This window comes from Oncorhynchus masou, chromosome 7 (genome assembly GCF_036934945.1).
Source record: "Oncorhynchus masou masou isolate Uvic2021 chromosome 7, UVic_Omas_1.1, whole genome shotgun sequence".
NCBI classification, from domain to species: domain Eukaryota; kingdom Metazoa; phylum Chordata; class Actinopteri; order Salmoniformes; family Salmonidae; genus Oncorhynchus; species Oncorhynchus masou.
In genome coordinates, this window is record NC_088218.1 from 16,965,497 (window position 1) to 17,037,585 (window position 72,089).

At 47.6% G+C, this 72,089-nt stretch overlaps 3 protein-coding genes and 1 pseudogene across 3 annotated transcripts; all 4 read left to right on the plus strand.

Moving 5' to 3' along the window:
- The first annotated feature begins 4,381 nt into the window (after window positions 1–4,381).
- LOC135543390 (plastin-1-like) lies at window positions 4,382–14,501 on the plus strand. The gene is given in 18 exon segments (XM_064970603.1): window positions 4,382–4,503; window positions 4,974–5,113; window positions 6,961–7,053; window positions 9,344–9,504; window positions 9,820–9,949; window positions 10,203–10,335; window positions 10,416–10,497; window positions 10,650–10,815; window positions 11,029–11,171; window positions 11,267–11,311; window positions 11,313–11,363; window positions 11,452–11,611; window positions 12,312–12,423; window positions 12,655–12,769; window positions 13,209–13,342; window positions 13,432–13,555; window positions 13,689–13,813; window positions 13,938–14,501. Coding segments are annotated over 16 exon segments (1,890 nt in total). The 5' UTR covers window positions 4,382–4,503; window positions 4,974–5,113; window positions 6,961–6,983; the 3' UTR covers window positions 14,077–14,501.
- A 5,838-nt stretch (window positions 14,502–20,339) lies between these two features.
- On the plus strand, window positions 20,340–44,554 carry atr (ATR serine/threonine kinase). The gene is given in 47 exon segments (XM_064970604.1): window positions 20,340–20,534; window positions 20,836–20,927; window positions 21,005–21,157; window positions 21,247–22,133; window positions 22,675–22,817; window positions 22,931–23,128; window positions 23,242–23,402; window positions 23,500–23,655; window positions 23,744–23,942; window positions 24,251–24,504; window positions 24,583–24,880; window positions 25,043–25,214; window positions 25,292–25,447; window positions 27,130–27,420; window positions 27,506–27,595; window positions 27,744–27,970; window positions 28,062–28,205; window positions 28,291–28,384; window positions 28,589–28,714; window positions 28,816–29,022; window positions 29,123–29,236; window positions 29,335–29,450; window positions 29,526–29,646; window positions 29,892–30,029; window positions 30,638–30,677; window positions 30,680–30,847; window positions 30,965–31,131; window positions 31,218–31,382; window positions 31,470–31,561; window positions 31,648–31,739; window positions 31,819–31,996; window positions 32,084–32,269; window positions 32,807–32,963; window positions 33,058–33,157; window positions 33,239–33,318; window positions 34,473–34,615; window positions 34,710–34,807; window positions 37,656–37,885; window positions 38,032–38,166; window positions 39,146–39,349; window positions 39,525–39,668; window positions 39,777–39,927; window positions 43,118–43,274; window positions 43,370–43,523; window positions 43,637–43,788; window positions 43,998–44,100; window positions 44,211–44,554. Coding segments are annotated over 47 exon segments (7,860 nt in total). The 5' UTR covers window positions 20,340–20,481; the 3' UTR covers window positions 44,385–44,554.
- A 632-nt stretch (window positions 44,555–45,186) lies between these two features.
- On the plus strand, window positions 45,187–52,929 carry LOC135543071 (endophilin-B1-like). The gene is made up of 9 exons (XM_064970166.1): window positions 45,187–45,213; window positions 46,516–46,599; window positions 46,778–46,845; window positions 47,515–47,519; window positions 49,203–49,243; window positions 49,329–49,429; window positions 49,593–49,746; window positions 49,900–50,043; window positions 52,885–52,929. The coding sequence occupies exons 1-9, from the start codon at window positions 45,187–45,189 to the stop codon at window positions 52,927–52,929; spliced, it is 669 nt and encodes a 222-aa protein (XP_064826238.1).
- A 5,750-nt stretch (window positions 52,930–58,679) lies between these two features.
- Window positions 58,680–61,483, plus strand: LOC135543072 (complement C1q subcomponent subunit B-like; annotated as a pseudogene).
- The last annotated feature ends 10,606 nt before the right edge of the window (window positions 61,484–72,089 follow it).

The window sequence follows — 72,089 nt, forward strand, 5'->3', positions numbered from 1 at the left end:
GACTGTGTCCTGTGTAGAACATTATAGGTGAAGTACTGTGTCTGTAGAACATTATAGGTGAAGTACTGTGTCTGTAGAACATTATAGGTGAAGTACTGTGTCTGTAGAACATTATAGGTGAAGTACTGTGTCTGTAGAACATTATAGGTGAAGTACTGTGTCTGTAGAACATTATAGGTGAAGTACTGTGTCTGTAGAACATTATAGGTGAAGTACTGTGTCTGTAGAACATTATAGGTGAAGTACTGTGTCTGTAGAACATTATAGGTGAAGGACTGTGTCTGTAGAACATTATAGGTGAAGGACTGTGTCTGTAGAACTGTAGAACATTATAGGTGAAGTACTGTGTCTGTAGAACATTATAGAGTAGTACTGTGTCTGTGTAGTGAAGTACTGTGTCTGTAGAACATTATAGGTGAAGTACTGTGTCTGTAGAACATTATAGGTGAAGTACTGTGTCTGTAGAACATTATAGGTGAACATTATAGGTGAAGTACTGTGTCTGTAGAACATTAGTACTGTGTCTGTAGAACATTATAGGTGAAGTACTGTGTCTGTAGAACATTATAGGGTGAAGTACTGTGTCTGTGTAGAACATTATAGAGTGAAGTACTGTGTCTGTAGAACATTATAGGTGAAGTACTGTGTCTGTAGAACATTATAGGTGAAGTACTGTGTCTGTAGAACATTATAGGTGAAGTACTGTGTCTGTAGAACATTATAGGTGAAGTACTGTGTCTGTAGAACATTATAGGTGAAGTACTGTGTCTGTAGAACATTATAGGTGAAGTACTGTGTCTGTAGAACATTATAGGTGAAATACTGTGTCTGTAGAACATTATAGGTGAAGTACTGTGTCTGTAGAACATTATAGGTGAAGTACTGTGTCTGTAGAACATTATAGGTGAAGGACTGTGTCCTGTGTAGAACATTATAGGTGAAGTACTGTGTCTGTAGAACATTATAGGTTATAGAACATTATAGGTGAAGTACTGTGTCTGTAGAACATTATAGGTGAAGTACTGTGTGTAGAACATTATAGGTGAAGTACTGTGTCTGTAGAACATTATAGGTGAAGTACTGTGTCTGTAGAACATTATAGGTGAAGGTACTGTGTCTGTAGAACATTATAGGTGAAGTACTGTGTCTGTAGAACATTATAGGTGAAGTACTGTGTCTGTAGAACATTAAGTGAAGGTGAGGTACTGTGTCTGTAGAACATTATAGGTGAAGTACTGTAGAACATTATAGGTGAAGTACTGTGTCTGTAGAACATTATAGGTGAAGTACTGTGTCTGTAGAACATTATAGGTGAAGCATTCTGTGTCTTAGAACATTATAGGTGAAGGACTGCTGTTTTCACTACAGCATTTCACAGGTGAAGGACTGTGTCCTGGCTGTAGAACATTATAGGTGAAGGACTGTGTCCTGTGTAGAATCATTATAGAGTGAAGTACTGTGTCTGTGTAGAACCTACTGTAGAACATTATAGGTGAAGTACTGTGTCTGTAGAACATTATAGGTGAGGTACTCTCTTTCCCCCACCCCTTTACCCCCACCCTCTCTCTCTCTTTCCCCCACCCCTTTACCCCACCCTCTCTCTCTCTTTCCCCACCCCTTTACCCCACCCTCTCTCTCTCTTTCTCACTCCCTCCCTTTTCTCTCTCTCCGCTCCTCCTTTATCTCTCCCTTCTCTCCCACGCTCTCCTTCTCACTGATAGTGTTTAATCTCTCAGGTCATTCACAGCTGGATTACAGTGTAATAACGGGACCAATATAAAGCACTGATTGTTAGATGGTTTCACATTGAGATATGTAAGCTATACAATACCCAATAGCATCTGTAGTTGGGGGACATTTATGTCTTGATAGCTCTCTGTGTGTGTGTGTGCGTGTGCGTGTGCGTGTGTGTGTGTGTGTGTGTGTGTGTAACCAGAGAGGCCTGGTGTGGGACTGGGCTGATCAGGTGTCAGATGGAGAGCAGAGCTGAGGAAGAGAGGGAATCTGAAGGTCTGTTTGTGTCGAGACAACGTATAGAGGGGTGTGTTATTTGGTTCAGGGAGAGTGTGGGACTTGAGTGTTTCTGAAGAGAGGAGAGGAGAGGGGGAGGCCCGATCCCTGACAGTAAGCTCCTTACTGTAGTTCTGAGTTACTGGGTGACCAGAGCTCCTTACTGGAGGACTGAGTTACTGGGTGACCAGAGCTCCTTACTGGAGGACTGAGTTACTGGGTGACCAGTGCTCCTTACTGCAGTACTGAGTTACTGGGTGACCAGAGCTCCTTACTGGAGGACTGAGTTACTGGGTGACCAGAGCTCCTTACTGCAGTACTGAGTTACTGGGTGACCAGAGCTCCTTACTGGAGGACTGAGTTACTGGGTGACCAGAGCTCCTTACTGGAGGACTGAGTTACTGGGTGACCAGAGCTCCTTATTGCAGTACTGGAGGACTGAGTTACTGGGTGACCAGAGCTCCTTACTGCAGTACTGAGTTACTGGGTGACCAGAGCTCCTTACTGGAGGACTGAGTTACTGGGTGACCAGAGCTCCTTACTGCAGTACTGGAGGACTGAGTTACTGGGTGACCAGAGCTCAGTACTGAGTTACTGGGTGACCAGCTCCTTACTGGAGGACTGAGTTACTGGGTGACCAGAGCTCCTTACTGGAGGACTGAGTTACTGGGTGACCAGAGCTCTTACTTACTGGAGGACTGAGTTACTGGGTGACCAGAGCTCTGGAGGACTGAGTTACTGACCAGAGCTCCTTACTGGAGGACTGAGTTACTGGGTGACCAGAGCTCCTTACTGCAGTACTGGAGGACTGAGTTACTGGGTGACCAGAGCTCCTTACTGCAGTACTGAAGGACTGAGTTACTGGGTGACCAGAGCTCCTTACTGGAGGACTGAGTTACTGGGTGACCAGAGCTCCTTACTGCAGTACTGGAGGACTGAGTTACTGGGTGACCAGAGCTCCTTACTGCAGTACTGGAGGACTGAGTTACTGGGTGACCAGAGCTCCTTACTGCAGTACTGGAGGACTGAGTTACTGGGTGACCAGAGCTCCTTACTGCAGTACTGAAGGACTGAGTTACTGGGTGACCAGAGCTCCTTACTGGAGGACTGAGTTACTGGGTGACCAGAGCTCCTTACTGCAGTACTGGAGGACTGAGTTACTGGGTGACCAGAGCTCCTTACTGCAGTACTGGAGGACTGAGTTACTGGGTGACCAGAGCTCCTTACTGCAGTACTGGAGGACTGAGTTACTCCTTACTGCAGTACTGAAGGACTGAGTTACTGGGTGACCAGAGCTCCTTACTGCAGTACTGAAGGACTGAGTTACTAGGTGACCAGAGCCATATAAAGGTTTGACCAACTTTGACAGGGTATTTGGATTCTCAGTAACCATAGCAGTTAAGTTAGCTGTTGTTTGAAAAGTCAGTAAATTCAGCATTTCTCTATGTGGCTCTATCTGTGTGTCACTATCAAGGTGAAGCATTTCTGTGGCAGTAAAGCAGTGGGTTGTTACAGTAATACAGTGGGTTGTTACAGTAATACAGTGGGTTGTTACAGTAATACAGTGGGTTGTTACAGTAATAGCAGTGGGTTGTTACAGTAATACAGTGGGTTGTTACAGTAATACAGTGGGTTGTTACAGTAAAGCAGTGGGTTGTTACAGTAATACAGTGGGTTGTTACAGTAAAGCAGTGGGTTGTTACAGTAAAGCAGTGGGTTGTTACAGTAATACAGTGGGTTGTTACAGTAAAGCAGTGGGTTGTTACAGTAAAGCAGTGGGTTGTTACAGTAAAGCAGTGGGTTGTTACAGTAAAGCAGTGGGTTGTTACAGTAAAGCAGTGGGTTGTTACAGTAAAGCAGTTGGGTTGTTACAGTAAAGCAGTGAGTTTGTGTAATAACGTGCTGTTTTCTCCTTGCATAAAGTTTCATTGTATTGTCTGGCAACATAGCAAGGAAGGTGTGTGTGTTGTGTGTTGTTGTGCAGTGAGTTTGTGTAATAACGTGCTGTGTTTGTCCTTGCATGTGTTTCATTGTATTGTCTGGCAACATAGCAAGGAAGGTGTGTGTGTGTGTGTGTGTGTGTGTGTGTGTGTGTGTGTGTGTGTGAGAGAGAGAGAGAGAGCGTGGAGGGGTATGTACAGCTAGAGTTCTCATTTATTAAACATGGCAGTTAGAAGCCAAACACACCTGTAGCCAACACACACCTCTCCCTCTTACATCTCTCTACAATGTGGTTGTGTGTGTGTGTGTGTGCGCATGCGTGTGTGCGTTCGTGCATGCCGGTGTGTGGTGAAAGAAACTGATGACACAGCTAAAGGGTTAATTGCTAACTCCCAGGCTGGAGTCTCTGGAGGACCACGCCCATCCCAGAGTTCAATGGGCCGAAGGTCTCTAGTCCTCCGCTGCTTCGGTCAAGACAGCGAGCGAGAAGACACCTGACCACCTCTAAACCTCTACCAAGCTTCTCCAGCCCTGTCTGATCCTCTCTTCACGGTAAGTCTTCATTTCCTGTTTCAGCTGCTATTTACTACACAAATACAGTAGCCTATGTGGTGCTTTCTGACACTTACAGTATATCAAAGGAGGAAGACTGATTGATCACTGCTTGGCATCGAATGATACGGAGTCTAGGGTCGCAATCAGTCACCAAAGTCTTCTAAGTAGCTGGCGAACAGCGGGATGAAAAATCTAGCAGAACTCATACAGTCTTGTCTCAGCCAGTAGTGTTTATGTTCTGTAATATACTTGTTGCACTTAGTTTGTAAGTCCATTTCTTGCGAAGTAAATGTCTAACTAGCTTCTACTATCATTCATCTGTATATATTTGTAGATTTTTTTTGATCATGTAATTTAGGACACCACATAATAATGAACATAGCAGCTCACAACAACGCAGTTACCTCCGCAGCTGATGTTCATGTGGAGATGGCTGTAAAATAATAAAACTCCTGTTCTCTACCCAGCGCAGCTGAACAACTCCTAGCCTCTGTCAGGCCAGTCGGCAGACCTGCTCTACTCAGCCAGGAGTGACTGAACGGGGAGCAGAGAGACCTTGGTCCCTCTCGTCCAGAACAGAACCAAACAGACACAGGCTTTTCTGAAGGTGTGTTCTGGGGTGTGATCCCCCTGGGGTCAGGTGTGTGGAGGGTCAGCGAGGGGAGCTGTCTGGGTGTGTCAATTCAGTCAATTCAAATTCAGAAATGTGCATCCGAAATCGAATTTCATTTCCCGAATTGACTAAACTTGAATGGAACAGTAGAGAGCTGTGGGATGAAAGTCACTGACGTATGTAGAGTCTACGCTGAGTGTGCCCTCAGAACAGTCTCAGTTTGTCGGGGCATGGACTCTACAAGGTGTCAAAAGCCTTCCACAGGGATGCTGGCCCATGTTGACTCCTATGCTTCCCACAGTTGTTTCAAGTTGGCAGGATGTCCTCTGGGTGGTGGACCATTCTTGAAAAACACTGTTGAGCGTGAAAATCTCAGCAACGTTGCATTTCTTGACACACTCAAACCGATATGCCTGACACCTACTACTGTACCCTGTTCAAAGGCACTTCAGTGTTTTGTCTCCCCCATCCACCCTCTGAATGGCACACATAAACAATCCATGTCCCAATGCTTAAAAATCCTTCTTTAACCTGTCTCCTCCCCTTCATCTACACTGATTGAAGTAGATTTAACAAGTGATCAATAAGGGATCATAGTTTTCACCTGGATTTACCTGGTCAGTCTATGTCATGGAAAGAGCAGGTGTTTCTAATGTTTTGTACACTATTGAGGCCATTCCAGGACACAACACACAACACATATCCTTATTGTCCTCGTATCTCTCCCTCGAGTTAATCAATAACCACACAACTATTTTAATAATAATATATCATCATACAGAACTGCATCATGTTGTCTTTGTGAGCTTAAAGATATGGGCCCGACCTTTTGGGGCTGAGATTGTATGGTTCAATAATATACACTATAAATTGTATGGTCTAATATATAGATTAGATTCTAGATTGTAGACAATCTTTACTCTCTCCTTATTGTAGTTAGCTCTGTATTCTCTGCAGCCTGTGATAGCACACTTATCACTGCTAGAAACCGGTAGATTAGTTTATTGCTCAATACACTGGCAGGTCAATGGAAGCATGAGGTCACAATGGAAGAATGAGGTCACAATGGAAGCATTAGGTCACAATGGAAGCATGAGATCACAATGCAAGCATGAGATCACAATGCAAGCATGAGATCACAATGGAAGAATGAGATCACAATGGAAGAATGAGATCACAATGGAAGCATGAGGTCACAATGGAAGCATGAGGTCACAATTGAAGCATGAGGTCACAATGGAAGCATGTTACCTGCTTGTCATTTTAGCAGTCAAGTTTGTTCTGCAATCGTGTGATTGTTGTGATTTTGCTATTGTAAGTGTTTGTAGGCTTATGTAGCCAAATTGTATCTATGATCGTACGCTATCCATTTGTTTTTTGTTTGATATTTTAATATATAAGAATTAACCAATAATATCATGCCACACCCGGCCATGATTATAGTCACCTGTGTGTCTTTTGACACTATATAAATGAGTCATCCCGCAGTGTTTGTCTTTATACCATGATGTAGACAGCTTGTTTGTCAAAATGTTGGACATTAACATTTCTGCATCTGAGCTCCTAGAGTGTGCGGCTCTCCTTTATTTTATTAAGTGTTCCACTCCGCTAGCCAGCAACTCGCCTAAATGGGTGTGCGCTTCTTTTGCCTCTAGATTGTTCTGCATCTGTACCTTGCGTTTCAATTATAAATATTTCCTTTAATTGTGATGATAAATTGACTGTGTGTGTGTGTGTGTGTGTGTCCGTGTGTGTGTGTGTGTGTGTGTGTGTGTGTGTATGTATGTATGTATATAAATATATATATATATATATATATATATATATAACATAAATATCAGGTAATCTAGATAGACTGTCCAGTATGGCAAAAAAGGTGACCCAGATTTCACGAGAGGACCTGGAGGAGCTCCGGGAGGCTTTCAACAGGATCGGTTAGTTACAGACACACACACACACACAGACACACACACACACTCACACACACATACCTACAGACACCCACAGAGGTTAGAGAGTTAACCTCGAGGTTAGGGAGGTAACCTAGAGGTTAGAGAGGGAGATAGTTAACCTGGAGGTTAGAGAGGTAACCTCGAGGTTAGAGAGGGAGATAGTTAACCTGGAGGTTAGAGAGGTAACCTAGAGATTAGAGAGGTAACCTCGAGGTTAGAGAGGGAGATAGTTAACCTAGAGGTTAGAGAGGGAGATAGTTAACCTGGAGGTTAGAGAGGTAACCTAGAGGTTAGAGAGGGAGATAGTTAACCTGGAGGTTAGAGAGATAACCTAGAGATTAGAGAGGGAGATAGCTAACCTGGAGGTTAGAGAGGTAACCTAGAGGTTAGAGATGGAGATAGTTAACCTGGAGGTTAGAGAGTTAACCTAGAGATTAGAGGGGTAACCTAGAGGTTAGAGGGGTAACCTAGAGGTTAGAGAGGGAGATAGGTAACCTAGAGGTTAGAGAGGGAGATAGGTAAACAGGAGGTTAGAGAGGGAGAAAGGTAACCTAGAGGTTAGAGAGGGAGATAGGTAACCTGGAGGTTAGATAGTTAACCTGGAGATTAGAGAGGTAACCTAGAGGTTAGAGAGGGAGATAGGTAACCTGGAGGTTAGAGAGGTAACCTAGAGGTTAAAGAGGTAACCTAGAGGTTAGAGGGGTAACCTGGAGGTTAGAGGGGTAACCTAGAGGTTAAAGAGGTAACCTAGAGGTTAGAGGGGTAACCTGGAGGTTAGAGGGGTAACATAGAGGTTAGAGGGGTAACCTAGAGGTTAGAGAGATAACCTAGAGGTTAGAGAGGGAGATAGTTAATCTGGAGGTTAGAGAGGGAGATAGGTAACCTAGAGATTAGAGTGGTAACCTAGAGGTTAGATAGTTAACCTGGAGGTTAGAGAGGTAACCTAGAGGTTAGAGAGGGAGATAGGTAACCTGGAGGTTAGATAGGTAAACCAGAGGTTAGATAGGTCATCTAGAGGTTCGAGAGGGATATAGGTAACCTAGAGGTTTGATAGGTATATAGGTAACCTTGAGGTCAGATAGGTAACCTTGAGGTGAGAGAGGTAACCAAGAGGTTAGAGAGGGATATAGGTAACCTTGAAGTTAGATAGGTAATCTAGAGGTTAGAGAGGTAACCTAGAGGTTAGAGAGGTAACCTAGAGGTTAGAAAGGGATATAAGTAACCTTGAGGTTAGAGAGGTAATCTGGAGATTAGAGAGGGATATAGGTAACCTAGAGGTTAGAGAAGGATATAGGTAACTTTGAGTTTAGATAGGTAATCTGGAGATTAGAGAGGGATATCGGTAACCTTGAGGTTAGAGAGGTAATCTGGAGATTAGAGAGGGATATCGGTAACCTTGAGGTTAGAGAGGTAACCTAGAGGTTAGAGAGGTTACCTAGAGGTTAGAGACAGTGACGAGTAGCTAAAAGGTTGCTGGTTTAAATCCAGAACCCGGAGATGACAAGAGGGGAGGGAACTAGTAATGGGCCTCCATTTTGGCCTTGAGCATGGCACTTCATCCATTTACATTACATTTAAGTCATTTAGCAGACGCTCTTATCCAGAGCGACTTACAAAATTCACCTTCTGACATCCAGTGGAACAGCCACTTTACAATAGTGCATCTAAATCATTAAGGGGGGGGGTGAGAAGGATTACTTATCCTATCCTAGGTATTCCTTGAAGAGGTGGGGTTTCAGGTGTCTCCGGAAGGTGGTGATTGACTCCGCTGTCCTGGTGTCGTGAGGGAGTTTGTTCCACCATTGGGGGGCCAGAGCAGCGAACAGTTTTGACTGGGCTGAGCGGGAACTGTACTTCCTCAGTGGTAGGGAGGCGAGCAGGCCAGAGGTGGATGAACGCAGTGCCCTTGTTTGGGTGTAGGGCCTGATCAGAGCCTGGAGGTACTGCGGTGCCGTTCCCCTCACAGCTCCGTAGGCAAGCACCATGGTCTTGTCATCCGGTCATAATACTGTCTTCCTGCCTGCCCATCTCTCTCTCGCTCTGTCTGTCTCTCTTTCTGTCTGTCTGTCTGTCTGCCTGCCTGCCTACCCATCTCTCTCTCGCTCGCTCTGTCTGTCTGTCTGTCTGTCTGTCTGTCTGTCTGTCTGTCTGTCTGTCTGTCTGTCTGTCTGTCTGTCTGCCTGCCTGCCTGCCTGCCTGCCTGCCTGCCTGCCTGCCTGCCTGCCTACCTGTCTGCCTGCCTACCTGCCTGACTGTGTTTCCTCCCATACAGACACTGACAACAGTGGTTTTGTCAGTGACTTTGAGCTGCAGGAGCTGTTCAGAGAGGCTAGTTTCTCCATGCCAGGCTACAGAGTCAGAGACATAGTGGAGATCTTTGTAGCAGGAGACACCAACAAGGACGGGAAGATCAGCTTTGAAGAGTTTGTCTCGGTAAGATTTAAAATACACCGAAGTAAAGACGGTGACAAATGTAGGCACGCATCCACATACACACTCACACAGACACACTCACACAGACACACTCACACAGACACACTCACACAGACACAAAGACACACAGCCACACAGACACATTCACACAGACACACTCACACAGACACACTCACACAGACACTCTCACACAGTCACACTCACACAGACACACTCACACAGACACACTCACACAGACACACTCGCACAGACACACAGCCACACAGACACACTCACACAGCCACATTCAGAGACACGGCCCATCCTGTCTTGTAGATCTACCAGGAGCTGAAGAGTAAGGAGCTCAGTGAGACATTCAAGAAAACCATCGCCAGGAGAGAAGGGATACAATCCTTTGGAGGATTGTCAGGAATCTCCAGCGAGGGAACACAGCACTCCTACTCAGGTAGAGAGAGAGAGAGAGAGAGAGAGAGAGAGAGAGAGAGAGAGAGAGAGAGAGAGAGAGAGAGAGAGAGAGAGAGAGAGAGAGAGAGAGAGAAAAAAAATTGTTTGTGTCCTAATCAGAGAGAGAGAGAGATGAGAGAGAGAGAGAGAGAGAAAAAAAAAAATTGTTTGTGTCCTAATCATGCAAGAACGTGTGTGTGTGTGTGTGTGTGTGTTTGTGTGCGTACGCGTATGTGTGTGTGTGTGTGTGTTAGATGAGGAGAAGGTGGCGTTTGTGAACTGGATCAACAAGTCTCTGGCCAAAGATGAAGACTGTAAACACCTTCTACCCATGAACCCTGATGGAGACAGTCTCTTCAAATCAGTAAAAGATGGGATCCTGCTCTGGTAACACACACACAGGCACAAATATATATACACACACTCACACACACGCTGCTAACATATACTCTGTTTTGTCTTTGCAGTAAAATGATCAACCTCTCCCAGTCTGACACCATCGATGAGAGAGTCATCAACACCAAGAAACAAACCACCTTTACCATGACCGTGAGTTAACACACACACACACACACACACACACACACACACACACACACACACACACACACACACACACACACACACACACACACACACACACACACACACACACAGAGGAAAAATTCAAAACTCTAACTCTCTCTCTCTCCCTTCTCTAGGAGAACCTGATGCTGGCGATAAACTCTGCGTTGTCTATCGGCTGTACCGTGGTCAACATCGACGCCCCTGACCTGATGGCTGGGAAACCCCACCTGGTGCTGGGGCTGCTTTGGCAGATTATCAAGATAGGACTGTTTGCTGACATAGAGATCAGCAGCAACGAAGGTACACATACACACACACACACACACACACATTGTCAAACACATAAACAGCTACAAACATAGTGTCTAATTTAGTTTCAATGTCATATGAGCTTCATGCCCATGTCAAATTATATGACCCCACTTGTAACATCCTGCAACCCTATTGGCTGTTTGTGTGTGTGTGTATCTGTACCACACTGCAAGCCGATTGGCTTATTGTGTTTATTTGCAGCTCTTATTAACCTGCTGTTTGAGGGGGAGGAGTTAGAGCACCTGATGTCATTGTCTCCTGAAGAACTGTTGCTACGCTGGGTCAACCATCACCTTGGCAACGCTGGGGCCCAACCAATCAGCAACTTCAGCCAAGACATCAAGGTAACACACAGACTGTCACTCACGTACAGTCACGCACACACACACACACACTGCAAATATGGTGTTTATGTATTAATGCTGTTATTATACTGTAGGATTCCAGGGCGTATTTCACCCTGTTGGACCAGATCTCACCTAAATGGAGAGGACATAGACGAGATGGCCATTCACATCGATATGACCGGCATCAATGTAAGTGGGTGTGTATTCATATGTGCGTGTTCATGTTTGCATGCGCGCGTGTGTGTGTTGCCCCTTACGTTTGTGTGTGTGTGTATAGGAGCGTGACGACGAACGCAGGGCAGAGATGATGCTTCGCCAGGCAGCCCGTCTGGACTGCAGACAGTTTGTGTCTCCTATGGATGTGGTGTCTGGCAACAGCAAGCTGAACCTGGCCTTTGTAGCCAACCTCTTCAACACACACCTCACACACACACCTGGCCCTGAAGAGGACTAACAGCAACAACATAGACACAGCACTCATAGAGGGTGAGCTGCACACACACACACACTCACACACACACCTGGCCCTGAAGAGGACTAACAGCAACAACATAGACACAGCACTCATAGAGGGTGAGCTGCACACACACACACACACACACACTCACACACACACCTGGCCCTGAAGAGGACTAACAGCAACAACATAGACACAGCACTAACAGCAACAACATAGAGGGTGAGCTGCACACACACACACACACACACACACACACACACACACAACATAGACACACACATAGAGGGTGAGCTCACACACACACCTGGCCCTGAAGAGGACTAACAGCAACAACATAGACACAGCACTCATAGAGGGTGAGCTGCACACACACACACACACACACACACACACACACACTCACACACACACCTGGCCCTGAAGAGGACTAACAGCAACAACATAGACACAGCACTCATAGAGGGTGAGCTGCACACACACACACACACACACACACCCGGCCCTGAAGAGGACTAACAGCAACAACATAGATACAGAACTCATAGATCGTGAGCTGCACACACACACACACACACACACTCTTTCTCTCTCTCACACACACACACACACACACACTCTTTCTCTCTCTCTCACACACACACACACACACACTCTTTCTCTCTCACACAAAGACACAGCAAACTGTAATATGTGTAATGTTGTCCTAACAGGAGAATCCAGAGAGGAGAAAACATTCAGGAACTGGATGAACTCTCTGGGAGTTGCTCCCTATGTCAACCACCTCTACTGGTACAGTAACCACACACACACACACACACACACACACACACACACACACACACACACACACACACACACACACACACACACACACACACACACACACACACACACACACACACACACACACACACACACACACACACACACACACACACACACAGAGAGAGAGAGAGAGAGAGGGTATACATGTGTGTGTGTTAATGTTTGCATGTGTTGATTGGTGTGTGTGTGTTACAGTGACCTGTGTGATGCGGTGGTGATTCTCCAGTTGTATGAGAAAGTCAACGTCCCTGTAGAGTGGAAAAAAGTCAACAGACCTCCATACTCTGCACTGGGCAGTAACATGAAGAAGGTACACACACACATACTTTATTTGAATCCACCAATCAAATTGACAAAAAAGGATCCCAAACATGTCAAAGGTCCATGTATGCGTGGCACTCCAGGGTACAGAAAGCACCTACTTCTCCAAACAGCCTGGCTGCCCACGACAGCTGAAACAGACCAGTACCTAGCCACTGGCTTTGCCCTAGTTTTTGTCAGGCTTCTCAGCAAAGGCCTGCTCCATGTAGCTGTCCAATGAGCAGCCCACTTCCAAAACAAGCACCTCCCCTTGGCCTCACACACAACAATAATATCTTGCGTTCCTGGCGCACACACACACACACACACACACACACACACACACACACACACACACACACACACACACACACTCTCTTTTATCAAAATATTGTTGATGAAAATACAGAGGATTTCCAGGCATTGTGTTGGTGTGTCTGTGTGTGTAGTTGGAGAACTGTACCTATGCGGTGGAACTGGGTCAGAATAAAGCTCGATTCTCATTGGTGGGAATTGGAGGAGTGAATCTGAACGAGGGAAGTCCCATGCATACACTGGCTCTGGTCTGGCAGCTGATGAGGAGGTATGTACAGTACAAACACACACCTTTCCTTTTCACTTTGACATCTCTCTCACCTCTTACTATCCCTTTATCATCCCACCCCCCCTCAGGTACACTCTCCAGGTGTTGTCTGATCTAGGAGATGGGGAAAAGATTGGAGACCAGATCATAATCAACTGGGTCAACACTCAGCTCAAAGAGGGAGGCAAGGACTCACAGATCAGCAGCTTCAAGGTGGGTGTGTACGTGTGTGAGTGTGCAGTGCACATTGTGTGCACGTGAACAGCTTTAATGTGTGTGTGTGCGTGAACAGTTTTAATTTGCATCTGTGTGTGTGTGTGTGTGTGTGTGTGTGTGTGTCCTGCAGGATAAGCTGATCAGTACTAGTCTCCCAGTGATAGACTTGTTAGACACCATCGCCCCCAAATCTATCAAAGAGGAGCTGGTGAAGAGAGGGGAGCTCAGCGATGCAGACAAGCTCAACAACGCCAAGTAAATAACCCCTGACTCTTAACCTCTGAACTCTAAATGACCTCGACCCTCAACCTCTAACTTCTAACTGACCTCTATCCTCTGACCCCTGAGCGGACTTCCCTTCCCTTTTGTCTTCCTGTAGGTACGCTATCACGGTATCCAGGAAGATTGGAGCCCGTGTCTACGCTCTGCCTGATGACCTGGTCGAGGTGAAACCCAAGATGGTTCTGACTGTGTTCGCATGCCTGATGGGGAGGGGCATGAAGAAAGCTGACGGCTGAACACACACACACTCAGACACACTAACATACACTAACAGCCTGTCCCAATTGGCTCCTTACCCTTTACCCTCTTCCTGTCTCCTGCACATCTAGTCTGTGATTAGATCAGTGTATAGAATCAGAGCGCAGGTGATTGTTCATTAAACATTTATTTCATACTGATAGAAAGCGAGCGGTTATGTGCCTAGTGTGCTCAAGGAGGCACTGATGGATAATTTTAATATCTCTAAATATGTTAATGTATTAATTCATTCTGTGGAAAAGAAACAACAGAATAGAATTATAAATCTATGTAGTCGAGGGGACATGAACCCTTTGGTTTCAATCACAAACACACCTTACAGAACTAACAGTACAGACACACTACAGACCTGTAAATGTTGTGTAATTCTCTTGACTTACTAAACTCAATCGACTGAAGATAATATCCTGGCAGCCTGACATTTTGTTCATGCAAATTGTGTGTGGGAGGGGTGGTGCATTTTTGAATACTTATTTATTTTTATTTTTTTTCACCTTTATTTAACCAGGTAGGCTAGTTGAGAACAAGTTCTCATTTGCAACTGCGACCTGGCCAGGATAAAGCTTAGCAGTGTGAACAGACAACACAGAGTTACACATGGAGTAAACAATTAACAAGTCAATAACACAGTACAAAAAAGGCGAGTCTATATACATTGTGTGCAAAAGGCATGAGGAGGTAGGCAAATAATTACAATTTTGCAGATTAGCACTGGAGTGATAAATGATCAGATGGTCATGTACAGGTAGAGATACTGGTGTGCAAAAGAGCAGAAAAGTAAATAAATAAAAACAGTGTGGGGATGAGGTAGGTGAAAATGGGTGGGTTATTTACCAATAGACTATGTACAGCTGCAGCTGTACATAATTTTTGTAATTCGTTCCAGTCACAGGCAGCAGAGTACTGGAACGAAAGGCGGCCAAATGAGGTGTTGGCTTTAGGTATGATCAGTGAGATACACCTGCTGAAGCGCGTGCTACGGATGGGTGTTGCCATCGTGACCAGTGAACTGAGATAAGGCGGAGCTTTACCTAGCATGGACTTGTAGATGACCTGGAGCCAGTGGGTCTGGCGACGAATATGTAGCGAGTGCCAGCCGACTAGAGCATACAAGTCGCAGTGGTGGGTGGTATAAGGTGCTTTAGTGACAAAACGGATGGCACTGTGATAAACTGCATCCAGTTTGCTGAGTAGAGTGTTGGAGGCAATTTTGTAGATGACATCGCCGAAGTAAGTTTGGCGGCGTGAGTGAAGGAGGCTTTGTTGCGGAATAGAAAGCCGACTCTTGATTTGATTTTCGATTGGAGATGTTTGATATGAGTCTGGAAGGAGAGTTTACAGTCTAGCCAGACACCTAGGTACTTATAGGTGTCCACATATTCAAGGTCGGAACCATCCAGGGTGGTGATGCTCGTCGGGCATGCGGGTGCAGGCAGCGATCGGTTGAAAAGCATGCATTTGGTTTTACTAGCGTTTAAGAGCAGTTGGAGGCCACGGAAGGAGTGTTGTATGGCATTGAAGCTCGTTTGGAGGTTAGATAGCACAGTGTCCAAGGACGGGCCGGAAGTATATAGAATAGTGTCGTCTGCGTAGAGGTGGATCAGGGAATCGCCCGCAGCAAGAGCAACATCATTGATATATACAGAGAAAAGAGTCGGCCCGAGAATTGAACCCTGTGGCACCCCCATAGAGACTGCCAGAGGACCGGACAGCATGCCCTCCGATTTGACACACTGAACTCTGTCTGCAAAGTAATTGGTGAACCAGGCAAGGCAGTCATCCGAAAAACCGAGGCTACTGAGTCTGCCGATAAGAATATGGTGATTGACAGAGTCGAAAGCCTTGGCAAGGTCGATGAAGACGGCTGCACAGTACTGTCTTTTATCGATGGCGGTTATGATATCGTTTAGTACCTTGAGTGTGGCTGAGGTGCACCCGTGACCGGCTCGGAAACCAGATTGCACAGCGGAGAAGGTACGGTGGGATTCGAGATGGTCAGTGACCTGTTTGTTGACTTGGCTTTCGAAGACCTTAGATAGGCAGGGCAGGATGGATATAGGTCTGTAACAGTTTGGGTCCAGGGTGTCTCCCCCTTTGAAGAGGGGGATGACTGCGGCAGCTTTCCAATCCTTGGGGATCTCAGACGATATGAGAGAGAGGTTGAACAGGCTGGTAATAGGGGTTGCGACAATGGAGGCGGATAGTTTCAGAAATAGAGGGTCTAGATTGTCAAGCCCAGCTGATTTGTACGGGTCCAGGTTTTGCAGCTCTTTCAGAACATCTGCTATCTGGATTTGGGTAAAGGAGAACCTGGAAGGGCTTGGGCGAGAAGCTGCGGTGGGGGCGGAGCTGTTGGCCGATATTGGAGTAGCCAGGCGGAAGGCATGGCCAGCCGTTGAGAAATGCTTGTTGAAGTTTTCGATAATCATGGATAATAATCATTCGATAATCATGGATTTATCGGTGGTGACCGTGTTACCTTGCCTCAGTGCAGTGGGCAGCTGGGAGGAGGTGCTCTTGTTCTCCATGGACTTCACAGTGTCCCAGAACTTTTTGGAGTTGGAGCTACAGGATGCAAACTTCTGCCTGAAGAAGCTGGCCTTAGCTTTCCTGACTGACTGCGTGTATTGGTTCCTGACTTCCCTGAACAGTTGCATATCGTGGGGACTATTAATCATAAACACATATAATAAAACCCATTTAATAAACACGTGTTTATGACTCCCATCACCCGGGACTGAGAGAAATGTTTACCGGGAACAGAGGACAACAAAGGAGAACTGTGTGATTTGATGCATGGTCCCAACTTCCATCTCACTAACAATGCTGGGATGTGATTTAGTTCATTTAATTCATAGTTACATCTTCCCCTCTCGCCTCACTCCCACATTTCAACTGGCAGTGATAATTACTGTACCACAGATACAGCTCTTGTGACGATCGTCTGAAGAAGTAGACCAAGGTGCAGCATGGTAAGTGTTCATGATCTTTAATATTCAGAACACCAATCAATAACAACCATCACGTTCTGCCAGCTTCACAGAGCTAACAAAAAAAACAAGATCCCACAACATAGGTGGGAAAACAGGCTACATAAGTATGATTCCCAATCAGAGACAACAATAGACAGCTGCCTCTGATTGGGAACCACACTCGGCCAAAACCAAAGAAATACAAAACACAGAATGCCCACCCCACATCACACCCTGACCTCACCAAATAGAGTTAGAAAACGGATCTCTAAGGTCAGGGCGTGACAGCTTTTTTGGGCTGAGCCTCAGAAGGGAGAAACACAAACGGCAACATTTTGGAGCCAAACACTGATGCTCAGCCTGATAATGGAAATAAACCACACAAGACCTACAAGCTCTTAGAATATATACACAAGATAACTACAAACTCTTAGAATATAAAGAACCAGTCAAAAAGTTTGGACACACCTACTCATTCAATAGTTTTTCTTTATTTTTACTATTTTCTACATTGTAGAATAGTGAAAACATGAAAACTATGAAATAACACATGCAATCATGTAGTAACCAAAAAGGTGGTTTTACAAATTTTATATTTGAGATTCTTCAAAGTAGCCACCCTTTGCCTTGATGATTGCTTTGCACACTCTTGGCATTCTCTCAAACAGCTTCACCTGGAATGCTTTTCCAACCGTCTTGAAGGAGATCCCACATATGCTGAGCACTTGTTGGCTGCTTTTCCTTCACTCTGCGGCCCAACTCATTCCTTACCATCTCAATTGGGTTGAGTTTGGGAGATTGTGGAGGCCAGGTCATCTGATACAGCACTCAATCACTATCCTTCTTAGTCAAATAGCCCTTACACAGCCTGGAGGTGTGTTGGGCCATTGTCCGTTTGAAAAACATAGTCCCACTAAGCACAAACCAGATGGGATGGTGTATTGCTATAGACTGCTGTGGTAGCCATGCTGGTTCAGTGTGCCTGCAAACTTGATGATTGAGTTGGAGGCGTGCATGGCCACGCAGCCAAGAGTGAACAGGGAGTACAGGGGAGGGCTGAGAACGCACTCTTGTGGGGCCACAGTGTTGAGGATCAGTGGGGTGGAGAGGTTGTTTCCTACCCTCACCACCTGGGGGTGGACCATCAGAAAGTCCAGGACCCAATTGCACAGGGCGGGGACGAGACCCGGGGTCTCCAGCTTAATGATGAGTTTGATGGGTACTATGGTGTTAAATGCCGAGCTGTAGTCAATGAACAGCATTCTTATAAAGGTATTCCTCTTGTCCAGATGGCAGTGTGCAGTGTGATGGCGATTGTGTCGTTTGTGGACCTATTGGGGCGGTAAGCAAATTGGAGTGGTTCTAGGGTATCAGGTAGGGTGGCGGTGATACCATCCTTGACTAGTCTCTCAAAGCACTTCATGATGACAGAGGTGAGTGCTACGGGGTGATAGTCATTTAGTTCAGTTACCTTAGCTTTCTTGGGAACAGGAAAAATGGTGGCCATCATGAAGTATGTGTGCACAGCAGAATGGGATTGGGATGGGTTGAATATGTCCGTAAACACACCAGCCAGCTGGTCTGCACATGCTCTGAGGACACGGCTAGGGATGCTGTCTGGGCCGTCAGCCTTGTGAGGGTTAACACGTTTAAATGTTTTACTCACGTTGGCCAGAGAGAAGGAGAGCCCACAGGCTTTGGTAGTGGGCTGTGTCAGTGCCATTGTATTGTCCTCAAAGCGAGCAAAGAAGTTGTTTAATTTGTCTGGGATCAAGACGTCGATGTCCGTGACGGGGCTGGTTTTCTTTTTGTAATCCGTGATTGACTGTAGATCCTGCCACATACGTCTCGTGTTTGAACCATTGAATTGTCAGTCTACTTTGTCTCTATACTGACGCTTTGCTTGCGGAGGGAATAGCTACATTGTTTGTATTCGATCATGTTTCCAGTTGCTTTCCCATGATTAAGAGCGGTGGTTCGCACTTTCAGTTTTGCGTGAATGCTGGCATCAATTCACTGTTTCTAGTTAGGGAGGGTTAATAGTCACAGTGGGTACAACATCACCGATGCACTTGCTAATAAACTTGCTCACCAAGTCAGAGTATACGTCAATGTAATTGCCTGAGGCTACCCGGAACATATCCCAGTCCACGTGATCAAAGCAATCCTGAAGTGTGGAATCCGGTTGTCAGAACAGTGTTGGATAGACCTGAGCACAGGCGTTTCCTGTTTTAGTTTCTGTCTATAGGCTGGGAGCAACAAAATGGAGTCATGGTCAGATTTGCCGAAGGGAGGGCGGGGTAGGGCTTTGCATGCATCGCGGAACTTCGTAGCAATGGTCCAGAAAGCTACCAGCTCGTGACGTGCATTCGATATGCTGATAGAATTTAGGAACCTTGTTCTCAGATTAGCTTTCTATGTCTGACCAGTAGGCCACTCCGTCTGCCTCTCCAGCGTTGTTTTGGATCATCCTCTGGGATTAGATCCCATGTCCAGGGTGGAGGTCCGAACAAAGGATCCGCTTCGGGAAAGTCGTATTCTTGGTTGTAATGTTGGTAAGTTGACGTCGCATTTATATCCAATAGTTCTTCCCGGCTTTAGGTAATAACACTTGAGATTTTCTGGGCTAACAATGTAAGAAATAATACATTTAAAAAAACGAATTACTGCATAGTTTCCTAAGGACCTGAAGGACCTGAAGTGAGGACCTGAAGTGAGACCATCTCTGTCGGCGCCAATTTGTATGGGTGGCTACTTTGAAGAATCTGAAATATAACATATATTTACATTTGTTTAACACTTTTTTGGTTACTACATGATTCCATATGTGTTATTTCATAGTTTTGATGTCTTCAGTACTATTGTACAATGTAGAAAATAGTCAAAATAAAGAAAAACCCTTGAATGAGTAGTTGTGTCCAAACTTTTGACTGGCACTGTATAATCACAAGACACCAACAAACTCAGGCTCGTCCTCAAGATTCTCAATCTCAGACCCACCTGCGGAAGTAGACAGACATACACAGTTAGTAGAAAAAAGGCCAATGTGATCATCATATTCAATAGGTAATGCTGGACAATAACAGTAACATGAAAATATTTTAGGATTTTTCCCAAAGAGATCCTATTAAATTACTGAGTTCTAAATTCTGTAAATCTGTGAGTTTTCCATCCTCTCTGCTGCAGTTTCCTCAAGGGAGAGCAGTTTGCGTTTGTAACTTGTCCGAATCAAGACTGGACCTCTACGGTTGCCATAGCCAAACGTCACTTTGGAGCGAAAGATTTCAAACGGCTCCTTTGAGGAAGGCATGAGGGCCGAAATGTTGTCGTTTCTCTCATAGCAGTGTACAATTTAGCCAGCTGTTTTTAAACAGAGCGTTTTGTGGACTATTCACAGTCCCTGGTCTAAAGATGGAAGGCTTGGAGATGTCCGCTATGATACCTGCACTGCAGGAGCTAGCGAGGTGAGACTCCGCTCTTTTTACGCTGGACATTGTTATTGTTTAGCTACTGTAGGTAGCTAACATGCTAGCAAATGCTGGCTAACTTAGTAAAGTTTTCTAACTGCTCAGCATATTGCTGTTTAATACAATAATTGAACAGTGTGACTTGATAAACATCAATAATGCTAACTAGCTCGGTAGCTTGTTAATAGTACACTTAGCTAGCTACTGTAGCTAGCTAACTACATTGCTGTGACAACTTGTCAATGCAGTAGAATCAGTCATGCATATCAGACACATTGACGATTTTCTACACTTCCAGTGCCACCGCAGAGGAATACAACAAGGTGGTTCAGAAGCCTCGTCAAATTCTCTGTCAGTTCATTGACCGAATACTGACAGACGTAGATGTTGGTGAGTCGCTGTTTCTCGCTCTGTCGCTGTTTCTCCTCGCCCAGTGTATTGACTGTGTGTGTGTGTGTGTGTTTCAGTTGCGTTGGAGCTGTCTAAGAGGTCCAGTTCAGAGCCAGCGTGTGTGATGCTGTTGGACTTTGTTCAGCATATTATAAAGTCTTCCTCTCTGATGTTTGTCAACCCTGCCTGTCAGCTGGCCCACTTCACAGACACACAGCAGAGCAGCACCGGTAAGAACGCACACACACACTTGTGGTTTAATCTGTCCTCTCCTCCTTACTCCCTCTCCCTTATTCTTCCGCTCCGTCTCTCTCGCTAGAGTTCAGTAGGTGGGTTGTCGGCAGGTTGCTGCGGGTCGCCGCATCTCCAAGCTGTGACGTCATCCATGGGCGTGTCTCGGCCGTGCTCTGCTCCCTACTGCACGCACTCAGACCGCGAGCACCAATCACCTTCAACGTCATCGCCAAAGAGATGCTTGGATTGGCCCAGGACCTCAGCAATCTGCTCTACACACACACACACTCACACACCCCAGGAACACATACACACTCTACAAACACACACACCTTGTGGCCGGTAACCCTGCAGTCTTTCTCTGTCTCTCTCACCCCTTATCTCACCCCCTCACCACTCCTCCTCCCCTCGCCTGCCGCCTTGGAAACCCTGGTTGCAGTGACAGTGAACGTTCTGACCGACGCACTCAGGGGATTGGCCAGCCGCAGGGAGATGGGGGTGGCTTGGGAGGCGGGATGTTTGGTCTTGGCCTATGGGAGTGCTCGGTTAAGGAAGGTTGCTATGGTGATGCTGAGGCGGTTGGCAGAGATTGGTGGGTTCCCGGAGAGGCGGAGTCAGGAGTTTTTTACAGCGTACCTGATGCTGCTGGACACACACACACCTGAGCCAGAGACATATGGGGGAGAGCTGCTGAAGCTGACCCAGTGTGTGTTTGGATCTGCGCACACACCTGCTCACACACACACACGTTTTGAGCGTACCCACCTGGCCCAGCTGTTGGAACGTGTGTGTGTTCTTGCAGGGGCGGGCTTAGTTCTGGAATTAGAGGTCAGCCAATCTCTGAGCTTTGTCTTTAACTTCCTGTTGTCCGTTCCACTGGGATACGAGAGCGCCTCGTCGCTACGGAGACAGAGAGTCACTGATGTCTGCAGAAACCTCACACACTCCATCGGGATGGAGAAACAGTCTGAGGTACGCACACACCATAGAGGTAGAAAGAGGACTCATCTTTGTATCTATGCAATTATTACGTTTTTCTCAGCATGGCCAGCACAAGTGAAGCAATCTGTATTTTAAAGTGGTCAATTTTCTTCTTTTGTGTAAAAGAAAGTGTAATGCTAATGTTGATGATTTACCACCACCTGCAGTGCTGGAGTCCTGAACCAAATCTTGTGTGTCATTAATTTATTGTGGCCACTAGACGGTGATATTTTATAAACCATAGGCAACCCAATTTGAAAAAGAAGACAATGGTCTGATCGTTGACTGATCGCTCCCAACCCATTGTAGTCTCCACCCAATTGACTATTTTAAAATGGTGGAACCCCTCAATGGCAATGACCATGCTGAAACTGGTTATATCCATCTAGAGTCCCCTTTCCACCTGTATCTCTCTCACATACACACACACACACACTGGCCTTCATTTATCAACCAATTGCATTTGGTTTGAATATTTGTGTAAAATCAACAGTCCTTTGTGTGTGTGTGTGTGTGTGTGTGTGTGTGTCAGTGTGTGCATGGGTTTCTTTACACTGCCCTGAAGGCTGAGGTTGCCGTGGTGATGCAAGAGAGAGAGGATGGAGAAACGGCTGCTAAGCGACCCTGTCTACCCATCACCCCCCTGGCCAGCAAGACCCCCGAAACCCCTCCGATGTGAGTCACATCTGATCTCTACTCTCTAGATCACTCTAAATCCTACTGTCCATATCAATGTGTTACCATCTTTATCTTTATTTATGTGTGTGTGTGTGTGTGTGTGTGTGTAGGGAGGTGGACATGCGTGTGCGTAGTGAGGTGTGGGCGGCAGTGAGCAGCAGGCTGGATGACCTTCTGGCTTCTCTGGTGAACTGTGACCTTGACCCGACGACCCCTGAGCCTGATCCTGACCCTCAGATGATCCTGAGAGCTCTGGAGGGACTCGCTCTCATCCTGCACCTGGCTGGCCTCTGTTACACACACACCAGGTATATAACACACACACCCAGAAGGTAACACACACACACACACCAACACACACCAGGTATCACACACTCCACATTATCTCTCACACAGATCTTTCCATCTCTCTCTCCTCCAGTTCCTCCTCTCTGCTGTGGCTGTCTGCCTCCACTCTGAGCAGGGCTTTGGAAACCTGTCAATCACTACTGGGTGGGGCTAAGTCTACCGCTGACCACACCCATATACGGTCTGCCATCCAGGTGGCTGTCAGAATACTGGACTCCATCATCTACCTGACAAGTAAGAAAACACACACACACACACACACACACACACACATGCACATATAAATTGTTGTCATGTAAAATGTCGTTCTTACCTCCGTGTCTGTGCGTAGTGAGTAGCCCGGCTGAGGACAGTGGTCTCCAGAATAGTGTGTGCGCGTTGCTGTCCGTGCCATGGGTGTGTGAGCTATCGTCTGTCCCAGCCTATCAGATGGCAGGATTCCCCCCCAGCCTCCCCGACTTGGCTAAGAGAATGTCTCCCTGCTACTGTGAGTTACTGTGTGTGTGTGTGTGTGTGTGTGTGTGTGTGTGTGTGTGTGTGGTGTGTGTGTGAATATAACATCTCTGTCTCTGCAGCCCCCCAGGTCCAGGCGGAGTGTGTGTTGCTGCTGTCTCTGCTGCGTGAGGATGTGTGTGTGTCGTGGCGTGTGTCTGTGTGTTCCCAGGCCCTGGAGAGTCCCCATGAGGTGGTCAGGGCCAGCGCTGTCAGGAGCTTTCCTCTACTACTGCACCATGTGGGACACACACACCACAACCTAACACACACCACCTTAATGTAAGTACACACACCACAACCTAACACACACCACCTTAATGTAAGTACACACACCACAACCTAACACACACCACCTTAATGTAAGTACACACACCACAACCTAACACACACCACCTTAATGTAAGTACACACACCACAACCTAACACACACCACCTTAATGTAAGTACACACACCACAACCTAACACACACCACCTTAATGTAAGTACACACACCACAACCTAACACACACCACCTTGCACACTGACATACTTTCAGCGTTTCCATCACTGTGTCAGGGGTATGCTAACAGTGTTTCTGTCTGTGTAGGAGTGTCCTGGAGGACAGCTCAGAGCAGGTGAGGGCGGAGCTAGCTGGTATTTCTGGTCAGCTGACCTGCGTCCTATCGGGGAGCTCCAAATTAAATGTCAATCACAAGGAGCCCCTCCCACTACCCATGATCCTTTGCTCCCGCCTCGGCCTTGCAGCTGAGCATGCTGGGAAGGGCACTCCCATTGGAGCATCCGTCATCAAGCCCGTCTTACCTCTGCTACGACCGAGTAGCAGCAGTGTTGCCAAAAGAGGTGTGTGTGTGTTATTGTTTTGATGTTGACGAACTGAGTGTGTGAGATCTTACGTGTTTGTGTGTGTGTGTGTCTTAGCGTTCCTAGATGCTCTGCCGCACCTCTGCCAGCATGTCAACCTTGGAGGCGGAGACAGTGACTCTCTGGCCATTCTGAGAGATCTGATTGGCCTAATAGAAGACCCAGACCCGTCAGTCAGAACACTCTTCAGCCAATCAGTTCGCTTCCTGTTGGCGGAGCCCACCCTCGAACCCGACCAGGATCCAGTCAAGGAGCTGCTGGTGTCTCGTGTGAAGGAGGCGTTCAGTAAGGCTAAACTCAACAGAGATGACGAGCTACGCAGCACGCTCATACTGACCACTGGAGAGATTGGCAGGTAACACACATCAGAAAACACTTTTAATGTCTTGGTGAAAAAGATGTGATGGAGATGAATTAGACCTTGGTGACGGTTCTAACAAGCTTTCTCCACCCCCCACCCCCCTCTTTCTCTCTCTCTCCCTCCCTCCCTCCCTCTCTCTCTCTCTCTCTCCCCCAGGGCTGCTAAGGGTAGCTTGGTGTCGTTCTCTCTCCTGAGGTTACTGCACTGTCTCCTGTCCAAGTCCTCTCCTGTCTCTGTCTCTGCCTACACACAGATCACTGCCCTGGCCACAGCTAGAGGACTCAAACTACAGACACTGTTCAGTCAGTACAAGAACCCTGTCTGCCAGGTAACGCACACACACTTGTATATAATCACAACTGTCTGCTTGTACCTGGTTGTACCAGTGTTGGTGTGTGTGTTTAGTTCCTGGTAGAGTCTCTCCACTCGCGTCACGTCGGCTCCCTGCGGAGCACGCCAGAGCAAGGTAGCCAGCTAGCCAATCAGAGAGAAGTAGCTCTGGACATCCTGTCTCAGGTTGCCCACGCCTTTGACTTCCCTGACCTGCAGCGCTTCCTCACGGTATGTACACACACACATATATACAGTTGAAGTCGGAACTTTACACACACTTAGGTTGGAATCATTAAGACTAATGTTTCAACCACTCCACAAATTTCTTGTTAACAAACTATAGTTTTGGCATGTCAGTTAGGACATCGACTTGGTGTATGACAACAATTGTTTACAGACATATTATTTCACTTATAATTCACTGTATCACAATTCCAGTGGGTCAGAAGTTTACATACACTAAGTTGACTGTGCCTTTAAACAGCTTGGAAAATTCCAGAAAATTATGTCATTGCTTTAGAAGCTTCTAATAGGCTAATTGACATAATTTGAGTCAATTGGAGGTGTATCTGTGGATGTATTTCAAGGCCTACCTTCAAACACAGTTCCTCTTTGCTTGACATCATGGGGAAAATCAAAAGAAAACAGCCAAGACCTCAAAAAACAATTGTAGACTATTTCCAAACGCCTGAAGGTACCACGGTCATCTGTAGAATCAATAGTATGCAAGTATAAACACCATGGGACCATGCAGCCATCATACCACTCAGGAAGGAGACACGTTCTGTCTCCTAGAGATGAATGTACTTTGGTACGAAAAGTGCAAATCAATCCCAGAACAACAGCAAAGGACCTTGTGAAGATGCTGGAGGAAACGGGTACAAAAGTTTCTATATCCACAGTAAAACAAATCCTATATCGACATAACCTGAAAGGCTGCTCAGCAAGGATGAAGCCACTGCTCCAAAACCGCCATACAAAAGCCAGACTACTGTTTGCAACTGCACATGGGGACAAATATCATGCTTTTTGGAGAAATGTCCTCTGGTCTGATGAAACACATAGAACTGTTTGGCCATAATGACCATCGTTATGTTTGGAGGAAAAAGGGGGAGGCTTGCAAGCCGAAGAACACCATCCCAACCGTGCAGCACAGGGGTGGCAGCATCACGTTGTGGGGGTGCTTTGCTGCAGGAGGGACTGGTGCACTTCACAAAGTAGATGGCATCATGAGCAGGAAATTATGTAGATATATTGAAGCAACATCTCAAGACATCAGTCAGGAAGTTAAAGCTTGGTCGCAAATGGGTCTTCCAAATGGACAATGACCCCAAGCATACTTCCAAAGTTGTGGAAAAATGGCTTAAGGACAACAAAGTCACGGTATTGGAGTGGCCATCACGAAGCCCTGACCTCAATTCTATAGAAAATGTGTGGGCAGAACTGAAAAAGCGTGTGCGATCAGGGAGGCCTATAAACCTGACTCAGTTACACCAGCTCTGTCAGGAGGAATGGTCCAAAATTCACCCAACTTATTGTGGCAAGCTTGTGGAAGGCTACCTGAAACGTTTGACCCAAGTTAAACAATTTAAAGGCAATACACTCAATTAGTATTTGGTAGCATGTAAACTTCTGACCCACTGGGAATGTGATGAAAGAAATAAAAGCTGACAAATCATTCTCTCAACTATTATTCTGACATTTCACATTAAAATGAAGTGGGGATCCTAAATGACCTAAGACTATGACTTTTTACTAGGATTAAATGTCAGAAATTGTGAAAAACACAAATTTCAGTTTGTTTATTATAATCTAGAACTTGATATTGAAATCAGCAAGGATTTCATTTGGACCAATTGAAATGTGTGTATACATTATGTGTGGGTGTGTGTGTGTGTGTGTGTTTGCAGAGGACTCTCCAGGTGCTCCTCCCCTATCTGGCTGCGAAGGCCAGCGCCACAGGCTCCGCCCTCATCAGGACACTGGCCAATGAGATGAAAGCGAACCGGCGCGAGATCCTGATCAACAACTTCAAGTACATCTTCAGCCACCTGGTGTGTTCCTGCACTAAGGAGGAGCTGGAGAGAGCCTTCCACTACCTCCAGAGAGAGACTGAGATAGAGCTGGGCTCTCTGCTGAGGCAGGACTTCCAGGGCCTGCACAACGAGCTGCTGCTACGCCTGGGAGAACACTACCAACAAGTACACACACTGGGGCATGGCCTTTTGTTGCTTATTGTGTTGTCTGTGTAGATGTTTAATGGTTTGACTGTGTGTTTGTGTGTAGGTGTTTAATGGTCTGGCCATCCTGGCCTCATTTGCCTCCAATGACGACCCGTACCAGGGACCCCGTGACATCACCACCCCGGAACACATGGTAATGACATCACACTGATGAAATCCTTGCTTTTCTGATTAGTTTCTAGGAGATGCATCAGTCCTTTAGCAATGGTGAGGCTTCAGTGTCACTGAGTGCTTGGAAAACGTCTTCCTCTTTACTTTAAATCTCTCTCTCTCTCCCCCAGGCTGATTACCTCCAGCCCAAGCTGCTGGGCATCCTGGCCTTCTTCAACATGCAGCTGCTGAGCTCTAGTGCTGGGGAGAAGGATGGGAAGAAGATGGCCCTGACCAGCCTGATGGCCCTGATGAAGATGATGGGCTCCAAACACACCAGCTCAGTCCGAGTCAAGATGATGACCACACTACGGACTGGACTACGATACAGACAAGACTTCCCTCTGCTCTGCTGCCAGTCAGTACACATAGTGCTAACACACACACACTAATTCAGTTTGCTTGCTTCCTTCTTCCTGGTTATAACTTATTGTTTCCTGTGTGGACAGGACGTGGGAGTGTTTTGTGCGTACGGTAGAGCCCGCCCACCTGGGGCCGTTGCTCAGTCATGTGATCGTGGCGCTTCTTCCGCTGATACCACTCCAGCCCAGAGAGACTGCTGCTATAATACACTACCTCATACTGGACAACAGGTAGCTGGACACACACACACACACACACCACACACACCACACACACACACACACACAGGTAACAATCTCTGTCTGTGTCCTACAGGGAAGAGGTGCAGGACTATCTCCATGAAATCTACTTCCTGCCAGACCACCCTGAACTCAAAGACATACACACTGTCCTGCAGGACTACAAGAAGGTGGGAACACACACACACACACAGTCCTACAAAAGGTGAGTACACACATATGGGTTATTACCCTGGCCAGATAAAGTCCTTCCAGCCTTTGGTCCGTAGGCCTGAGACGTTCACCCAAAAACACTGTTTTACTCCGCTGGGGAAAAGCACCAATACACTCACTTTTGATGATGACGAAGATAATGAAGGTTCTCTTCTCTCTAGTTGACGTCCAGGACCAGTGACCTGGCTGCAGGCCTGCAGCTCTCCATGAGGGCTGTCCAACACGAGAACCTGGACGTCAGAGTTCACGCTCTGACCAGCCTCAAGGACATGATGCACAGCAACCAGGTGTGTGTTGTTTCTTTAACAACACATGATTCATAGTTGTCACATTTTGTGTGTGTTGCTGAGATGCTGTGTTTATGTTCTGCTGTGTGTGTGTTCTCTAGGAGTGGTTGCTGCGACAGGTGTGTGCGTCGGAGGCGGTAGAGCCAGTCATCTCCTCATTAGTCTCAGTGTTACTGCGAGGTTGTCAGGACTCTTCCCCGACGGTCAGGCTGCTGTGTGGGGAGTGTCTGGGGGAGCTGGGGGCCGTGGACCCTGGACGACTGGACCTCTCGCGCACACACACACACGGCAGCAGCAACACCTTCGTGGTAAGGACAGAGTGTGAAAACGCTGTGAAATTAACCCAGAAAGGAAACAGTGTTTCTTCCAATTTGTTGAATCTGAATAAATGTGTGTGTGTGTGTGTAGAGTGGGGTGGAGGAGAGTAACTTTGCCTATGAACTACTGACGGAACTGACCAGGACTTTCTTGGCGTATGCTGATGATGTCAGAGCACAGGATTCGGCAGCCTATGCAATGCAGGTACACACACAATCTAATTCTTTACTGTTCACAACCAATTCATTCATTGGAGGCAAAAACATGGAGCTCGTTCCTGACACGTGTGTGTTTTGTTCCAGGAGCTGCTGTCTATATTTGAGTGTCGTGAGGGCCGTAGTGACTCCCCTGGTCGACGGCTGTGGAGGAGATTCCCTGAACAAGTCCAAGAGATACTGGAGCCTCACCTCAACAGCAGGTACTCTCTCTCTCACTATCTCACTCTCTCACACACACACACATACACACCACATCATCTCTCCTGTTTGTGTAGGTATAAGAGCAGTCAAAAGGTGGTGAACTGGTCCAAGGTGAAGAAGCCTGTCTACCTCAGCAGCCGAGGAACCAAGTTCTCTGATTGGTCAGCTACCTGGGCCGGATACCTCATCAGCAAGGTAACCTCTGAGCCTGGACTTTAACCACTGTCAGCTAGCTTTGCTGGATACCTCACCAGCCAGGTCAGTCTTGAAATATATACCATAGTTCATGGCCAACAATACAAAAAAAAACACTGGTCCCAGCATTAAACCCTGTGGTACACACTTTTAAATGTATATGTGGTAACGCTGTTTTTAATTTATAAACATATTCAAATTGTTTGGGGGATAACTTTCCGACACGTTGTATGGGTTTGTTTCAGGTGAGACATGAGTTGGCCAGCAAGGTATTCACCTGTTGCAGTTTCATCATCAAACACGACTACAAAGTTACCATCTACCTGCTGCCCCATATACTGCTTTACATGCTGATGGGCTGCACTGCTGTTGAACAAGGAGAGGTACCACACACAGCTCACTACCTCCTCTTTCTTTATGACTAATAGAATTACAACAACTAAAAGCGATCAAATGAACATAATTGACTCCAACTGAGATTAAATTTATTGTGACATTAAATGATTGATCTGGCCTCCCGAGTGGTGCAGTGGTCTAAGGTACTGCATCGCAGTGCTTGAGGCATCACTACAGACCCGGGTTTGATCCCAGGCTGTGTCGCAACCGGCCGTGACCAGGAGTCCCATAGTACGGCGCACAATTGGCCCAGCGTCGCCCGGGTCAGGGGCGGGTTTGGCTCATCGCGCTCTTGTGACTCCTTGTGGTGGGCTGGGCACCTGCACGCTGAATTCGGTCGTCAGTTGAACATTGTCTCCTCCAAGACATTGGTGCAGCTGGCTTCCTGGTTAAGCGGGCAGGTGTTAAGAAGCGCTGTTTGGCGGGTCATGTTTCGGAGAATGCATGACTCAACCTTCGTCTTTCCCGAGCCCATTGGGGAGTTGCAGCGATGAGACAAGATCGTAAATACCAATTAGATATCACAAAATTGTGGCGTAAAAGGTGGTCAAATACAAAAAAAAATGTAAAAGTTCAATTTAATCTGTTTCTCCAGGTAACAGAGGAAATGCTGGCTGTGCTCACAGAGGGTGATGGGCGTGGGGGCGCGTCCAGGAGGCCTCATCTAGCCTTTCACAGCTCAGCACTCAGAACCAGGAAGCAACGTCCAGCCTATCACAGCTGAGCACCCAGACGGTGTTCAGTATGCTGGCTCACCTCACCCAGTGGAGCCGACACACACTGTCGGCTAGAATCAAACACAGCGGTTAGTAACACACACACTTCATTGCTGAACCTCAGAATGCACTGTGTAATAACAGAGCTCAGGCGTGGAATTATGATTTACTTTGAAGTGTCTCTCCTTTTGTGTGTGTGTTTACAGAAAGTGGTGACTACCAGCGGGTGGTAGCGTTTCTAAAAGGCATCCCTCAGGACGTGTTAGCCAAGGCCTCTCTACGGTCTAAAGCCTACACCAGAGCTCTGATGCACTTCGAGGCTTACATACTGGAGAACAAAGAGGACATCCAAGATCATCTGAGCTTCCTACAGGTAACTCTCTCACACACCACCGCATCACGTCTACTGGTGAGACACATACTGAATAGAGAATCCTAACACATAGTGTGTGTGTGCAGACGCTGTACGCGGCCATGCACGAACCGGACGGTGTGAGTGGTGCGAACGCTCTCCGGCGGGAAGAGCCGTCCCTACGGGAACAGATTCTAGAGCACGAGAGCATCGGGTTGCTAAGAGACGCTACGGCCTGCTACGACCGGGCCATACAGCTGGAGTCCGACCAGGTAACACACACACACACGTGTTGATGAAGTGTGTATCAGTATATGTGGTTGTGAATACAGACTGCAGTGAACTGTCTCCCTGTCTAGATAGGACACTACCATGGGGTGATGAGTTCTATGCTGGGGCTGGGACAGCTCTCCACTGTCGTCACACAGGTCAATGGAGTCCTGGCCAACAGGTGACAAAACACACACATCCATGCTAGTCCAGTAAATGAGTCCTTTCCATTGTAAACACAGGTTATTTTCACCTGGTTATCCGTAGGCCCCAGTGGAAGTCTGATCTGAACACCTACAGGGTGGAAGCTGCCTGGAAGCTCAGCAAGTGGGACCTACTGGAGGACTACCTGGGCTCTGGTGAGAACACACACACACATGTTGACAATGTTGACATTGCTATAACATTTGACCGTTGTTTTGGTGTGTGTGTGTGCAGATCGTAAGTCCAGCACGTGGGGTGTGAGGCTGGGTCAGATGCTGCTAGCGGCTAAGCGGCGCGACGCGGAGACTTTCTACGACAAACTGAAGCTGGTCAGGACAGAGCAGGTGGTGCCTCTAGCTGCTGCTAGCTATGAGACTGGGACCTACCAGAGAGGATACGAATACATCGTCAGGTCACACACTAACCTCCTCACACACAGATACACCCACCTTTATACACACATACAGGCACACTGATGTGTGTATTTGTGTGTGTTTAGGCTCCACATGTTGAGTGAGTTGGAGCATGCCTTCACTGACCTCCAGAGACAGAGAGAAGGCCATGCCCCTAGCGCAGCCACGCTGCCCTCCCATTGGCCAGATCGGCTGGAGATGACCCAGAATTCTTTCCGCGCCAAAGAGCCAATCCTGGCCCTGCGGCGAGCCCTGCTGAGCATCGGCTCCGGGTGAGTCCCACTAGACTCTTTTATCCCAGTGTGAAGGAATAATTGATGTTTGTGCTTTTCTAATAACCAATTAGACTGGGTTCATGTAAGTGACTGATTGATCGTGCCTGGGAAGAATCCTCACTATCAGTATCTGCAATTAGGCAGTACGCCCAGACCCTTGTTTTGAGAACAAAAGATATGTCAGTTTGAAGGTCTCCGCTTGGGGAGAAGAAGCCTCGTGAGGTATTGGTTTGTAACATGCATGAACCAAATGAATGAATTTTGAATAATGGATAAGCTAAATCATGCAAATATAAGTAGTATACAAGAGAAGTAACTAGACTGCTCCTTTCAGCCCTGTTCTTTATGCATCGAAGTTTGACTGTGACCTCTCCAGCTTGCTGTTAATAATAAATTATTCACTTAATATGGACTTCAGGTGTCCCTGGTGGTCATTTCCACAACACCGCTAAGCTGAAGCCGAGGCTCTGAGAGCTAATGCTAATTTTCACATCACAGGCAAGGTTACTCATTTTGTGTGTGTGTGTGTCTCAGTGTGTGTGAGGGGCTGGTCGGAGAGTGCTGGTTGCAGAGTGCCCGGGTGGCCAGGAAGGCGGGACATCACCAGACTGCCTTCAACGCTCTGCTGAACGGACAGAACACACACACTGCCGAACTACTGACAGAGAAGGCCAAGTGGCTATGGTCCAAGGTACACGCATATAAACACTAACCTACTCTCTCTTACACACAAACACATATGCTCTCACTCACTCACATGCGTCTCTCTCTCTGTGTCTCTGTAGGGAGATGTCCACCAGGCGTTGATAGTTCTCCAGAAGGGAGTGACTCAGTGTTTCCCAGTCGACCAGCCTCTCTCAGACCAGAGGAGTCTACAGACCAAAGGTAAAGTCTACTGTTGTTAATAATGACATAACATAATGAGATGTAATTACAGATATGGGTCATGATGATATGGTGTTTCAGGAAAAGCCATGCTTCTGGTGGGACGCTTTATGGAGGAGACAGCCAACTTTGAGTCCAACGCCATCATGAAGGCCTACAAGGTACCTAGTACGATACTACCCAACCCGATATGACCCGACATCATACTACCCAACCCGATGCGACCCAACTACCCGACATTATACTACCCAACCCGATACGACCCAACTACCCGACATCATACTACCCAACCCGATGCGACCCAACTACCCGACATTATACTACCCAACCCGATACGACCCAACTACCCGAAATTATACGACCCAACCCGATACGACCCAACAACCCGATACGACCCAACTACCCGACATTATACTACCAAACTACCCGACATTATAGTACCCAACGCGATACTACCCGACATACTACCAAACTACCCAACATTATAGTACCCAACGCGATACTACCCAACTACCCGACATTATACTATCAAACTACCCGACATTATAATACCCAACGCGATCTTGCCCGACATTATACTACCCAACGCGATACTACCCAACGCGATACGACCCAACTACCCGACATTATACTACCCAACGCGATACTAACCGACATTATACTACCCAACGCGATCTTGCCCGACATTATACTACCCAACGCGATACGACCCAACTACCCGACATTATACTACCCAACGCGATACTACCCGACATTATACTACCCAACGCGATACTACCCGACATTATAATACCCAACGCGTTCTTGCCCGACATTATACTACCCAACGCGATACTACCCAACGCGATATGAACCAACTACCCGACATTATACTACCCAACGCGATACTACCCGACATTATACTACCCAACGCGATACTACCCGACCTTATACTACACAACGCGATACTACCCAACATGATACGACCCAACTACCCAACGCGATATGACCCAACACGATACTACCCAACTACCTGACATTATACTACCCAACTACCTGACATTATACTACCCAACGCGATACTACCCGACCTTTTACTACCCAACACGATACTACCTGACATTATACTACCCAACGTGATACTACCCGACCTTATACTACCCAACACTATCAACCATATACTACCCAAAGCTATACTACCCGAACTATGAACCATATATTACCCAACGCTATCAACCATATACTACGCAATGCTATACTACCCAACAGTGTCCAGTGCCATCATGAAGGCTTACAATGTACCCAACACTAACGTTGCCTTCCTCTACCTCTGCAGGATGTGACCACCCTGCTACCAGAGTGGGAGGATGGTAACTTCTACCTGGCTAAATACTATGACAAGTTGATGCCCATGGTGACAGACAACAAGCTGGAGAAACAGGGCAACCTCATACGATACATCGTCACCTACTTTGGAAAGTAAGACGCGCATCTCTCCTGTCGTAATATTGAAATGTCTACAGGCGGATATTGTCGCCACCACTTCTGAACTATGTCCTGTGTTGTTGTCCAGAGCTCTGCAGTTTGGGAACCAGTACATCTATCAGGCCATGCCTCGGATGCTGTCTCTCTGGCTGGACTTCGGGGCCAAAGTCTACGAGTATGAGAAAGGTAACAGTGTGTTGGTCAGTGAGGGGGAGAAAGGTAACAGTGTGTGTGTGTTGGTCAGTGAGAGGGAGAAAGGTAACAGTGTGTTGGTCAGTGAGGGGGAGAAAGGTAACAGTGTGTTGGTCAGTGAGGGGGAGAAAGGTAACAGTGTGTTGGTCAGTGAGGGGGAGAAAGGTAACAGTGTGTTGGTCAGTGAGGGGGAGAAAGGTAACAGTGTGTTGGTCAGTGAGGGGGAGAAAGGTAACAGTGTGTGTGAGGGGAGAAAGGTAACAGTGTGTGGGTCAGTGTGTGTTGTCAGTGAGGGGGAGAAAGGTAACAGTGTGTGTGTGTTGGTCAGTGAGAGGGAGAAAGGTAACAGTGTGTTGGTCAGTGAGAGGGAGAAAGGTAACAGTGTGTTGGTCAGTGAGGGGGAGAAAGGTAACAGTGTGTGTTGGTCAGTGAGGGGGAGAAGGGTAACAGTGTGTTGGTCAGTGAGGGGGAGAAGGGTAACAGTGTGTGTTGGTCAGTGAGGGGGAGAAGGGTAACAGTGTGTTGGTCAGTGAGGTGGAGAAAGGTATCAGTGTGTTGGTCAGTGAGGGGGAGAAAGGTAACAGTGTGTGTGTGTTGGTCAGTGAGGTGGAGAAAGGTATCAGTGTGTTGGTCAGTGAGGGGGAGAAAGGTAACAGTGTGTGTGTGTTGGTCAGTGAGGGGGAGAAAGGTAACAGTGTGTTGGTCAGTGAGGGGGAGAAGGGTAACAGTGTGTTGGTCAGTGAAGGGGAGAAGGGTAACAGTGTGTGTGTGTTGGTCAGTGAGGGGGAGAAGGGTAACAGTGTGTGTGTGTTGGTCAGTGAGGGGGAGAAGGGTAACAGTGTGTGTGTGTTGGTCAGTGAGGGGGAGAAAGGTAACAGTGTGTGTTGGTCAGTGAGGGGGAGAAGGGTAACAGTGTGTGTGTGTTGGTCAGTGAGGGGGGAGAAAGGTAACAGTGTGTGTGTGTTGGTCAGTGAGGGGGGAGAAGGGTAACAGTGTGTTGGTCAGTGAGGGGGAGAAGGTAACAGTGTGTGTTGGTCAGTGAGGGGGAGAAAGGTAACAGTGTGTGTTGGTCAGTGAGGGGGAGAAAGAAGGGTAACAGTGTGTGTTGGTCAGTGAGGGGGAGTGTGTGTGTTGGGGGAGGGGGAAAGGTAACAGTGTGTTGGTCAGTGAGGGGGAGAAAGGTAACAGTGTGTGTTGGTCAGTGAGTGGGGGGAAAGGTAACAGTGTGTGTGTGTTGGTCAGTGAGGGGGAGAAGGGTAACAGTGTGTTGGTCAGTGAGGGGAGAAAGGTAACAGTGTGTGTTGGTCAGTGAGGGGGAGAAAGGTAACAGTGTGTGTTGGTCAGTGAGGGGGAGAAAGGTAACAGTGTGTGTGTGTTGGTCAGTGAGGGGGAGAAAGGTAACAGTGTGTGTGTGTTGGTCAGTGAGGGGGAGAAAGGTAACAGTGTGTGTGTGTTGGTCAGTGAGGGGGAGAAGGGTAACTGTGTGTGTGTGTTGGTCAGTGAGGGGGAGAAAGGTAACAGTGTGTGTGTGTTGGTCAGTGAGGGGGAGAAGGGTAACAGTGTGTTGGTCAGTGAGGGGGAGAAAGGTAACAGTGTGTGTTGGTCAGTGAGGGGGAGAAGGGTGTGTGTGTTGGTCAGTGAGGGGGAGAAGGGTAACAGTGTGTGTTGGTCAGTGAGGGGGAGAAAGGTAACAGTGTGTGTGTGTTGGTCAGTGAGGGGGAGAAGGGTAACAGTGTGTTGGTCAGTGAGGGGGAGAAAGGTAACAGTGTGTGTTGGTCAGTGAGGGGGAGAAGGGTAACAGTGTGTGTTGGTCAGTGAGGGGGAGAAAGGTAACAGTGTGTGTTGGTCAGTGAGGGGGAGAAAGGTAAGTGTGTTGGTCAGTGAGCGGGAGAAGGGTAACAGTGTGTTGGTCAGTGAAGGGGAGAAAGGTAACAGTGTGTGTGTGTTGGTCAGTGAGGGGGAGAAGGGTAACAGTGTGTTGGTCAGTGAGGGGGAGAAGGGTAACAGTGTGTGTTGGTCAGTGAGGGGGAGGGGGAAAGGTAACAGTGTGTGTTGGTCAGTGAGGGGGAGAAAGGTAACAGTGTGTTGGTCAGTGAGTGTGTGGGAGAAGGGTAACAGTGAGTGTTGGTCAGTGAGTGGGAGAAGGGTAACAGTGTGTTGGTCAGTGAGGGGGAGAAAGGTAACAGTGTGTTGGTCAGTGAGTGGGAGAAGGGTAACAGTGTGTTGGTCAGTGAGGGGGAGAAAGGTAACAGTGTGTTGGTCAGTGAGGGGGAGAAGGGTAACAGTGTGTGTTGGTCAGTGATGGGGAGAAAGGTAACAGTGTGTTGGTCAGTGAGGGGGAGAAGGGTAACAGTGTGTTGGTCAGTGAGTGGGGGAGAAAGGTAACAATGTGTGTTGTTCAGTGAGGGGGAGAAAGGTAACAGTGTGTGTTGGTCAGTGAGGGGGAGAAGAAAGGTAAGTGTGTTGGTCAGTGAGGGGGAGAAGGGTAACAGTGAGTGTTGGTCAGTGAGTGGGAGAAGGGTAACAGTGTGTTGGTCAGTGAGGGGGAGAAAGGTAAGAGTGTGTGTGTGTTGGTCAGTGAGTGGGAGAAAGGTAACAGTGTGTGTGTGTTGGTCAGTGAGGGGGTGAAAGGTAACAGTGTGTGTGTGTTGGTCAGTGAGGGGGTGAAAGGTAACAGTGTGTTGGTCAGTGAGGGGGTGAAAGGTAACAGTGTGTGTTGGTCAGTGAGGGGGAGAAAGGTAAGTGTGTTGGTGTTCCTCTTGCTCTGTGTATCTCTCCAAGAAGGGCCTTTAGACAAACCGAGATGTGTTGAACTGAATATGTCCATCCCTCCCCTCCATAGCGGGTCGAACAGAGCGGCAGATACGCGTGGAGCTGGGGAAGATCAACCAGGTGGTCAGCGACCACTGCACCAGGCTGGCTCCATACCAGTTCCTCACTGCCTTCTCCCAGCTCATCTCCAGGGTGTGTCACAGCAGTGAGGACGTCTTCAACGTCCTCATGGACATCGCTGCCAAGGTGCTGCTGGCCTACCCTCAGCAGGCCATGTGGTTGATGACCGCAGTGTCCAAGGTAGGGGAGGGGGAGTGTGAGGGGCAGGAAGGGATGTGTGTCTGAGTAGCTACTGTCCTACCTTGCATGGAGTTTATAATGATACTTGAGAAAGTGATTTTCATGTCATAGGCTCAAAGCACTTGGTAAATGTGTGTGTGTTCCAGTCGTCCTACCCCACCCGTATGAACCGCTGTAAGGAGATCCTGAGGAAGGCTGTCAGTCTGAAGGAGAGTCTGGGGAAGTTCATAGGAGATGCCAACAGACTGACTGACAAACTACTGGAGCTCTGCAACAAGCCGGTACACACACACACACACACACTGCAGACACACACACACTGCAGACACACACACACACTGCAGACACACACACCCTGCAGACACACACACACTGCAGACACACACACACTGCAGACACACACACACACTGCAGACACACACACCCTGCTAACATATCAGTATGGGGTCCATTTCTCTCTCTGTATTCCAGGTGGATGGTAACAGCAGTACTCTCAGTATGGGGGTCCATTTCTCTCTCTCTGTATTCCAGGTGGATGGTAACAGCAGTACTCTCAGTATGGGGTCCATTTCTCTCTCTGTATTCCAGGTGGATGGTAACAGCAGTACTCTCAGTATGGGGGTCCATTTCTCTCTCTCTGTATTCCAGGTGGATGGTAACAGCAGTACTCTCAGTATGGGGTCCATTTCTGTCTCTCTGTATTCCAGGTGGATGGTAACAGCAGTACTCTCAGTATGGGGTCCATTTCTCTCTCTGTATTCCAGGTGGATGGTAACAGCAGTACTCTCAGTATGGGGTCCATTTCTCTCTCTCTGTATTCCAGGTGGATGGTAACAGCAGTACTCTCAGTATGGGGTCCATTTCTCTCTCTCTGTATTCCAGGTGGATGGTAACAGCAGTACTCTCAGTATGGGGTCCATTTCTCTCTCTCTGTATTCCAGGTGGATGGTAACAGCAGTACTCTCAGTATGGGGGTCCATTTCTCTCTCTCTGTATTCCAGGTGGATGGTAACAGCAGTACTCTCAGTATGGGGTCCATTTCTGTCTCTCTGTATTCCAGGTGTATGGTAACAGCAGTACTCTCAGTATGGGGGTCCATTTCTCTCTCTCTGTATTCCAGGTGGATGGTAACAGCAGTACTCTCAGTATGGGGTCCATTTTCTCTCTCTGTATTCCAGGATGGTAACAGTAGTTGGGTGGATGGTAACAGCAGTACTCTCAGTATGGGGGTCCATTTCTGTCTCTCTCTCTGTATTCCAGGTGGATGGTAACAGCAGTACTCTCAGTATGGGGGTCCATTTCAAGCAGTTGAAGCGTCTGGTGGAGGAGCCGTCGTTCAGCCAGATCCTGATCCCTCTGCAGTCTGTCCTCATCCCCACACTGCCCTCTACTGGCCCTGCAAACACACTGCACCATGACGCATTCCCCGGACACTGGGCCTACCTCGACGGCTTTGAAGATACTGTGAGTGTGTGTGTGGGGGGGGGGGTAGTTTGTCTTTCTGTGTGTGTCGTGACACGTGGTGCGTGTCACATGGTGCGTGTATGTGTGTGTGTGGGGGGGGGTAGTATGTCTTTCTGTGTGTGTGTGTCTGTGTCGTGCCACATGGTGTGTGTGTCTCACAATAATGTGTGTGTAGGTGGAGATCCTAGCCTCCCTCCAGAAGCCCAAGAAGATCGGCCTGAAGGGAAGTGATGGGAGGAGCTACACTGTGATGTGTAAACCTAAAGATGACCTCCGGAAAGACTGTCGTCTCATGGAGTTCAACTGCCTCATCAACAAGGTGTTTAACCTGTCACTTCTCCAACTGGCATCTGTACATCACTCTGCTGTAGACCAGAGATGACAGAACACTTCAGACTAGTGTGTGTGTGTGTGTGTGTGTGTGTAGTGCCTGCGTAAGGATGCAGAGTCCAGGAGGAGGGAGCTCCATATCCGTACATATGCTGTGATCCCACTGAATGAGGAGTGTGGCATCATCGAGTGGGTCAACAACACTGGAGGTCTCCGACACATTCTGAACAAACTCTACAAGGAGAGAGGTACACCCACTGACCACACTACTAGGAGAGAGGTACACCCATTGACCACACTACTAGGAGAGAGGTACACCCACTGACCACACTACTAGGGAGAGGTACACCCACTGACCACACTACTAGGGAGAGGTACACACATTGACCACACTACTAGGAGAGAGGTACACCCACTGACCACACTACTAGGAGAGAGGTACACCCACTGACCACACTACTAGGAGAGAGGTACACCCACTGACCACACTACTAGGAGAGAGGTACACCCACTGACCACACTACTAGGAGAGAGGTACACCCACTGACCACACTACTAGGAGAGAGGTACACCCACTGATCACACTACTAGGAGAGAGGTACACACACTGACCACACTCTACTAGGAGAGAGGTACACACACACTGACCACACTCTACTAGGAGAGAGGTACACACACACACTGACCACACTCTATTAGGAGAGAGGTACACACACTGACCACACTCTACTAGGAGAGGGGTACACACACACACTGACCACACTCTACTAGGAGAGAGGTACACACACTGACCACACTCTACTAGGAGAGAGGTACACACACTGACCACACTCTACTAGGAGAGAGGTACACACACACACTGACCACACTCTACTAGGAGAGAGGTACACACACACACTGACCACACTCTACTAGGAGAGAGGTACACACACACACTGACCACACTCTACTAGGAGAGAGGTACACACACACACTGACCACACTCTACTAGGAGAGAGGTACACACACACACTGACCACACTCTACTAGGAGAGAGGTACACACACACACTGACCACACTCTACTAGGAGAGAGGTACACACACACACTGACCACACTCTACTAGGAGAGAGGTACACACACACACTGACCACACTCTACTAGGAGAGAGGTACACACACACACTGACCACACTCTACTAGGAGAGAGGTACACACACACACTGACCACACTCTACTAGGAGAGGGGTACACACACACACTGACCACACTCTACTAGGAGAGGGGTACACACACACACTGACCACACTCTACTAGGAGAGGGGTACACACACACACTGACCACACTCTACTAGGAGAGAGGTACACACACTGACCACACTCTACTAGGAGAGAGGTACACACACTGACCACACTCTACTAGGAGAGAGGTACACACACACACTGACCACACTCTACTAGAGAGAGGTACACACACACACTGACCACACTCTACTAGGAGAGAGGTACACACACACACTGACCACACTCTACTAGGAGAGAGGTACACACACACACTGACCACACTCTACTAGGAGAGAGGTACACACACACACTGACCACACTCTACTAGGAGAGAGGTACACACACACACTGACCACACTCTACTAGGAGAGAGGTACACACACACACTGACCACACTCTACTAGGAGAGGGGTACACACACACACTGACCACACTCTACTAGGAGAGAGGTACACACACACACTGACCACACTCTACTAGGAGAGAGGAGAGCTACACACACTGACCACACTCTACTAGGAGAGAGGTACACACACACTGACCACACTCTACTAGGAGAGAGGTACACACACACTGACCACACTCTACTAGGAGAGAGGTACACACACACTGACCACACTCTACTAGGAGAGAGGTACACACACTGACCACACTCTACTAGGAGAGAGGTACACACACTGACCACACTCTACTAGGAGAGAGGTACACACACACTGACCACACTCTACTAGGAGAGAGGTACACACACACTGACCACACTCTACTAGGAGAGAGGTACACACACACTGACCACACTCTACTAGGAGAGAGGTACACACACTGACCACACTCTACTAGGAGAGAGGTACACACACACTGACCACACTCTACTAGGAGAGAGGTACACACACACTGACCACACTCTACTAGGAGAGAGGTACACACACACTGACCACACTCTACTAGGAGAGAGGTACACACACACACTGACCACACTCTACTAGGAGAGGGGTACACACACACACTGACCACACTCTACTAGGAGAGGGGTACACACACACACTGACCACACTCTACTAGGAGAGGGGTACACACACACACTGACCACACTCTACTAGGAGAGAGGTACACACACACACTGACCACACTCTACTAGGAGAGGAGGTACACACACACACTGACCACACTCTACTAGGAGAGAGGTACACACACACTGACCACACTCTACTAGGAGAGAGGTACACACACTGACCACACTCTACTAGGAGAGAGGTACACACACACTGACCACACTCTACTAGGAGAGAGGTACACACACACTGACCACACTCTACTAGGAGAGAGGTACACACACACTGACCACACTCTACTAGGAGAGAGGTACACACACACTGACCACACTCTACTAGGAGAGAGGTACACACACTGACCACACTCTACTAGGAGAGAGGTACACACACACTGACCACACTCTACTAGGAGAGAGGTACACACACACTGACCACACTCTATTAGGAGAGAGGTACACACACACTGACCACACTCTACTAGGAGAGAGGTACACACACACTGACCACACTCTACTAGGAGAGAGGTACACACACACTGACCACACTCTACTAGGAGAGAGGTACACACACACTGACCACACTCTACTAGGAGAGAGGTACACACACACTGACCACACTCTACTAGGAGAGAGGCACACACACTGACCACACTCTACTAGGGGAGAGGTACACACACTGACCACACTCTACTAGGAGAGAGGCACACACACTGACCACACTCTACTAGGAGAGAGGCACACACACTGACCACACTCTACTAGGAGAGAGGTACACACACACTGACCACACTCTACTAGGAGAGAGGTACACACACACACTGACCACACTCTACTAGGAGAGAGGTACAAACACTGACCACACTCTACTAGGAGAGAGGCACACACACTGACCACACTCTACTAGGAGAGAGGTACACACACTGACCACACTCTACTAGGAGAGAGGTACACACACACTGACCACACTCTACTAGGAGAGAGGTACACACACACACTGACCACACTCTACTAGGAGAGAGGTACAAACACTGACCACACTCTACTAGGAGAGAGGTACACACACTGACCACACACTCAATAAAACTCACGTGTGTGTGTGTGTGTGTGTGTGTGTGTGTGTGTGTGTAGGTATCCTGATGGCAGGTAAAGAGTTGAAGAAGTTCATTCTTCCTAAGACTGCACCGTTTGAGGAGAAGCTGAAAATCCATAAGGACATCCTGTGTGCCAGACACCCCCCTGTCTTCTATGAATGGTTCCTCCGAACCTTCCCTGACCCCACCACATGGTACGACCCAGTACACACACACATACACTATATATTACTGGTGATTTACCGCGTTTGTGTGTGTCTGTCTCTGGTCGGTGTGTGTGTGTGTGTAGGTACAGCAGCAGGTCAGCCTACTGTCGCTCCACAGCGGTGATGTCCGTGGTGGGCTACATCCTGGGTCTTGGAGACCGTCATGGAGAGAACATCCTGTTTGACTCATTTACCGGGGAGTGTGTTCACGTCGACTTCAACTGCCTCTTCAACAAGGTGTGTGTTGCTTGGACTTGCTTGCACCTCAACAAGTTCATCAGGCCAAATTCAATACATGCCTCTCGATCCCACCCCTTCTCCCTCTCTTTCTCCCACCTTCACTCTCTCAGGGTGAGACGTTTGATGTTCCGGAGGTGGTTCCGTTCAGACTGACCCAGAACATGGTCCATGCAATGGGCCCCATGGGGACAGAGGGGCTGTTCAGAACCGCCTGTGAAGTCACGCTACGTCTGATGAGAGACCAGAGAGAACCACTTATGAGGTACACACACACACACACACATACATACATATATATATATATATATATATATATGCACACACATAAACACAGGGATTTAAATGAAGCTGTCCCTCTTGCCAGAGGCTACTGAGATCAACATGTGCCAAACTAGCCCACCAGGTGAGTGGGACTTCAAAGGACGAATGGTAGGTGGGGGTGTTGTCAGTCAGTGTGTGTTTTTGTTTCAGTGTACTGAAGACGTTCCTCCATGACCCTCTGGTAGAGTGGAGTAAACCTAAAGGACTCTCCAAGACACAGGCCAGTGAGACTGGAGAGATAGTCAACGAGAAGGTACACACACACTCCATCCCTCTCTCTCTCTAAAGAAATGTTCATAGAAAACAGAGTCTCTCTAAATACATGTGAAAGGATTAACTAACACATCCTTTCTCCCCTCCCAGGCCAAGACCCATGTGTGTGAGATTGATCAGCGTTTGCAGGGCGTGATAAAGAGTCGTAACAAGGTGTTGGGTCTGCCTCTGTCTATAGAGGGACACGTCCACTACCTGATAGAGGAGGCTACCGACGACAAACTACTGTGTCAGATGTACCTGGGCTGGGGACCTTACCTGTGATATACGCGGCTTCTCTGAGACACTGTTGACAAATTCAATACTTTTCTTGTTCTGTTATCCATTAAGTGATTTTTCCTTTTTCATGTTTTTGTAAGTCTGGAGTAATTATGTTTTTCATGGGGTAGTTGCGTATTTCCCATAATAAATTTAAAAAATAGTATTTTCTGAAATGCTGGTGTGTGTGTGGTCTAATCTCATCACCCTGGTCAGATTACTGAGGGGCCAGTCAGTCTGTCTGGTGATAGTTGAAACAGGAACAGAAATATACATGAAGCATTCACTCACACATGACAGAGGGGGTTTGAAATTTGGCGGGATACCTGATCTTCTTTCGCGTCATAGCGCGACAAATGTCCTTTGCAGCAGCCCATTGGCGTCACCAAAAATCACCTAAAACCGCGAATAGAGAAACGAGCTACTGGAGAGGTAAACAGATTCCGCTGTCATTCATTCAAACAACGCGAGCTGATATGATGGATATTCTTAGCTCCTCTGTGTGGAAAATGCTATGACAGGATACATCACCGCTAGTCATACTCTGTCTTTCGAGAATGGTCGTTGTTTACGGTCTCAGTTTTTCACATGCCAGTAATCCGTTTAGAAGAGATGTCTTTTTATAGCTGTCCACGGCTGCTAGACAACTAGCCAAGCTTGACCAGATGGATATCACGAGGCTCGCTGTGGACGCGGGCGCGTTTATCAACTGAGCAGTTCAGGTGAGGGAGATGTTGAATTTATTAACTTCAGTGATATTCAAGGATCGATTTATATGTCAATCTGATTCAGTTGCATAGTAGCGGAGATGACGGATGTGTATTTGGTGCGGCAGGTAGCCTAGTGGTTGGACTAGTAACCGAAAGGTTGCTAGATCGAGTCCCCGAGCTGACAAATATGTCATTCTGCCGCTGAACAACGCATTTAACCCACTGTTCCTAGGCTGTCATTGTACATAAGAATTTGTTCTTAACTGACTTGCCTAGTAAAATAAATAAAACATGTTATTATTATTATTATTAAAAAAACAATAAATAAATTGTGCTCAAGTGAGCAAAGCCGCTGGTCAGCAATCGGAGATTCAGCACCATTCATATGGACAACGTCATGTTCAGCACCACGTCACAGTGGACAGCGACGGGTCTCCGGCGCAGCCATTCCTCAAATGTGATTCCATGTGATCCTTTGAAACTGCATCTACAACACACACATAGATGACGTGTTGTATCTCCTCAGTATACGGAGGAAGCTCTGGGGCAGGCTGAGAAGACAGTTGGACAGCCGGTTGGAGAGTCTCCTGGACAGAGCAGAGTCAGACCTGGACTGACAAAATCATCTCTCAGACTGAGATTTTACTGCAGCCTAACCCTGGTTGGTTTTGTGTGTGTGTGTGTGTGTGTGTGTAAGCGAAGGGATTTGAACCTCTAGCCCCTGATCTCTGAACACTTTTAGGAGCACGTTTAGAGGACTTGTTGTATAAGGGTCTGGATTGGAGCGCCCCTGAGAGGCCAACGTACTGCTGACCACATACTGCTGACTGCTGACCACATACTGCTGACTGCTGACCACATGCTGCCAACCTCATACTGCCGACCTCATATTGCCAACCTCACACTGCCGACCTCACACTGCCGATCTCATATCGGTGACGTCTTACCGCTGACCTCATGAATTGACCCTTCGCTAACCAGCTGAGCTAGCAAACAATGTAACAAATTATAATTTTTGAATCTCAAAATACTCAAAGGCTCTACATTTCAGGAATCACAGTAGCAAGTACCCCTGGTGTTAAAACATTTATTTTTAAGAAAACTCAGTTTTTTCCATAGCCCTCACTGGCTTTCATGCGATTTAGACGTGAGCGTGTCCTATGTGTCAGGCTGGATGACAGTTGCTATCCATTGGACCTACTCAGACTTAACGAAGGGTCAGTGGTGGCTTGAAAGATTTATGCGTATTTGGGTCAGGAGAGGTGTGCCTTGGAAACCTAAGAGTGTCAACAATGCACAGCATCAAAAGTCAATTCTCATCGCTCTCTCCTCTCTCATTCTCTCCCTCTCCCTCTCTCTCTCTGTCTCTGTCTCCCTCTCTCCCTGTTCTCTCTCTCTCTCTCTCTCTCTCTCTCTCTCTCTCTCAGGGTCTAAATGCTAACCCATTAGGAGAGGAGTATGTAGCTCATGTCTCCTACATGTTCAGCTTCCTACGAGTCAGATGGCTGAAGGTCAGTCCTCACATATACACATGCACACTCCCACACACTTGTTTTAACATCAGGTAGCAGAAACCAGTAAGACTGAACGATATGATGAACATGGACCAGCAGTTTTCTCATTGGTTGGTCCTGTTCTTGTATGCCTTCTCATTGATTGATCCTATGTATCTCTATCCATTGCTGTCAGATGTGGGCCCAGAAAGTCTCTCAGGCAGAGATGGAGCTGAGGATCTCTCAGTGTGTGTTTGACCGACAGTCAAATCAAAAATCAAATCAAATTTATTTGTCACATACACATGGTTAGCAGATGTTAATGCGAGTGTAGCAAAATGCTTGTGCTTCTAGTTCCGACAATGTAGTAATAACCAACAAGTAATCTAACTAACAATTCCTAAACTACTGTCTTATCCACAGTGTAAGGGGATAAAGAATATGTACATAAGGATATATGAATGAGTGATGGTACAGAGCAGCATAGGCAAGATACAGTAGATGGTATCGAGTACAGTATATACATATGAGATGAGTATGTAAACAAAGTGGCATAGTTAAAGTGGCTAGTGATACATGTATTACATAAGGATGCAGTCGATGATATAGAGTACAGTATATACGTATGCATATGAGATGAATAATGTAGGGTAAGTAACATTATATAAGGTAGCATTGTTTAAAGTGGTTAGTGATATATTTACATAATTTCCCATCAATTCCCATTATTAAAGTGGCTGGAGTTGAGTCAGTGTCAGTGTGTTGGCAGCAGCCACTCAATGTTAGTGGTGGCTGTTTAACAGTCTGATGGCCTTGAGATAGAAGCTGTTTTTCAGTCTCTCGGTCCCCGCTTTGATGCACCTGTACTGACCTCGCCTTCTGGATGATCTTTATGGCCTTCCTGTAACATCGGGTGGTGTAGGTGTCCTGGAGGGCAGGTAGTTTGCCCCCGGTGATGCGTTGTGCAGACCTCACTACCCTCTGGAGAGCCTTACGGTTGTGGGCGGAGCAGTTGCCGTACCAGGCGGTGATACAGCCCGCCAGGATGCTCTCGATTGTGCATCTGTAGAAGTTTGTGAGTGCTTTTGGTGACAAGCCGAATTTCTTCAGCCTCCTGATGTTGAAGAGGCGCTGCTGCGCCTTCTTCACGATGCTGTCTGTGTGAGTGGACCAATTCAGTTTGTCTGTGATGTGTATGCCGTGGAACTTAAAACTTGCTACCCTCTCCACTACTGTTCCATCAATGTGGATAGGGGGGTGTTCCCTCTGCTGTTTCCTGAAGTCCACAATCATCTCCTTAGTTTTGTTGACGTTGAGTGTGAGGTTATTTTCCTGACACCACACTCCGAGGGCCCTCACCACCTCCCTGTAGGCCGTCTCGTTGTTGTTGGTAATCAAGCCTACCACTGTTGTGTCGTCCGCAAACTTGATGATTGAGTTGGAGGCGTGCGTGGCCACGCAGTCGTGGGTGAACAGGGAGTACAGGAGAGGGCTCAGAACGCACCCTTGTGGGGCCCCAGTGTTGAGGATCAGCGGGGAGGAGATGTTGTTACCTACCCTCACCACCTGGGGGCGGCCCGTCAGGAAGTCCAGTACCCAGTTGCACAGGGCGGGGTCGAGACCCAGGGTCTCGAGCTTGATGACGAGCTTGGAGGGTACTATGGTGTTGAATGCCGAGCTGTAGTCGATGAACAGCATTCTCACATAGGTATTCCTCTTGTCCAGATGGGTTAGGGCAGTGTGCAGTGTGGTTGAGATTGCATCGTCTGTGGACCTATTTGGGCGGTAAGCAAATTGGAGTGGGTCTAGGGTGTCAGGTAGGGTGTAGGTGATATGGTCCTTGACTAGTCTCTCAAAGCACTTCATGATGACGGAAGTGAGTGCTACGGGGCGGTAGTCGTTTAGCTCAGTTACCTTAGCTTTCTTGGGAACAGGAACAATGGTGGCCCTCTTGAAGCATGTGGGAACAGCAGACTGGTATAGGGATTGATTGAATATGTCCGTAAACACACCAGCCAGCTGGTCTGCACATGCTCTGAGGGCGCGGCTGGGGATGCCGTCTGGGCCTGCAGCCTTGCGAGGGTTAACACGTTTAAATGTTTTACTCACCTCGGCTGCAGTGAAGGAGAGACCGCATGTTTCCGTTGCATGCCGTGTCAGTGGCACTGTATTGTCTTCAAAGCGGGCAAAAAGTTATTTAGTCTGCCTGGGAGCAAGACATCCTAGTCCGTGACTGGGCTGGATTTCTTCCTGTAGTCCGTGATTGACTGTAGACCCTGCCACATGCCTCTTGTGTCTGAGCCGTTGAATTGAGATTCTACTTTGTCTCTGTACTGACGCTTAGCTTGTTTGATAGCCTTGCGGAGGGAATAGCTGCACTGTTTGTACTCAGTCATGTTACCAGACACCTTGCCCTGATTAAAAGCAGTGGTTCGCGCTTTCAGTTTCACGCGAATGCTGCCATCAATCCACGGTTTCTGGTTAGGGAATGTTTTAATCGTTGCTATGGGAACGACATATTCAACGCACGTTCTAATGAACTCGCACACCGAATCAGCGTATTCGTCAATGTTGTTATCTGACGCAATACGAAACATGTCCGAGTCCACGTGATGGGTCAGAGATCACCAGACTACTGCTGGAGGGAATCAACACTACACATGTATGTACCAACACACACACATTCACATAGACTGGTATTAACACAGACACCTGCTCACTCTCTCGTTCTACCCTGTCTGTTGCAGGCTGCCCATTTGAGAAGCCTGTCTGACTTTGTAGAAGCCCAGGGTAGCTACTACGCTCAGCGTTACCAGCTCACACAGGACCTACACACCCAACTGGCCTGGTGTGTATCTGTGTGTGTGTGTGTGTGTGTGTGTCTCTGTCTCTGTGTGTGTGTCTCTGTCTCTCTGTGTGTGTGTGTGTGTGTGTGTGTGTGTGTGTGTGTGTGTGTGTGTGTGTGTGTGTGTGTGTGTGTGTTAACCTCTTTTTGTTTTCTCTCATTGTAGCTCTCCCCCTCTGATCTGCTACAATAGCAACTGGCACTTAGAAACTAACCAACCCTCCACAGGTAACCTGCCCTTAGCAACCATTCAGCCCCTAGCAACCTGTGACTCTTCAACAACCAACCAGACAACTAGCCAACCCTTAGCAACCAACCAGGCAACTAGCCAACACTTAGCAACCTACCAGGAAAACAGCCAACCCTTAACCACCCAGCCCTTAGCAACATGTGAGTCTTCGACAACCATCCAGGCAACTAGCCAACCCGTAGCAGCCAACCAGGCAACGAGCCAACCCCTATCAAGCAACCAGGCAAACAGCCAACCCTTAGCAACCAACCAGGCAGCCAACGAGTCCTCAAAAACCAAGAAGTCCTCGACAACCAATAAGTCCTTGACAAACAACCAGACAAGCAGCCAAATCTTAGCAACCACTGGATCCTCTACAACCAACCAGGTAACCAACTAGTTTAGATTAGTTTATTGACAAAAATCACATATCAAGGTCAGACTTATTTCCATTTTGATTTGCTAGGCCTCAACAATCATCCAGGCAACCAGCCAACCCCTAGAAATCAACCAGGCAACCAGCCAATCCCTACAAACCATCCAGGCAACCAATGACTCCCCAACAACCAATGTGTCCTCATCAACCAACCAGGCAACAAACCAACCCTTAGCAACTAACCAGCCATTGACAACCAACCAGGCAATCCCTAGCAACCAACCAGGCACCCAGTCAATCCTTAGCAAACATTGAGTCCTCACCAATCAACGAGTCCCCGACAAACAACCAAGCAACCAGCCAAGCCTTGACAACCAACCAGCCAACCAATGAGTCCTCAACCACCAACCAGGTAACTAACCAACCCTTACAAACCAACCAGGCCAGCAATGACTTCCCAATAACCAATGAGTCCTCAACAACCAACCAGGCAACCAGCCAACCCTTACTGACTCACCAGTCCTTGACAACTAACCAGGCAACCAACCAATCCTTAGCAACTAACCAGGTCCCCAGCCAACCCTTTACAACCAGCTGGGAATCTTTCAAACCCTTAGCAACCAATGACTCATCAACAACCAACGAGTTCTCAACAACCAACCAGACAACTAGCCAACCCTTAGCCACCAACAGGGCAACCAACCAGACAACCAATGTGTTCTCAACAACTAATGAGTCCTCGACCACCAACCAGGTAACTAACCAGCCCTCGACAACCAATCAGGTAACCAACCAATCTCTAGCAACCTACCGCACAAACAGCCAACCCTTAGCAAACAATGAGTCGTCAACAAACAACGAGAACTTGACAAACAACCAGGCAACTCCTACAAACCAACCAGGCAACCAATGAGTCCCCAACAACCAATGTGTCCTCATCAACCAACCAGGCAACAAACCAACCCTTAGCAACTAACCAGCCCTTGACAACCAATCCCTAGCAACCAACCAGGCACCCAGCCAATACTTAGCAACCACTGAGTCCTCACGAATCAACAAGTCCCCGACAAACAACCAAGCAACCAGACAACCCTTGACAATCAACCAGGCAACTAGCCAACCGTTAGCTACGAGTGAGTCCTCAACCACCAACCAGGTAACTAACCAATCCTTACAAACCAACCAAGCCAGCAATGACTTCCCAATAACCAACGAGTCCTCAACAACCAATCAGGTAACCAACCAATCTCTAGCAACCTACCAGACAAACAGCCAGCCCTTAGCAACCAATGAGTCGTTAACAAACAATGAGAACTCAACCACAAACCCGGTAACCAACCAACCCTTATAAACCAACCAGGCAACAGACAGCCCTTGATAAGCCACCAGGAAACCATCAAACCCTCAGCAGCCAATGATTTCTCGACAACCGAGGAGAACGTGACAAACAACCAACTCTCAACAACCAACCAGCCCTTAGAAACCAGCCAGACAACCAGTCAGCCTGCAGGTGGTCCTGTAGCTGACTGAACAATCTGACTGTGGAACTGTCTGTATGAAAAGCGTGCGTTTATATTGTGGGTTTGAGTTGTGAACAGCTCCTCTCTGCCAAAACATCAGCTACCATGGCTAGGTCCTAAATGAAGGCTCTGACCTAAAATAGTGCACTAGGGATAATAGTGTGTCACTTCAGATTGGTCCAATGTCTCAGTCGTAGTGGTGAAGGGCAACACAGCTATAGGGGCCGTCTATAAACCGTAGCAGGCTTGTATTGACCATTCACCAGTGTTGTTGTTGGACCCAGCAGGACACACGCGTACGGGCTAATCCAGGAAGAGTAAGAGGACATGCTACTATGGAGTCATCAGTGGTAGGGAAGTCTTCGATGTTGATATCTACTGTCCTGTCTTAACCTGTATGTGTCTATCGGAGCATCCATGTACTCTTTAAGGGAGTTGCGTATCTAGGCCTGAATGTATGTATATGGTGGTGGTCTACAGTATGTGCAGGTTATCTAGATGTATGTAGGTTACTGTATATGGGGGTGTAGATCTATATGGTTGGTATAGATGGTCTATTTAGAGACTTAGAAATGGAGTAACACTGACAGCTGTGTTTACATGATGTATTGTGTCGTCTGAAAACAGTTTGTGTGGTCAAGAGAGGTGACATTTTGTTGCATATGTTATACATGTGTGTTTGACCCTTCACCTCTATAGGGTGAGGTCATTTTCCATACGGCAACATGTCGCACTTATTCCATAGTATTAAACATACACACAGCCTTGAAAATAGTCCCACCAGGCTAAACCGTGTAAATGTTTCCATCTACAGATGTTTTCAATTGACCCTGCCTGAGAGGGCAGCTATACATACACACACACACGCACGCACACACAACAGCCCCGCCTCGATCTGCTGGTGCTAAGGTCTACGTGGTTACTCTGGGTTACTGGGACACAGAACACACACACATTAACTATTGAGGTTTGACTTCCATGTCTCTGAACCTGTCAGGGTTGTTTCAGTGACATTATGTTTTATTATTAACTCTGACCATATTAGATCATCTGGAATTATTTAGAATCATATTAAACTGATAATGAGGCTCTGGTGCAGTGTGATGTTTATCAGAGCTCTGCATCTATGGCTGCTGTGTTCCTATGACGTGTGTGTGTGTGTGTGGTGTGTGCGCGCACACCCGCCCTCTGAGCTGAGGGCCTGTATCAGAGCCAAATGAGAAGTCGGAGTCTTAAATCCGTCCATGGCTGTCGGTATTCCTGGTTTTCCTGTTGCGTTCCCGGTCATAATAACTGTTTCCTGTGACTATGGAATGTTTCACCTGTCCGTCAGCACAGAGGTCTGACTCCGACCCGTCAGAGCGAGGTCTCCTGGTGAGATGTTTTCTGGACATCCTGTGTGGCTGAGGAAATATGAACTCCAGATCTGCCCTTACCCACACACACACACACACACACACACACACACACACACACACACACACACACACACACACACACACACACACACACACACACACACACACACAAAGCTTTACTTAGTACGCTGTTTGGGGATATTACATTTTATAGAATACAAACTTTCAAAAAAATTTAAATTGCATGTTGTACAGTTAGTCAATTGTAAATACTTTTATTAAGCTATATGTAGGTAAGAATTCTGGTTCGATATCGGAGATCATTTACTTAACAACAGTTGCATACTTCTCACGGTCTTCTACAACATGAGCAGACCTGTGGCGAGGTGAACCTTATCTGGAAGTCCTTGGTCATAGTTTCCACATCTCCATTGAGGGACCTGTCTTTGGTACACGTACTGCTGAGGAAGGGGGACACAGTCAGGTATGTACACACTGTCACGGCCGTTGTTGGTGGAAGAAGGTGAGGACCAATGCGCAGCAAATGTCCATCTTTTTAATAAAGAAATGAACACGGAACAAAAACAACAAAGTGAACGAACGAAACAGTTCTGTCTGGTGCAGAAACAAACACTCAACAGAAAACAATCACCCACAACTCAAGGGTGAAAACAGGCTACCTAAGTATGGTTCTCAATCAGGGACAACGATTGACAGCTGCCTCTGATTGAGAACCATACCAGGCCAAATCATAGAAAAAAGAACAGACTGTCCACCCCAACTTACGCCCTGACCATACTAAAACAAAGACAAAACAAAGGAACTAAGGTCAGAACGTGACACACACACACAACGCACACATTCTTATTGGACCATGCAGGAAGAGCGACAGCATGACGTCACCAAAACATTCCCATCTAAAATAGTAGTGAGTGCATATATTTAATACTCTTTATGTACTGGTCCCCCTTGGGAATTGAGCCGACAACCCTGGTGTTGCAAGTGCCATGCACTACCAGCTGAGCGATATTTATTGATTTCTACAAAATCAATAAAACAGTAAACAGTCCAGCCCAAAAATGAAACTTATCAAATCTTGTTTTTAACCTTGTTTTTATCACGTGTCTCTTGTACACGTACTGCATCATATCTGAACAGGTATCGTTTCAGAATGAGGGGTGCTGTAGCTCTGCTTGTGTTGCTGTTCTGTCTGTCTGGGGCACAGACTCAGGAGGAGAGTGGAGGGTGTTCTGTCTGTCTGGGGCACGGACTCAGGAGGAGAGTGGAGGGTGTTCTGTCTGTCTGGGGCATAGACTCAGGAGGAGAGTGGAGGGTGTTCTGTCTGTCTGGGGCATGGACTCAGGAGGAGAGTGGAGGGTGTTCTGTCTGTCTGGGGCACGGACTCAGGAGGAGAGTGGAGGGTGTTCTGTCTGTCTGGGGCACAGACTCAGGAGGAGGAGGGTGTTCTGTCTGTCTGGGGAGTGGAGGGTGTTCTGTCTGTCTGGGGCACAGACTCAGGAGGAGAGTGGAGGCTGTTCTGTCTGTCTGGGGCACAGGGAGTGGAGGGTGTTCTGTCTGTCTGGGACACAGACTCAGGAGGAGAGTGGAGGGTGTTCTGTCTGTCTGGGGCATGGACTCAGGAGGAGAGTGGAGGGTGTTCTGTCTGTCTGGGGCATGGACTCAGGAGGAGAGTGGAGGGTGTTCTGTCTGTCTGGGGCATGGACTCAGGAGGAGAGTGGAGGGTGTTCTGTCTGTCTGGGGCATGGACTTAGGAGGAGAGTGGAGGGTGTTCTGTCTGGGGCATGGACTCAGGAGGAGAGTGGAGGGTGTTCTGTCTGGGGCATGGACTCAGGAGGAGAGTGGAGGGTGTTCTGTCTGTCTGGGACACAGACTCAGGAGGAGACTGGAGGGTGTTCTGTCTGTCTGGGGCATGGACTCAGGAGGAGAGTGGAGGGTGTTCTGTCTGTCTGGGGCATGGACTCAGGAGGTGAGTGACATCACTCAACAGGGACACAGTGCAGGGAGAGAGAGCCGAGGGACCGAAGCTACAGAGGTGACCGGCGACCACGCAACCTGACATCTGGACCGAGATGAAGGAGCTGAGAGACATGGTTTTCCAGCGGCTAATAGGGATCCTAATAAATACCCCACAAAAATGGATATCTTTGGATAACTGGTGTCACGTGTGTCCTTAACCCTGGAAGCCAGACTGAGAGCCAGTGAGAGAGAGCTGACAACCACCACCACGAACAAGGTTCAGGGAATGGAAGGAGAGAACATGGGTATGTAAGAAATGGTTGTTGTTTCTGTGTCTTGTACTGTATGTGCAAATAAATACATCAACATACAATTATTACAAATTATTCCGATATCATTCGAGCCCCGGTGGCCAGACTGAGAGCCAGCGAGAGTGAGCTGACCGCCACTAGGAAAGATGTTCAGGAACTGAAGAGACAGAACACAGGTAATGACAGGAAGGGATGTTGTTCTGTTTTTTATATGTGGAAATAAATATGTAAAAATACAATTATTTGAATATCCTTCTAACCCTGGAGGCCAGACTGTAAGGTGGAGGAGCTGACGACAGAGAGATTTGTTTTAAAACTACTATGGAGCTGAAGAGAGGTTTCAAGTAAAACAAATGTGCACCTCACTAACAGTCATTCAGGATCCAGAATCAGTCATTGAGAGAGGAGTTATGTTTGACATGATTGTTGATGTCTAAGGCCTGTCTCTCTGTTGTTCTGATATACACTACATATAAAAACAAGTATGTGGACACCCTTTCAAATTAGTGGATTCTGCTATTTCAGCCACACCAGTTGCTGACAAGTGAATAAAATCGAGCACACAGCCATGCAATCTCCATAGACCAACATTGACAGTAGAATGGCCTCACTGAAGAGCTCAGTGACTTTCAACGTGGCACCGTCAATGGATGCCACCTTTCCAACAAGTCAGTTCGTCAAATTTCTGCGCTGCTAGAGCTGCCCCGGTCAACTCTAAGTGCTGTTATTGTGAAGTGGAAACGCCTAGGAGCAACAATGGCTCAGCCGCAAAGTGGTAGGCCACACAAGCTCAGAACGGGACCACCGAGTGCTGAAGCGCTTAGCATGTACAAATCGTCTGTCCTCGGTTGCAACACTCACTATTGAGTTCCAAACTGCCTCTGGAAGCAACGACAGCACAATAACTGTTGGTCGGGAGCTTTATGAAATGGGTTGCCATGGCCCAGCAGCCGCACACAAGCCTAAGACCACCATGTGCAATGCCAAGCGTTGGCTGGAGTGGTGTAAAGCTCGCTGCCATTGGACTCTGGTGATGAATCACGTTTCACCATCTGCCAGTCCGACAAACAAATCTGGCTTTGGCGGATGCCAGGAGAATGCTACCTGTCTGAGTGCATATTGCCAACTGTAAGGTTTGTTGGGGGAGGAATGATAGTCTGGACCTGTTTTTCATGGTTCGGGCCCCATAGTTCCAGTGAAGGAAAATCTTAACACTACAGCATACAATGACATTCTAGACTATTCTGTGCTTCCAACTTTGTGGCAACAGTTTGGGGAAGGCCCTTTCCTGTTTCAGCATGACAATGCCCCCGTGCACAAAGCAAGGTCTATACAGAAATGGTTTGTCGAGATTGGTGTGGAATAACTTGACTGGCCTGCCCAGAGCCCGGACCTCAACCATATCGAACACCTTTGGGATGTATTGGAAAGCCGACTATGAGCCAGGCATAATCGCCCAACATCAGTGCCCGACCTCTCTAATGCTCTTGTGGCTGAATGGAAGCAATGTTCCAACATCTAGTGGAAAGCCTTCCCAGAAGAGTGGAGGCTGTTATAGCAACAAAGGGGGAGGCCAACTCCATATTAATGCACATGATTTTGGATTGAGATATTCGACGAGCAGGTGTCCACATACTTTTGGTCATGTAGTGTACATCATCTAAAGGACAGAACAAAGTGAATTCTCTCGAACTGGGACAGTGTTTCTCCTCCTGTGTTCACAAACAGACCAAAGGTAGCTTTCTCTGCTGGTTTGACTGATTCAGGATCTGTAGGCCCATTCAATACTGAAACCACACTGGTATACTCCAGGGTCATCACCAACATCGGCGAGGCCTACAGCCCGATTACAGGTAACTTTCACAGAGTGACCGCCGGGAGACACCTGTTTCTGTCTGTCCTTCCGTGTGCCCGAGTTGAAGTGGAGAAAAGTAGAAAGAGTAAATCCCTCTCTTCTTGTCCTCTGCTGCAGATGCCTTCACAGCACCAGTGTCTATTACATCCGAGTCACTGCTTCTCATACTGCGAGTTGAGAGTACACGGGTAAATCCATGTCCAAGAATGGGCTCTTCCTGCTCTTCACTGTGTGAGAACATCATGGAAGCTGTCATGGTCTAATATGAGTCAAAATGGCTCCTCTTACTTCTATCAATAAAAACGTATTGACAACATGTAGAATCGTGCATCTTTTGTAAAGTACTGATCCAAAGACCGAAGGGTCGTCATTATGGGTCAGGTGTTTGCAGTAAAGGACAAAACATAAAAAACTATGCTAAAACATTTAAATATCTTTTGTTAAACCTGCTACACATACTCTCCAATGTGTTAATAGTATGTTGTACAGTTAGTCACTTGTAAATACTGTTAGTGAGCTGTATGTAGGAGAGAATTCTGGTTCAGTTCGCTGTAGATCATTTCCTAAACAACAGTTGCAGCCTTCTCACGGTCTTATACAACACGGACTGAGCTGACCTGCTTGCGAGGCGAGTCTTATCAGAATGCCCCTGGCTATAGTTTCCATTTCTCTGTTGAGTGACCTGTCTTCTGTGCACGTGCTGCTTAGGAAGGAACACATAGACACAGTCAAACACACACTATTGTTTTTGGACCGTGCAGCACTAAGGAAGAGCAACATCATTCCGTCACCAAAACATTCCCATTTCGGTCTGAAAAAGCACCCTGCAACTACATTCCAACCCGATAGCAGCAGGTAGTTGACAACAGCGGACGTCAGGGGATCCGTTACTAAACAACAGGTGCAGACGTCTCACAGTCTTATACAACATTGATAGAGCTGACCAGCCCCAAAACGTGAACAAATCGTCTTGTTTTTAACCTTGACTTTTTCATGACGTGTCTCTTGTACACTTACTGCTTAACTGATGTGTGTATATAAGGAGGGGGTCTGAGCCTCATAAAGTGCATCATATCTGAAGAGGTATCGCTTCAGAATGAGGGGTGCTGTAGCTCTGCTTGTGTTGCTGTTCTGTCTGTCTGGGGCATGGACTCAGGAGGAGAGTGGAGGGTGTTCTGTCTGTCTGGGGCATGGACTCAGGAGGAGAGTGGAGGGTGTTCTGTCTGTCTGGGGCACAGACTCAGGAGGAGAGTGGAGGGTGTTCTGTCTGGGGCATGGACTCAGGAGGAGAGTGGAGGGTGTTCTGTCTGTCTGGGGCATGGACTCAGGAGGAGAGTGGAGGGTGTTCTGTCTGTCTGGGGCATGGACTCAGGAGGAGAGTGGAGGGTGTTCTGTCTGTCTGGGACACAGACTCAGGAGGAGACTGGAGGGTGTTCTGTCTGTCTGGGGCATGGACTCAGGAGGAGAGTGGACGGTGTTCTGTCTGTCTGGGGCATGGACTCAGGAGGAGAGTGGAGGGTCAGCGAGAGTGACATCACTCAACAGGGACACAGTGCAGGGAGAGAGAGCCGAGGGACCGAAGCTACAGAGGTGACCGGCGACCACGCAACCTGACATCTGGGATGAGATGAAGGGGCTGAGAGACATGGTGATGGAGCAGCGAGAGAAGCTGAGGACGATGGAGGGCAGAGTGACAGCCTGTGAGGGTGAGGTAGAGACACAGAAAAACACAGTGATGGACCTAAGAATCCAGCTGATGGTCACTAAGGCCAAAGTGGCGGAACTGGAGAAAGATGATGCAGGTAACATTGGTCTATAAATACTGACCAAAAATATAAATGCAACAACTTCTACAATTCTACTGAGTTACAGTCCATAGAAGGATGTCAGTCAATTGAAATAAATTCATTAGGCCCTAATCTATGGATTTCACATGACTGGGCAGGGGCGTAGCCATGGGTGGGCCTGGCCCCCAAGTGGGTGGGCCTATGCCTTCCCAGGCCCACTGGGAAGCAAGGCCCATCCAATCAGAATGATTTTTTTTCCACACAAAAGGGCTTTATTACAGACAGAAATACCCCTCAGTTTCATGTTACAAGAATTATGTTCTCAATGTTCATAACCCAATTCAATTAAACTACTCGGTCTGCAACCCAGAATTTGTAAGATACTGGTTGAATGAAACAGACGGAGGCCCAGCTATGATAGTCAAAAATGTATTTAAACATATAAATTCCATTAACATTTCATCAGCTGTCGGGTGGCTGGCTGGTCATTACTAAACCACAAAACATATTACATATTTTGCTGGTGGAATATTGGTGTGTCTTTGATCTTCTTCAGCCCTGGAGGCCAGACTGAGTGCCAGTGAGAGAGAACTGACCACCACTAGGAATGATGTTGAGGAACTGAAGAGACAGAACACAGGTAGACTGCTCTTCTCTGCATCACGGAGGCGCTCCGCACTGCTAAAGCTAACTCTCTCTCCTCTGCTCTCATCCTTCTAGACCTATCGGCTGCCTTCGATACTGTGAACCATCAGATCCTCCTCTCCACCCTCTCCGAGTTGGGCATCTCCGGCGCGGCCCACGCTTGGATTGCGTCCTACCTGACAGGTCGCTCCTACCAGGTGGCGTGGCGAGAATCTGTCTCCTCGCCACGCGCTCTCACCACTGGTGTCCCCCAGGGCTCTGTTCTAGGCCCTCTCCTATTCTCGCTATACACCAAGTCACTTGGCTCTGTCATAACCTCACATGGTCTCTCCTATCATTGCTATGCAGACGACACACAATTAATCTTCTCCTTTCCCCTTCTGATGACCAGGTGGCGAATCGCATCTCTGCATGTCTGGCAGACATATCAGTGTGGATGACGGATCACCACCTCAAGCTGAACCTCGGCAAGACGGAGCTGCTCTTCCTCCCGGGAAGGACTGCCCGTTCCATGATCTCGCCATCACGGTTGACAACTCCATTGTGTCCTCCTCCCAGAGCGCTAAGAACCTTGGCGTGATCCTGGACAACACCCTGTCGTTCTCAACCAACATCATGGCGGTGGCCTGTTCCTGTAGGTTCATGCTCTACAACATCCGCAGAGTACGACCCTGCCTCACACAGGAAGCGGCGCAGGTCCTAATCCAGGCACTTGTCATCTCCCGTCTGGATTACTGCAACTCGCTGTTGGCTGGGCTCCCTGCCTGTGCCATTAAACCCCTACAACTCATCCAGAACGCCGCAGCCCGTCTGGTGTTCAACCTTCCCAAGTTCTCTCACGTCACCCCGCTCCTCCGCTCTCTCCACTGGCTTCCAGTTGAAGCTCGCATCCGCTACAAGACCATGGTGCTTGCCTACGGAGCTGTGAGGGGAACGGCACCGCAGTACCTCCAGGCTCTGATCAGGCCCTACACCCAAGCAAGGGCACTGCGTTCATCCACCTCTGGCCTGCTCGCCTCCCTACCATTGAGGAAGTACAGTTCCCGCTCAGCCCAGTCAAAACTGTTCACTGCTCTGGCCCCCCAATGGTGGAACAAACTCCCTCACGACGCCAGGACAGCGGAGTCAATCACCACCTTCCGGAGACACCTGAAACCCCACCTCTTCAAGGAATACCTAGGATAGGATAAGTAATCCTTCTCACCACCCCCCTTAATGATTTAGATGCACTATTGTAAAGTGGCTGTTCCACTGGATGTCAAAAGGTGAATTCACCAATTTGTAAGTCGCTCTGGATAAGAGCGTCTGCTAAATGACTTAAATGTAAATGTAGGTAATGAAAGATCCAGACCTGGCCGTTGAGAGAAGAACTACTAACGTCTCACCCTGTTGTTGTTTCAGTCACGGACCATTCAACTGAACTATCATCGTGGGGACAGAACAAAATGAACGCTCTCTAAGTGGGACTGTGTGTTTTCTCTCCTGTGTTCACAGACAGACAAAAAGTGGCTTTCTCTGCTGCTGGTTTGAACGATAAGGGACCCATTGGTCCCTTCAATACTGACGCCAACCTGGTCTACACCAGAGTCATCACCAACATCGGCAAGGCCTACAGCCCGATTACAGGTAAGATGCCTGTTTCTGTCCAGAGGTGGTGTTCCGTGTGCCAGAATTGAAGTGGAGAAAAGTAATGAGTTGACCCCTCTCTTCTTGTCCTCTGTTGCAGGTGCCTTCACAGCACCAGTGAGAGGCGTCTACTACATCAGATTCACCGCTGCTCAACATGGGCTTGGTTACATGGGTATATCCATGTTCAAGAATGGGCAGGCGACCATGTCTAACTATCATTACAATAGCCATGGATACTGGGTCCATTTATCTAATGGAGTCATTCTGGAGCTGGAGGAGGGAGACGTGGTGTACATGTGTCTCCCTGCGAGCTTCGGGCTCTATGATAACTCAAAACATCTTCAGTGGCTTCCTGCTTTTCACTGTGTGACAACATCAGAAATACTGTGATGGTCTCATGTGAAGAGGAGTTTGAATGTCAGGGCCTCGCGGAGCCACAAAGGCTCCTCTTACGATCAATAAACACATCTTGAAAAGGGGAGAAGAATCACACATCCTTTGTAAAGCTAAGATCTAAAGATCTAAGGGTTGTCATTATGAGCCAGATTTACTAAGTGACAATACACCAGAAGCAATGCTAAATCACACACTATACTGAACTGTACACTACTGAACTGTACACTACTGAACTGTACACTACTGAACTGTACACTATACTGAACTGTACACTACTGAACTGTACACTACTGAACTGTACACTATACTGAACTGTACACTACTGAACTGAACACTACTGAACTGAACACTACTGAACTGTACACTACTGAACTGTACACTACTGAACTGTACAATATACTGAACTGTACACTACTGAACTGTACACTACTGAACTGTATACTACTGAACTGTACAATATACTAAACTGTACACTACTGAACTGTACACTACTGAACTGTACACTACTGAACTGTACAATATACTGAACTGTACACTACTGAACTGTACACTACTGAACTGTACACTACTGAACTGTACACTACTGAACTGTACACTACTGAACTGTACAATATACTGAACTGTACACTACTGAACTGTACATTACTGAACTGTACACTATACTGAACTGTACACTATACTGAACTGTACACTACTGAACTGTACACTACTGAACTGTACACTATACTGAACTGTACACTATACTGAACTGTACACTACTGAACTGTACACTACTGAACTGTACAATAAACTGAACTGTACACTACTGAACTGTACACTACTGAACTGTATACCACTGAACTGTACAATATACTGAACTGTACACTACTGAACTGTACACTACTGAACTGTACACTACTGAACTCGAACACTACTGAACTCGAACACTACTGAACTGTACACTACTGAACTGTATACTACTGAACTGTACACTACTGAACTGTACACTACTGAACTGTACACTACTGAACTGAACACTACTGAACTGTACACTATACTGAACTGTACACTACTGAACTGTACACTACTGAACTGTACACTACTGAACTGTACACTACTGAACTGTATACTACTGAACTGTACACTATACACTACTGAACTGTACACTACTGAACTGTACACTACTGAACTGTACACTATACTGAACTGTACACTATACTGAACTGTACACTACTGAACTGTACACTACTGAACTGTACACTATACTGAACTGTACACTATACTGAACTGTACACTACTGAACTGTACACTACTGAACTGTACACTACTGAACTGTACACTATACTGAACTGTACACTACTGAACTGTACACTACTGAACTGAACACTACTGAACTGTACACTACTGAACTGTACACTACTGAACTCTACACTACTGAACTGTACACTATACTGAACTGTACACTATACTGAACTGTACACTACTGAACTGAACACTACTGAACTGAACACTACTGAACTGTACAATACTGAACTGTATACTACTGAACTGTACACTACTGAACTGTACACTACTGAACTGTACACTATACTGAACTGTACACTACTGAACTGTACACTACTGAACTGTACAATATACTGAACTGTACACTACTGAACTGTACACTACTGAACTGTACACTACTGAACTGTATACTACTGAACTGTACACTACTGAACTGTACAATATACTGAACTGTACAATATACCGAACTGTACACTACTGAACTGTACAATATACTGAACTGTACACTACTGAACTGTACACTACTGAACTGTACACTACTGAACTGTATACTACTGAACTGTACAATATACTGAACTGTACACTACTGAACTGGACACTACTGAACTGTACACTACTGAACTGTATACTACTGAACTGTACAATATACTGAACTGTACACTACTGAACTGTACACTACTGAACTGTACACTACTGAACTGTACACTATACTGAACTGTACACTATACTGAACTGTACACTATACTGAACTGTACACTACTGAACTGTACACTACTGAACTGTACACTACTGAACTGTACACTATACTGAACTGTACACTACTGAACTGTACACTACTGAACTGTACAATATACTGAACTGTACACTATACTGAACTGTACACTACTGAACTGTACACTACTGAACTGTACACTATACTGAACTGTACACTACTGAACTGTACACTACTGAACTGTACACTACTGAACTGTACACTATACTGAACTGTACACTATACTGAACTGTACACTACTGAACTGTACACTACTGAACTGTACACTACTGAACTGTACACTACTGAACTGTACACTACTGAACTGTACAATATACTGAACTGTACACTACTGAACTGGACACTACTGAACTGTACACTACTGAACTGTATACTACTGAACTGTACAATATACTGAACTGTACACTACTGAACTGTACACTACTGAACTGTACACTATACTGAACTGTACACTATACTGAACTGTACACTATACTGAACTGTACACTACTGAACTGTACACTACTGAACTGTACACTACTGAACTGTACACTACTGAACTGTACACTATACTGAACTGTACACTACTGAACTGTACATTACTGAACTGTACACTATACTGAACTGTACACTATACTGAACTGTACACTACTGAACTGTACACTACTGAACTGTACACTATACTGAACTGTACACTATACTGAACTGTACACTATACTGAACTGTACACTACTGAACTGTACAATAAACTGAACTGTACACTACTGAACTGTACACTACTGAACTGTATACCACTGAACTGTACAATATACTGAACTGTACACTACTGAACTGTACACTACTGAACTGTACACTACTGAACTCGAACACTACTGAACTCGAACACTACTGAACTGTACACTACTGAACTGTATACTACTGAACTGTACACTACTGAACTGTACACTACTGAACTGTACACTACTGAACTGAACACTACTGAACTGTACACTATACTGAACTGTACACTACTGAACTGTACACTACTGAACTGTACACTACTGAACTGTATACTACTGAACTGTACACTATACACTACTGAACTGTACACTACTGAACTGTACACTACTGAACTGTACACTATACTGAACTGTACACTATACTGAACTGTACACTACTGAACTGTACACTACTGAACTGTACACTATACTGAACTGTACACTATACTGAACTGTACACTACTGAACTGTACACTACTGAACTGTACACTACTGAACTGTACACTACTGAACTGTACACTACTGAACTGTACACTATACTGAACTGTACACTACTGAACTGTACACTACTGAACTGAACACTACTGAACTGTACACTACTGAACTGTACACTACTGAACTGTACACTACTGAACTCTACACTACTGAACTGTACACTATACTGAACTGTACACTATACTGAACTGTACACTACTGAACTGAACACTACTGAACTGAACACTACTGAACTGTACAATACTGAACTGTATACTACTGAACTGTACACTACTGAACTGTACACTACTGAACTGTACACTATACTGAACTGTACACTACTGAACTGTACACTACTGAACTGTACAATATACTGAACTGTACACTACTGAACTGTACACTACTGAACTGTACACTACTGAACTGTATACTACTGAACTGTACACTACTGAACTGTACAATATACTGAACTGTACAATATACCGAACTGTACACTACTGAACTGTACAATATACTGAACTGTACACTACTGAACTGTACACTACTGAACTGTATACTACTGAACTGTACAATATACTGAACTGTACACTACTGAACTGGACACTACTGAACTGTACACTACTGAACTGTATACTACTGAACTGTACAATATACTGAACTGTACACTACTGAACTGTACACTACTGAACTGTACACTACTGAACTGTACACTATACTGAACTGTACACTATACTGAACTGTACACTATACTGAACTGTACACTACTGAACTGTACACTACTGAACTGTACACTACTGAACTGTACACTATACTGAACTGTACACTACTGAACTGTACACTACTGAACTGTACACTATACTGAACTGTACACTATACTGAACTGTACACTACTGAACTGTACACTACTGAACTGTACACTATACTGAACTGTACACTACTGAACTGTACACTACTGAACTGTACACTATACTGAACTGTACACTATACTGAACTGTACACTACTGAACTGTACACTACTGAACTGTACACTACTGAACTGTACACTACTGAACTGTACAATATACTGAACTGTACACTACTGAACTGGACACTACTGAACTGTACACTACTGAACTGTATACTACTGAACTGTACAATATACTGAACTGTACACTACTGAACTGTACACTACTGAACTGTACACTATACTGAACTGTACACTATACTGAACTGTACACTATACTGAACTGTACACTACTGAACTGTACACTACTGAACTGTACACTACTGAACTGTACACTACTGAACTGTACACTATACTGAACTGTACACTATACTGAACTGTACACTACTGAACTGTACACTACTGAACTGTACACTATACTGAACTGTACACTACTGAACTGTACACTACTGAACTGTACACTATACTGAACTGTACACTATACTGAACTGTACACTACTGAACTGTACACTACTGAACTGTACACTACTGAACTGTACAACTGTACACTACTGAACTGCTCCCTGCAGCACTCAGCGTTAAAGACCAGAGGCAGTGGCCCAAATCACAACGTTGAACAACTCCCATTTATATGTTCACAATGCCTGAGTTCACAGGGCTATTAATAGCACGGTTTTACTCATTAAGTTGTGTCCTTTTATATGACTGTTGTTATTGTTTTGAGTCATATTCCTAGCCTCTCCCTCTCTCTGGTCTATCCAGCCGGGTGTGTCTCCCTCTCTCTGGTCTATCCAGCCGGGTGTGTCTCCCTCTCTCTGGTCTATCCAACCGTGTGTCTCCCTCTCTCTGGTCTATCCAGCCGGGTGTGTCTCCCTCTCTCTGGTCTATCCAGCCGGGTGTGTCTCCCTCTCTCTGGTCTATCCAACCGTGTGTCTCCCTCTCTCTGGTCTATCCAACCGTGTGTCTCCCTCTCTCTGGTCTATCCAGCCGGGTGTGTCTCCCTCTCTCTGGTCTATCCAACCAGGTGTGTCTCCTTCTCTCTGATCTATCCAACCGTGTGTCTCCCTCTCTCTGGTCTATCCAACCAGGTGTGTCTCCCTCTCTCTGGTCTATCCAACCAGGTGTGTCTCCCTCTCTCTAGTCTATCCAACCAGGTGTGTCTCCCTCTCTCTGGTCTATCCAACCAGGTGTGTCTCCCTCTCTCTAGTCTATCCAACCAGGTGTGTCTCCCTCTCTCTGGTCTATCCAGCCGGGTGTGTCTCCCTCTCTCTGGTCTATCCAACCAGGTGTGTCTCCCTCTCTCTGGTCTATCCAACCGTGTGTCTCCCTCTCTCTAGTCTATCCAACCGGGTGTGTCTCCCTCTCTCTGGTCTATCCAACCAGGTGTGTCTCCCTCTCTCTGGTCTATCCAACCGTGTGTCTCCCTCTCTCTGGTCTATCCAACCGTGTGTCTCCCTCTCTCTGGTCTATCCAACCGGGTGTGTCTCCCTCTCTCTGGTCTATCCAACCAGGTGTGTCTCCCTCTCTCTGGTCTATCCAACCGTGTGTCTCCCTCTCTCTAGTCTATCCAACCGGGTGTGTCTCCCTCTCTCTGGTCTATCCAACCAGGTGTGTCTCCCTCTCTCTGGTCTATCCAACCGTGTGTCTCCCTCTCTCTGGTCTATCCAGCCGGGTGTGTCTCCCTCTCTCTGGTCTATCCAACCGGGTGTGTCTCCCTCTCTCTGGTCTATCCAACCAGGTGTGTCTCCCTCTCTCTGGTCTATCCAACCGTGTGTCTCCCTCTCTCTGGTCTATCCAACCGTGTGTCTCCCTCTCTCTGGTCTATCCAACCGGGTGTGTCTCCCTCTCTCTGGTCTATCCAACCAGGTGTCTCCCTCTCTCTGGTCTATCCAACCGGGTGTCTCCCTCTCTCTGGTCTATCCAACCAGGTGTCTCCCTCTCTCTGGTCTATCCAACCAGGTGTCTCCCTCTCTCTAGTCTATCCAACCGGGTGTCTCCCTCTCTCTGGTCTATCCAACCAGGTGTCTCCCTCTCTCTGGTCTATCCAACCAGGTGCCTCCCTCTCTCTGGTCTATCCAACCAGGTGCCTCCCTCTCTCTGGTCTATCCAACCAGGTGTCTCCCTCTCTCTGGTCTATCCAACCAGGTGTCTCCCTCTCTCTGGTCTATCCAATCAGGTGTCTCCCTCTCTCTGGTCTATCCAACCAGGTGTGTCTCCCTCTCTCTGGTCTTACCAACCGTGTGTCTCCCTCTCTCTGGTCTATCCAACCAGGTGTGTCCCTCTCTCTGGTCTATCCAACCAGGTGTCTCCCTCTCTCTGGTCTATCCAACCGGGTGTGTCTCCCTCTCTCTGGTCTATACAACCATGTGTCTCCCTCTCTCTGGTCTATCCAACCGGGTGTCTCCCTCTCTCTGGTCTATCCAACCAGGTGTCTCCCTCTCTCTGGTCTATCCAACCAGGTGTCTCCCTCTCTCTGGTCTATCCAACCGGGTGTCTCCCTCTCTCTGGTCTATCCAACCAGGTGTCTCCCTCTCTCTAGTCTATCCAACCGGGTGTGTCTCCCTCTCTCTGGTCTATCCAACCCGGTGTCTCCCTCTCTCTAGTCTATCCAACCGGGTGTGTCTCCCTCTCTCTGGTCTATCCAACCGGGTGTGTCTCCCTCTCTCTGGTCTATCCAACCGGGTGTGTCTCCCTCTCTCTGGTCTATCCAAACGGATGTGTCTCCCTCTCTCTGGTCTATCCAGCCGGGTGTGTCTCCCTCTCTCTGGTATATCCAACCGGGTGTGTCTCCCTCTCTCTGGTCTATCCAACCGGGTGTCTCCCTCTCTCTGGTCTATCCAACCGGGTGTCTCCCTCTCTCTGGTCTATCCAACCGGGTGTCTCCCTCTCTCTGGTCTATCCAACCGGGTGTCTCCCACTCTCTGGTCTATCCAAATAGATGTGTCTCCCTCTCTCTGGTCTATCCAACCGGGTGTGTCTCCCTCTCTCTGGTCTATCCAACCAGGTGTGTCTCCCTCTCTCTGGTCTATCCAACCGTGTGTCTCCCTCTCTCTGGTCTATCCAACCGGGTGTCTCCCTCTCTCTGGTATATCCAACCGGGTGTCTCCCTCTCTCTGGTCTATCCAACCAGGTGTCTCCCTCTCTCTGGTCTATCCAACCAGGTGTCTCCCTCTCTCTGGTCTATCCAACCAGGTGTCTCCCTCTCTCTGGTCTATCCAACCAGGTGTCTCCCTCTCTCTGGTCTATCCAACCGGGTGTCTCCCACTCTCTGGTCTATCCAAATGGATGTGTCTCCCTCTCTCTGGTCTATCCAACCGGGTGTGTCTCCCTCTCTCTGGTCTATCCAACCAGGTGTGTCTCCCTCTCTCTGGTCTATCCAACCGTGTGTCTCCCTCTCTCTGGTCTATCCAACCGGGTGTCTCCCTCTCTCTGGTCTATCCAACCAGGTGTCTCCCTCTCTCTGGTATATCCAACCAGGTGTCTCCCTGTCTCTGGTCTATCCAACCAGGTGTCTCCCTCTCTCTGGTATATCCAACCAGGTGTCTCCCTGTCTCTGGTCTATCCAACCAGGTGTCTCCCTCTCTCTAGTCTATCCAACCGGGTGTCTCCCTCTCTCTGGTCTATCCAACCGGGTGTCTCCCACTCTCTGGTCTATCCAAATGGATGTGTCTCCCTCTCTCTGGTCTATCCAACCAGGTGTCTCCCTCTCTCTGGTCTATCCAACCAGGTGTCTCCCTCTCTAGTCTATCCAACCGGGTGTCTCCCTCTCTCTGGTCTATCCAACCAGGTGTCTCCCTCTCTCTGGTCTATCCAACCAGGTGTCTCCTCTCTCTGGTCTATCCAATCAGGTGTCTCCCTCTCTCTGGTCTATCCAACCAGGTGTGTCTCCCTCTCTCTGGTCTTACCAACCGTGTGTCTCCCTCTCTCTGGTCTATCCAACCAGGTGTGTCCCTCTCTCTGGTCTATCCAACCAGGTGTCTCCCTCTCTCTGGTCTATCCAACCGGGTGTGTCTCCCTCTCTCTGGTCTATACAACCATGTGTCTCCCTCTCTCTGGTCTATCCAACCGGGTGTCTCCCTCTCTCTGGTCTATCCAACCAGGTGTCTCCCTCTCTCTGGTCTATCCAACCGGGTGTCTCCCACTCTCTGGTCTATCCAAATGGATGTGTCTCCCTCTCTCTGGTCTATCCAACCGGGTGTGTCTCCCTCTCTCTGGTCTATCCAACCAGGTGTGTCTCCCTCTCTCTGGTCTATCCAACCGTGTGTCTCCCTCTCTCTGGTCTATCCAACCGGGTGTCTCCCTCTCTCTGGTCTATCCAACCAGGTGTCTCCCTCTCTCTGGTATATCCAACCAGGTGTCTCCCTGTCTCTGGTCTATCCAACCAGGTGTCTCCCTCTCTCTGGTATATCCAACCAGGTGTCTCCCTGTCTCTGGTCTATCCAACCAGGTGTCTCCCTCTCTCTAGTCTATCCAACCGGGTGTCTCCCTCTCTCTGGTCTATCCAACCGGGTGTCTCCCACTCTCTGGTCTATCCAAATGGATGTGTCTCCCTCTCTCTGGTCTATCCAACCAGGTGTCTCCCTCTCTCTGGTCTATCCAACCAGGTGTCTCCCTCTCTCTAGTCTATCCAACCGGGTGTCTCCCTCTCTCTGGTCTATCCAACCAGGTGTCTCCCTCTCTCTGGTCTATCCAACCAGGTGTCTCCCTCTCTCTGGTCTATCCAATCAGGTGTCTCCCTCTCTCTGGTCTATCCAACCAGGTGTGTCTCCCTCTCTCTGGTCTTACCAACCGTGTGTCTCCCTCTCTCTGGTCTATCCAACCAGGTGTGTCCCTCTCTCTGGTCTATCCAACCAGGTGTCTCCCTCTCTCTGGTCTATCCAACCGGGTGTGTCTCCCTCTCTCTGGTCTATACAACCATGTGTCTCCCTCTCTCAGGTCTATCCAACCGGGTGTCTCCCTCTCTCTGGTCTATCCAACCAGGTGTCTCCCTCTCTCTGGTCTATCCAACCAGGTGTCTCCCTCTCTCTGGTCTATCCAACCAGGTGTCTCCCTCTCTCTGGTCTATCCAACCGGGTGTCTCCCTCTCTCTGGTCTATCCAACCAGGTGTCTCCTCTCTCTAGTCTATCCAACCGGGTGTGTCTCCCTCTCTCTGGTCTATCCAACCCGGTGTCTCCCCTCTCTAGTCTATCCAACCGGTGTGTCTCCCTCTCTCTGGTCTATCCAACCGGGTGTGTCTCCCTCTCTCTGGTCTATCCAACCGGGTGTGTCTCCCTCTCTCTGGTCTATCCAACCAGGTGTCTCCCTCTCTCTGGTCTATCCAAACGGATGTGTCTCCCTCTCTCTGGTCTATCCAACCAGGTGTCTCCCTCTCTCTGGTCTATCCAAACGGATGTGTCTCCCTCTCTCTGGTCTATCCAGCCGGGTGTGTCTCCCTCTCTCTGGTCTATCCAACCGTGTGTCTCCCTCTCTCTGGTCTATCCAGCCGGGTGTGTCTCCCTCTCTCTGGTATATCCAACCGGGTGTGTCTCCCTCTCTCTGGTCTATCCAACCAGGTGTGTCTCCTTCTCTCTGGTCTATCCAACCGTGTGTCTCCCTCTCTCTAGTCTATCCAACCGGGTGTGTCTCCCTCTCTCTGGTCTATCCAACCAGGTGTGTCTCCCTCTCTCTGGTCTATCCAACCGGGTGTCTCCCTCTCTCTGGTCTATCCAACCGGGTGTCTCCCTCTCTCTGGTCTATCCAACCGGGTGTCTCCCTCTCTCTGGTCTATCCAACCGGGTGTCTCCCTCTCTCTGGTCTATCCAACCGGGTGTCTCCCACTCTCTGGTCTATCCAAACGGATGTGTCTCCCTCTCTCTGGTCTATCCAACCGGGTGTGTCTCCCTCTCTCTGGTCTATCCAACCAGGTGTGTCTCCCTCTCTCTGGTCTATCCAACCGTGTGTCTCCCTCTCTCTGGTCTATCCAACCGGGTGTCTCCCTCTCTCTGGTATATCCAACCGGGTGTCTCCCTCTCTCTGGTCTATCCAACCAGGTGTCTCCCTCTCTCTGGTCTATCCAACCAGGTGTCTCCCTCTCTCTGGTCTATCCAACCAGGTGTCTCCCTCTCTCTGGTCTATCCAACCGGGTGTCTCCCTCTCTCTGGTCTATCCAACAGGGTGTCTCCCACTCTCTGGTCTATCCAAATGGATGTGTCTCACTCTCTCTGGTCTATCCAACCAGGTGTATCCCTCTATCTGGTCTATCCAACCAGGTGTCTCCCTCTCTCTGGTCTATCCAACCAGGTGTCTCCCTCTCTCTAGTCTATCCAACCGGGTGTCTCCCTCTCTCTGGTCTATCCAACCAGGTGTCTCCCTCTCTGGTCTATCCAACCAGGTGTCTCCCCTCTCTGGTCT

Excerpts from the sequence above, each read along its gene's own strand:
- LOC135543071 (XM_064970166.1), top strand. The coding sequence starts at position 45,187 with ATGACGGATGTGTATTTGGTGCGGCAG. Across the intron at positions 45,214-46,515 it reads ATGTGTATTTGGTGCGGCAG|GGTCTAAATGCTAACCCATT; the intron begins GTAGCCTAGTGG and ends TCTCTCTCTCAG. Across the intron at positions 46,600-46,777 it reads TACGAGTCAGATGGCTGAAG|ATGTGGGCCCAGAAAGTCTC; the intron begins GTCAGTCCTCAC and ends CATTGCTGTCAG.